Source organism: Salmo salar, chromosome 12 (assembly GCF_965601325.2).
Source record: "Salmo salar chromosome 12, fSalSal1, whole genome shotgun sequence".
Classification (NCBI taxonomy): domain Eukaryota; kingdom Metazoa; phylum Chordata; class Actinopteri; order Salmoniformes; family Salmonidae; genus Salmo; species Salmo salar.
The window spans coordinates 104,909,898-104,981,986 of NC_138302.1; the positions used below are offsets into that span (position 1 = coordinate 104,909,898).

The following is a 72,089-nucleotide window of genomic DNA, read 5'->3' on the forward strand; positions in this document are numbered from 1 at the left end:
ACTATCAGGGATGTTGAGTGGTCGGTTTCCTGGCCCTGTGGCACATCTCTAAGGACTGGATAGGGGGAAACAACAGATGACAGATTGGCTGGGGCTAAAAACTATCAGGAGAAGCTTGGACCATACTGTTGATATCCTATATCCTGTACGATATAATTGGGGGTAGGGACTGGACTATCACCATCACAAGCATCCTATAGCGCCTCCTGGTGGTCGACTTCAGTAATAACCACCACCTCAACACCATTTCCTCAACACATGAGGGATTATTTGTATTTTTTTATAAAGACCAACTCTTCCATCTCTTCTCAGTGAGTCAACAGTGAACAACAACAACAACAACCAACCCTGATTATACTTCAATACCTTTTAAAAAAAAAAAAAATGTAACCTGTTTATTGTAGCGGTAGTGACAACTGTGGGTTTGGTCCCCCTGTATATTTATTTCTTAACATTGGATGTCTCACTTCACAAATCTGCTAGATAAGACTAGTGGTGCTAAATACAGAAAATTACAGAAAATATTAGTTTAGGTTTACACGTGCCTTCATATGAATATGATTCTCTGTTGTAGACCCTGTTCTAATGCTATGCTTTATTTTATGAAGACTAAATAAACTTCAACATTTACTTTTTTCTGTCATTTACATGTCACCTTTTTATTTTCAAATCAAATCAAATTGTATTGGTCACATACACATGGAAAGCAGATGTTAATGCGAGTGTAGCGAAATACTTGTGCTTCTTGGTTTCCGAAAGGTGCAGTAATATCTAACAATTCAACAACAACTACCTAATGCACACCAATCTAAAAAGGGGTAAATGAGAATATGTACATATAAATATATGGATGAGCAATGGCTGAGAGGCATAGGCAAGATGCAGTAGATGGTATAGAATACAGTGTATACATGTGATATGAGTAATGTAATATATGTGAACATTATTAAAGTGGCATTATTTAAGGTGGCATTGTTTAAAGTGACTAGTGATCCATTTATTAATCAAATCAAATGTATTTATATAGCCCTTCTTAGATCAGCTGATATCTCAAAGTGCTGTATAGAAACCCAGCCTAAAACCCCAAACAGCAAGCAATGCAGGTGTAGAAGCACGGTGGCTAGGGAAAACTCCCTAGAAAGGCCAAAACCTAGGAAGAAACCTAGAGAGGAACCAGGCTATGAGGGGTGGCTAGGAAAAACTCCCTAGAAAGGCCAAAACCTAGAGAGGAACCAGGCTATGAGGGTTGGCCAATCCTCTTCTGGCTGTGCCGGGTGGAGATTATAACAGAACATGGCCAAGATGTTTAAATGTTCATAAATGACCAGCATGGTCAAATAATAATAATCATAGTAGTTGTCGAGGGTGCAACAAGCACGTCCGGTGAACAGGTCAGGGTTCCATAGCTGCAGGCAGAACAGTTGAAACTGGAGCAGCAGCACGGCCAGGTGGACTGGGGACAGCAAAGAGTCATCATGCCAGGTAGTCCTGAGGCATGGTCCTAGGGCTCAGGTCCTCCGAGAGAGAGAAAGAAAGAGAAAATTAGAGAGAGCATACTTACAGTACTTACAGTACACCGGATAAGGCAGGAGAAATACTCCAGATATAACAGACTGACCCTAGCCCCCCGACACATAAACTACTGCAACATAAATACTGGAGGCTGAGACAGGAGGGGTCAGGAGACACTGTGGCCCCATCCGATGATACCCCCGGACAGGGCCAAACAGGCAGGATGTAACCCCCCCCCCCCCACTTTGCAAAGCACAGCCCCCACACCACTGGAGGGATATCTTCAACCACCAACTTACCGTCCTAAGACAAGGCCGAGTATAGCCCACAAAGATCTCCGCCACGGCACAGCCCAAGGGGGGGTCTAGGGTTGTTTACGTGCTGCTGTGCGTTTTGTTGCTAACCTTACTTTGCTACCTGATATCTCTTGACAGAATGATGAAAATAATCATGGCCTCTAAACCTTCAAGCTGCATACTGGACCTTATTCCAACTAAACTACTGAAAGAGCTGCTTCCTGTACTTGGCCCTCCTATGTTGAACATAATAAACGTCTCTCTATCCACCGAATGTGTACCAAACTCACCAAAAGTGGCAGTAATAAAGCCTCTCTTGAAAAAGCCAAACCTTGACCCAGTAAAAACTATCGGCCTATATCAAATCTCCAATTCCTCTCAAAACAATTTGAAAAAGCTGTTGCGCAGCAACTCACTGCCTTCCTGAAGACAAACAATGTATACGAAATACTTCAGTCTGGTTTTAGACCCCATCATAGCACCGAGACTGTACTTGTGAAGGTGGTAAATTACCTTTTAATGGCGTCAGACCAAGGCTCTGCATCTGTTCTCGTGCTCCTAGGCTCTGCATCTGTTCTCGTGCTCCTAGTGCTGCTTTTGATACCATCGATCACCACATTCTTTTGGAGAGATTGGAAGGCCAAATTGGTCTACACGGACAAGTTCTGGCCTGGTTTAGATCTTATCTGTCGGAAAGATATCAGTTTGTCTCTGTGAATGGTTTGTCCTCTGACAAATCAATTGTAAATTTCGGTGTTCCTCAAGGTTCCGTTTTAGGACCACTATTGTTTTCACTATATATTTTACCTCTTGGGGATGTCATTCGAAAACATAATGTTAAATTTCACTGCTATGCAGACGACACACAGCTGTACATTTCAATGAAACATGGTGAAGCCCCAAAATTGCCCTCGCTAGAAGCCTGTTTTTCAGACATAAAGAAGTGGATGGCTGCAAACTTTCTACTTTTAAACTCGGACAAAACAGAGATGCTTGTTCTAGGTCCCAAGAAACAAAGAGATCTTCTGTTGAATCTGACAATTAATCTGGATGGTTGTACAGTCGTCTCAAATAAAACTGTGAAGGACCTCGGCGTTACTCTGGACCCTGATCTCTCTTTTGAAGAACATATCAAGACTGTTTCAAGGACAGCTTTTTTCCATCTACGTAACATTGCAAAAATCAGAAATTTTCTGTCCAAAAATGACGCAGAAAAATTAATCCATGCTTTTGTTACTTCTAGGCTGGACTACTGCAATGCTCTACTTTCCGGCTACCCGGATAAAGCACTAAATAAACTTCAGTTAGTGCTAAATACGGCTGCTAGAATCCTGACTAGAACCAAAAAATTTGATCATATTACTCCAGTGTTAGCCTCCCTACACTGGCTTCCTGTTAAGGCAAGGGCTGATTTCAAGGTTTTACTGCTAACCTACAAAGCATTACATGGGCTTGCTCCTACCTATCTTTCCGATTTGGTCCTGCCGTACATACCTACACGTACGCTACGGTCACAAGACGCAGGCCTCCTAATTGTCCCTAGAATTTCTAAGCAAACGGCTGGAGGTAGGGCTTTCTCCTATAGAGCTCCATTTTTATGGAATGGTCTGCCTACCAATGTGAGAGACGCAGACTCAGTCTCAACCTTTAAGTCTTTACTGAAGACTTATCTCTTCAGTAGGTCCTATGATTAAGTATAGTCTGGCCCAGGAGTGTGAAGGTGAACGGAAAGGCTGGAGCAACGAACCGCCCTTGCTGTCTCTGCCTTGCCGGTTCCCCTCTTTCCACTGGGATTCTCTGCCTCTAACCCTTTTACAGAGGCTGAGTCACTGGCCTACTGGTGTTCTTCCATGCCGTCCATGGGAGGGGTGCGTCACTTGAGTGGGTTGAGTCACTGACGTGGTCTTCCTGTCTGGGTTGGCGCCCCCCCCCCCCTCCCCCTTGGGTTGTGCCATGGCGGAGATCGTTGTGGGCTATACTCGGCCTTGTCTTAGGACGGTAAGTTGGTGGTTGGAGACATCCCTCTAGTGGTGTGGGGGCTGTGCTTTGGCAAAGTGGGTGGGGTTATATCCTGCCTGTTTGGCCCTGTCCGGGGGTATCATCGGATGGGGCCACAGTGTCTTCTGATCCCTCCTGTCTCAGCCTCCAGTATTTATGCTGCAGTAGTTTATGTGTCGGGGGGCTAGGGTCAGTCTGTTACATCTGGAGTATTTCTCTTGTCTTATCCGGTGTCCTGTGTGTATTTAAATATGCTCTCTCTAATTCTCTCTTTCTCTCTTTCTGTCTTTCTCTCGGAGGACCTGAGCCCTAGGACCATGCCTCAGGACTACCTGGTATGATGACTCCTTGCTGTCCCCAGTCCACCTGGCCGTGCTGCTGCTCCAGTTTCAACTGTTCTGCCTGCGGCTATGGAACCCTGACCTGTTCACCGGACGTGCTTGTTGCACCCTCGACAACTACTATGATTATTATTATTTGACCATGCTGGTCATTTATGAACATTTTAACATTTTAACATTTTGACCATGTTCTGTTATAATATCCACCCTGCACAGCCAGAAGAGGACTGGCCACCCCTCATAGCCTGGTTCCTCTCTAGGTTTCTTCCTAGGTTTTTGGCCTTTCTAGGGAGTTTTTCCTAGGGAGTTTTTCCTAGCCACCGTGCTTCTTTCACATGCTTTGCTTGCTGTTTGGGGTTTTAGGCTGGGTTTCTGTACAGCACTTTGAGAATATCAGCTGATGTACGAAGGGCTATATAAAAATAAATTTGATTTGATTTTGATTTGATTTGATAATCTAGTCTTAGCATGTGAATGCTTTGTTAAAGCCACGTGTCCAGTCTTAGCATGTGAATGCTTTGTTAAAGCCACGTGTCCAGTCTTAGCATGTGAATGCTTTGTTAAAGCCACGTGTCCAGTCTTAGCATGTGAATGCTTTGTTAAAGCCACGTGTCCAGTCTTAGCATGTGAATGCTTTGTTAAAGCCACGTGTCCAGTCTTAGCATGTGAATGCTTTGTTAAAGCCACGTGTCCAGTCTTAGCATGTGAATGCTTTGTTAAAGCCACGTGTCCAGTCTTAGCATGTGAATGCTTTGTTAAAGCCACGTGACCAGTCTTAGCATGTGAATGCTTTGTTAAAGCCACGTGTCCAGTCTTAGCATGTGAATGCTTTGTTAAAGCCACGTGTCCAGTCTTAGCATGTGAATGCTTTGTTAAAGCCACGTGTCCAGTCTTAGCATGTGAATGCTTTGTTAAAGCCATGTGTCCAGTCTTAGCATGTGAATGCTTTGTTAAAGCCATGTGTCCAGTCTTAGCATGTGAATGCTTTGTTAAAGCCACGTGACCAGTCTTAGCATGTGAATGCTTTGTTAAAGCCATGTGTCCAGTCTTAGCATGTGAATGCTTTGCGATTTTTTTTTTCTCCCTCAAAAACAGAAAAGCAACAACCCGCCAGTCTTTTCTGTTAATCAGGGGGACTTGGACAGGTTGTGTGAGGCCAAGTGGAGTTGAGGAGAGAACCCTGCGTCCCAAATGGCACCCTATTCTTGATGTAGTGCACCACTTTTGACCAGGGCCCATAAGTAGTGCACTATATAGGAAATAGGGTCTTAAGTAGTGCACTATATATGGAATAGGGTCTAAAGTAGTGCACTATATAGGGAATAGGGTCTAAAGTAGTGCACTATATAGGGAATAGGGTCTAAAGTAGTGCACTATATAGGGAATAGGGTCTAAAGTAGTGCACTATATAGGGAATAGGGTCTAAAGTAATGCACTATAAAGGGAATAGGGTCTAAAGTAGTGCACTATATAGGGAATAGGGTCTAAAGTAGTGCACTATATAGGGAATAGGGTCTAAAGTAGTGCACTATATAGGGAATAGGGTCTAAAGTAGTGCACTATATAGGGAATAGGGTCTAAAGTAGTGCACTATATAAGGAATAGGGTCTAAAGTAGTGCACTATATAGGGAATAGGGTCTAAAGTAGTGAACTATATAGGAAATAGGGTCTAAAGTAGTGCACTATATAGGGAATAGGGTCTAAAGTAGTGCACTATATAGGGAATAGGGTCTAAAGTAGTGCACTATATAGGGAATAGGGTCTAAAGTAGTGCACTATATAGGGAATAGGGTGAATATGGGTCTCAGTGTGTCTGATCAGAGAGTGGAGCTCTACAAACATAAGGAACAGATCTACCGGTTGGCCAGACCTCCACAGCTCTGCCACGTCTCACACACCGCTCAGACACTCCGCAGCACAGCTTTAAACACTGAGTATGGGTTGGGACCCAGCACAGCCTGACACCTGGGGAGAGGACAGGCCAGTTCAGTCTGGCCCAATCCCAGAGCTCAGTCCCAGCACAGCCTGACACCTGGGGAGAGGACAGGCCAGTTCAGTCTGGCCCAATCCCAGAGCTCAGTCCCAGCACCCCCAGCAGCCCCAGCTCAGGCCAGTTCAGTCTGGCCCAATCCCAGAGCTCAGTCCCAGCACCCCCAGCAGCCCCAGCGCAGGCCAGTTCAGTCTGGCCCAATCCCAGAGTTCATTCCCAGCGCCCCCAGCCCTGCACCTGAGGAGTCACGAGTAGACCTGCCCCTCAACCTCCACATTTCAAAGCCACAAACCTCCTGGTAAAAGAACCTGGTAAAACTCACTGGTTGTCTTTTAACACGCCAGTCAGGAGTAAAGCCCTTCTAATAACACGTTACTTCCCTCACTAGGCTCTCCGCTCTTCCCTCTAAATATTGTGAAAGGGTCAATATTCTGGTATTACTTTCTAGAAGTTCATCTGGAAAACCAGACACTCATGTTGTTGTTATTATTATCCCTGGTGTTTTTTAATCCTGCGGTGAGACTAGCAGGACGACTGTTTGATCGACGACTCAAACTGAATTCTTCCTCCATGTTCGATACATTCTTCTGTCTGAGACTGACATCGTAGAAGTCGTTTGTGGTGACGTCAAAAAAAAAAAACAGGGGTGTTGTACAAAACAAAAGTTGTTAGTGATTGGATCATCTCTAACCAATCAGAGTAACGAAGCCAAATGAAATATTTTCTAAACTTTATGTTCTGGTTCTGGGCCCAACACCTCGGTTTCTGGGACCAATCAGACGGTCTAGAATGTGTTTCCATTCTAGAAATCATAGGGGAGGTACTCAGATCCAGACTCATTGCGGAGAAGAGTAGTATTTGGCTGGAGCAAGGAGTTTGGGTCGCCAGGCAATACGACCACGGCGCTATTTTTGACCAGTGCACTACTTTTGAACAAGCCCTGCATGTAGGGAATAGGGTGCCATTTGGGACACAAGACTATGAGTAGAAAGGTCTGTGATGGAGGAAATCCCATTTGATTTATATTACTGCTCTTTTAAATAGGTTTTCCAGTCTGATTACGTTCACCTTGTCACACTGCCTGTGCGTGTGGGTCTGCGTGTGTGTGTATGTGTTTTTCTGTGTGTTTTTCTGTGTGTGTGTGTCTACAAAATAATAATTTGTCATGTTGCCCCGATTTCTGCGGTACTTTGTCTCACCTGAACAATGCACTCCCGTCCCCAAACAGATCATCTCTACTTTACCTGCATGTGGACTAATGCTGGCTGGAACAATCCATGTTGGCATGTAATTACTACTTATCCATCCAGTATCCAGTACTGTGCATGAAAACTTCATCGAGTGCAGATAGCACAGCCACAACTGTGGACACTTGAAGAACATTGAAGTGTTCCAGGGCCCGTCCCCTCAGGGCCCGTCCCCTCAAGGCCCGTCCCCTCAAGGCCCGTCTCTCAGGGCCCGTCTCTCAGGGCCCGTTCCTCAGGGCCCATCTCTCAGGGCCCGTCTCTCAGGGCCCGTCACCTCAGGGCCCGTCCCTCAGGGCTCATCCCTCAGGTGAGCTGAATGACACAGCTGACAGGGAAAGGAGAGAGTAAGGGTTTTACTCAACAGTGAGTCGTTTGGGTTTTACGGGAATGAAGGCATTCCTCCCATTCCAAACCTCTCTATTTAAACCACATGGACCGCAAATAACATTTTAAGTATTTAATTGTTAGTTTATTAAGCATTTCACTGTTAGCCTATACCTGTTGTTTACGAAGCATGTGACAAATAACTTTAGATTTAATCTCACACAAACCTTTCCTGTAAATAAAAATCACATTGACCTGTTGATCTGGTGAAAATGTACCTCCTAATTAGAGGAAAACTCTGACTGTGACTACTGATGACACTGGGTAATCTACTGGAATAGACCAGGATTTAACTGGTGTGTCTAGGACTTGTTAATTTAAAAGCACCTTACAGACCAGCCAAAAACTATCTAGGAAGAACAACGAGTCCTCCTCAGTCAAAAGTGCCAGTACTTGTCTTGAGTAATAGACGAAAAGTACAATACTTAAAGGAGAAATACAGCTGTAGAACATTCTGGTCATCAGAGACCAGGGAGACGTGCCAGTTTGTCACAGAGAAACAAGCTCTGAAGACTGACTTGAGAAGCTTTCTGGCAAAGTCGCGGCATAGTTGGAGAGTGGGAACAATACATCAGCCTCCTCACATCTCTCTTTCCCTCTCTCTCCTCACATCTCTCTTTCCCTCTCTCTCCTCACATCTCTTTCCATCTCTCCTCATCTCTTTCCTTCTCTCTCCTCACATCTCTCTCCCTCTCTCTCCTCACATCTCTCTTCCTTCTCTCTCCTCACATCTCTCTTCCTTCTCTCTCCTCACATCTCTTTCCATCTCTCCTCACATCTCTTTCCTTCTCTCTCCTCACATCTCTTTCCCTCTCTCTCCTCACATCTCTCTTCCTTCTCTCTCCTCACATCTCTTTCCATCTCTCCTCACATCTCTTTCCTTCTCTCTCCTCACATCTCTTTCCCTCTCTCTCCTCACATCTCTTTCCCTCTCTCTCCTCACATCTCTCTTTCCCATCTCTCTTTCCCTCTCTCTCCTCACATCTCTTTCCCTCTCTCCTCACATCTCTTTCCCTCTCTCCTCACATCTCTTTCCCTCTCTCTCCTCACATCTCTTTCCCTCTCTCTCCTCACATCTCTTTCCCTCTCTCTCCTCACATCTCTCTTTCCCTCTCTTTCTTTCCCTCTCTCTCCTCACATCTCTCTTTCCCTCTCTCTCCTCACATCTCTTTCCCTCTCTCCTCACATCTCTTTCCCTCTCTCCTCACATCTCTTTCCCTCTCTCTCCTCACATCTCTTTCCCTCTCTCTCCTCACATCTCTCTTTCCCTCTCTTTCTTTCCCTCTCTCTCCTCACATCTCTCTTTCCCTCTCTCTCCTCACAGAGAGAGAGAGAGGGAAAGAGAGATGGAAGAAAGAGCGACGTGAGGATGGAGAGAAAGAGGAGTTGTGGCTGTGCTAAGGTGCTCAGTGGTGTAAAGTACTTAAGTAAAAATACTTTAAAGTACTACTTGGGGTATCTGTACTTACTATTTATATTTTTGACAACTTTTACTTTTACTTCACTACATTCCTAAAGAAAATTATGTACTTTTTACTCAATACATTTTCCCTGACACCCAAAAGTACTCGTTACATTTTGAATGCTGGACAGAACATGACAGAGCAGAGCAGGACAGAAAATTGTCCAATTCGCACACTTATCAAGAGAACATCCCTGGTCATCCCTACTGCCTCTGATCTGGAGGACTCACTAAACAGAGAACATCCCTGGTCATCCCTACTGCCTCTCATCTGGAGGACTCACTAAACAGAGAACATCCCTGGTCATACTGCCTCTGATCTGGAGGACTCACTAAACAGAGAACATCCCTGGTCATCCCTACCGCCTCTGATCTGGTGGACTCACTAAACAGAGAACATCCCTGGTCATCCCTACTGCCTCTGATCTGGAGGACTCACTAAACAGAGAACATCCCTGGTCATCCCTACTGCCTCTGATCTGGTGGACTCACTAAACAGAGAACATCCCTGGTCATCCCTACTGCCTCTGATCTGGAGGACTCACTAAACAGAGAACATCCCTGGTCATACTGCCTCTGATCTGGAGGACTCACTAAACAGAGAACATCCCTGGTCATACTGCCTCTGATCTGGAGGACTCACTAAACAGAGAACATCCCTGGTCATCCCTACTGCCTCTGATCTGGAGGACTCACTAAACACACGTTTTGTGTTTAAATTATGTCTGATTGATGGAGTGTGACCCTGGCTATCCGTAAAAAAATAAAAACTAGAAAATTGTGCCGTCTGGTTTACTTAATAAGGAACTTTTAATCATTTGTACATTTACTTTTGATAATTAAGTATATTTAAAACAAGCTACTTTTAGACTTTTACTCAAGTAGTATTTTACTGGGTGACTCACTTTTATTTGAGACTTTTACTCAAGTATGAGATTTTAGTACTTTTTCAACCACTGGTTGTACTTTCAAGTATTTTTACTTAAGAACTTTATACCACTGGGTTTTTGCGAGTGAGATATGGTTGTCCAATAGAGCCATTGGATGTCTTTCAGCGATGATCCTATCGGCGGATTCATTGCCAAATGTCCAAGGAGACACTTGTTTTCCATTCTCTGAAAGATTACAACTTGTGTTGGGCGGTGCTTCATACCGTCCCCGTTCCCAAAGGCCGGCTATTCTTTTTTTATTGGGATCGGTGTTCCTTCCACGGGACGGTTGAGCTAATGTAGGCTAATGCGATTAGCATGAGGTTGTAAGTAACAAGAACATTTCCCAGGACATAGACATATCTGATATTGGCAGAAAGCTTAAATTCTTGTTAATCTAACTGTACTGTCCAATTTACAGTAGCTATTACAGTGAAAGAATACCATGCTATTTTTTGAGGAGAGTGCACAATTTTGAACATGAAAAGTTATTAATAAACAAATTAGGCACATTTGAGCAGTCTTGAAACAACATTTTGAACTAAAATGCAATGGTTCATTGGATCAGTCTAAAACTTTGCACATACACTGATGCCATCTAGTGGCCAAAATCGAAATTGCACCTGGGATGGAATAATACATTACGGCCTTTCTCTTGCATTTTAAAGATGATGGTGCAAAAAAAATACAAAATAACGTTTTTTTTTTTCTTTGTATTATCTTTTACCAGATCTATAGTGTTATACTCTACTACATTCCTTTCACATTTCCATAAACTTCAAAGTGTTTCCTTTCAAATGGTACCAAGAGCATGTATATCCTTGCTTCAGGGCCTGAGCTACAGGCAGTTAGATTTGGGTACTTCATTTTAGGAGAAAATTGGAAAAAAAGGGGCTAATCCTTAAGAGGATGAAGGTGGAGGACATAAAAAAAAAAAACCTTTTGGCAAAACTGAAAGCACTGATCAGACGCAATGGCTTCAAGTGATTCCTCTCATCAACATGAATTTGACGATGGAGCATCTCTAGCACGTGACATTAAACCTGAATATAGCAAAGAGGATTTGAAACAAAGAGTTGGATTTAGCTAACATTAGTAGCTCCGCTACAGCCGATGCCAGCACCAAGAGGGAAACTTTAGTTTATCTACTGAATAATATTGTGTATTGCTGGCTAACATACAACAGTGGGGGGTAATCAATCATTTTTCTGTTTGCTAACTATGCAGCTAGCTAGCTAGCTAGGTAGGTAGGTAGCTAGATAAACAACTACTAGTAGCCATATCTGTGACTAAAAATAGAAGATGTTTTTCAATCAGATTGTATGACTTCATGAGTCGTATCAATAAATGCCAACCTGCGTTCTGTTCAGCTGGAGCTTTGGAATGTTACCTAATATTTAAGGAGCATGAACTGTTGGCTGGGTGAACCCTGACCTCTAGCCCCTTAGCAGGAGGAGTTGGGCCCCTTGGCAGCTGAAGCAGGGCTGCAGTTTTGGAGTTCTCCAACCTGGAACCTCCGTTCTACTAGAGCAGTGGAAACCTCCGTTCTACTAGAGCAGTGGAAACCTCCGTTCTACTAGAGCGGTGGAACCTCCGTTCTACTAGAGCGGTGGAACCTCCGTTCTACTAGAGCGGTGGAACCTCCGTTCTACTAGAGCGGTGGAACCTCCGTTCTACTAGAGCGGTGGAACCTCCGTTCTACTAGAGCAGTGGAAACCTCCGTTCTACTAGAGCGGTGGAACCTCCGTTCTACTAGAGCGGTGGAAACCTCCGTTCTACTAGAGCAGTGGAAACCTCCGTTCTACTAGAGCGGTGGAACCTCCGTTCTACTAGAGCGGTGGAAACTCCGTTCTACTAGAGCGGTGGAAAGCTCCGTTCTACTAGAGCGGTGGAAACCTCCGTTCTACTAGAGCGGTGGAACCTCCGTTCTACTAGAGCGGTGGAAACCTCCGTTCTACTAGAGCGGTGGAAACCTCCTGTAGCAGCAGCCCTGCCCCTGCTGTGCTGACTAATCGCAATCACTATGAGTCTGGACTGAGTCTGGAGCTCTGGACAGACAGCCCAGCCAACTGCTTTCAAATCAGTCCCTGCTGGCACAGATTTCCCCGGCAGGAATTAGACGAGAGGAGAGAGAAATGATGCTGAGTCCATCCAAATCGGACTGTTTACAGTGAAGTGGGACTGAGGCCAATGGTTATGATTTGATTTGCTACTGACATAATAATATAGATCAGTTGTTGTTGCTGAGGCATTGTTCACTAACGCATGAATAAAACATGAGGGATTAGACATTATGCTGAATTTCAAGCTGATGACTCACGAGGAGCTGAATGGCAGTTTGGTCATGAGAACACTCCTCCCACAGCTTTACAAATATTCTTTGAACTGTATGTTCCTTTGGAATGGCAGTTTCATCCACCGCTCCCATTATCTGCTGATCACCAGTTCTCTTCGCTGTAGATTGTTACACCAGATAATGTGATTTAACCGATTACAGCCTCGAGTCTTCTTGGGTATGACGCTACAAGCTTGGCACAGCTGTATTTGGGGAGTTTCTCCCATTCTTCTCTGCAGATCCTCTCAAGCTCTGTCAGGTTGGATGGGGAGTGTCGCTCCACAGCTATTTTCAGGTCTCTCCAGAGATTTTCAATCAGGTTCAAGTCTGGGCTCTGGCTGGGCCACTCAAGAACATTCAGAGACTTGTCCCTAAGCAACTCCTGCATTGTCTTGGCTGTGTGTTTAGGGTTGTTGTCTGGTGAACCCTTGCCCCAGTCTGAGGTCCTGGGCACTCTGGAGCAGTTTTTCATCAAAGATCTCATATTTCCCTCGATCCTGACTAGTCTCCCAGTCCCTGCTGCTGAAAAACATCCCCACAGCATAATGCTGCCACCACCATGCTTCACCGTAGGGATGGCCAGGTGATGAGCGGTGCCTGGTTTCCTCCAGACGTGATGCTTGGCATTTGGGCCAAAGAGTTCAATCCTGGTTTCATCAGACCAGAGAATCTTGTTTCTCATGATCTGAGAGTCTTTAGGTGCCTTTTGGCAAAGTCCAAGCGGGCTGTCATGTGCTTTTTACTGAGGAGTGGCTTCTGTCTGGCCACTCTACCATAAAGGCCTGAGTGGTGGTGGAGTGCTGCAGAGATGGTTGTCCTTCTGGAAGGTTCTCCCATATCCACAGAATAACTCTAGAGCTCTGTCAGAGTGACCATCAGGTTCTTGGTCATCTCCCTGACCAAGGCCCTTCTCCCCCGACTGCTCAGTTTGGCCGGGCGGCCAGCTCTAGGAAGAGTCTAGGAGGCCACTATGTTCTTGGGGACCTTCATCGCTACAGACATTTTTTGGTACCCTTCCCCAGATCTGTGCCTCGACACAATTCTGTCTCGGAGCTCGATGGACAATTCCTTTGACCTCATGGCTTGGTTTTTGCTCTGACATGCACTGTCAACTGTGGGACCTTATATAGACAGGTGTGTGCCTTTCCAAATCATGTCCAATCAATTGAATTTACCACAGGTGGACTCCAATCAAGTTGTAGAAACATCTCAAGGATGATCAATGGAAACAGGATGCACCTGAGCTCAATTTAGAGTCTCATAGCAAAGGGTTTGAATACTTATGTAAATACATTGTGTTTTTGTTCATTTGCATGAATGTATAAAAAACAGTTTTTGCTTTGTGATTATTTGGGTATTGTGTGTAGATTGCTGAGATGTATTTATTTTTACTCCATTTTAGAACAATGCTGTAATGTAACAAAATGTGTAAAAAGTCAAGGGGTCTGAATACTTTCCGAAGTCACCTGTATAAACACAACAGTACTGGACCCAAAATGGAACCTCCTGGATGGGAGACCAGGTGCTGCTGGAAGTGGTGTTGGAGGGCCAATACGAGGCACTCTTTCCTCTGGTCAAAAAATAAAATCCCAATGCCCCAGGGCAGTGATTGGGGACATTGCCCTGTGTGAAGTCCTGTCTTCGGATGGGATGTTAAACGGGTGTCCTGACTCTCTGTGAAAACTTAAGATCCCATGGCACTTATCTTAAGAGTAGTGGTGGTAATCCTGGTGTCCTGGCTAAATTCCCAATCTAGCCCTCATACCATCATGGCCAGCTAATCATCCCCAGCTTCCAATTGGCTCATTCATCTCCCTCCTCTCCCCTGTAACTATTCCCCAGGTTGTTGCTGTAAATGAGAATGTGTTCTCAGTCAACTTACCTGGTAAAATAAGGTTTAAATAAATAAAATACATTTACGAGAAAGGTTTTTACTTGTGATTGCTCTAACATTTAAAGGCGCCATATTCAATGAGTGTGGGGCCACTCTGCCCCAGGGGCATTGCCTCGAGGTAACCAATGGAATAACAACCAAATTATTAACGTTACAACCACATTTTCCGACAGTCTCCAATCTATCAGTAGGGTAGGAGATAACAGTTTGTATAAACTCACTAGAAGACGGAGTTAAAGGAACATAAATTAGGTTAGTCACAATAACCATAGTGACTAGCAGCAGCAGCAAAGTGGAGAGGGGATCGGATTCCCTCTGTCTAAACTGGCAACCAAGGGGTTAACCATCTGTTCCATAAACTCTCCCATGCTTCAAGAATCCCCTGGAAGATACTTCTGCAGGCTTTAAATACTGATTTGACAAATCACATTTTACACACAGCCTGCCACTGAGAAAATAGCCTACTACTACTAGCCCATAGCTTGCACAACACACCACAGCACAGACACACAGACACGATGGGAACTGTGAGAGTGTTACTCTTCTCCGTTCTACTGTCACCGTGGGTGCTCTCCTTGACTGGGAAACACTTTAACCAGGATTCAACCATCCGACTGGAACAACAGGATGTATTGTTTGATAGAGAAGCTTATCTGGAAGCAAGGAGGTCTAAGGTAGGCTTATAAGATGTATTTTTATATCAGTTTTCTTTTCCAGTATTGAAAATAATGCCAAGAGTGTGCATTGCTGTCGTTAAGGCAAAGGGGTGGCTACTTTGAAGAATCTCAAACATAAAACATAATTTTGATTTGTTTAACACTTTTTTTGGTTACTACATGATTCCATATGTGTTATTTCATAGTTTTGATGTCTTCACTATTATTCTACAATGTAGAAAATAGTAAAAAAAAAAAAAATTAAAAATGGAATGACTGGTACTGTGTGTGTGTGTGTGTATGTACATATATATATATACTATGTAATTAGAGGCTAATAATTACATAACCAGTTGCTTGATTTATACTTTGAAAACTAATAATCTACTTTCCTTCGAACATTCAATTTGTTTTAGTTGTATGCAAACGTTGTTTTATTCATGCGTTAGTAAACAATGCCTCAGCAATAACAACTGATCTATATTATTATGTCAGTAGCAAATCAAATCATAACCATTGGCCTCAGTCCCACTTCACTGTAAACAGTCCGATTTGGATGGACTCAGCATCATTTCTCTCTCCTCTCGTCTAATTCCTGCCGGGGAAATCTGTGCCAGCAGGGACTGATTTGAAAGCAGTTGGCTGGGCTGTCTGTCCAGAGCTCCAGACTCAGTCCAGACTCATAGTGATTGCGATTAGTCAGCACAGCAGGGGCAGGGCTGCTGCTACAGGAGGTTTCCACCGCTCTAGTAGAACGGAGGGTTCCACCGCTCTAGTAGAACGGAGGTTCCACCGCTCTAGTAGAACGGAGGTTCCACCGCTCTAGTAGAATGGAGGTTCCACCGCTCTAGTAGAATGGAGGTTCCACCGCTCTAGTAGAACTGAGGTTCCACCGCTCTAGTAGAAAGGAGGTTCCACCGCTCTAGTAGAACGGAGGTTTCCACCGCTCTAGTAGAACGGAGGTTTCCACCGCTCTAGTAGAACGGAGGTTCCACCGCTCTAGTAGAACGGAGGTTCCACCGCTCTAGTAGAACGGAGGTTCCACCGCTCTAGTAGAACGGAGGTTCCACCGCTCTAGTAGAACGGAGGTTTCCACCGCTCTAGTAGAACGGAGGTTTCCACCGCTCTAGTAGAACGGAGCTTTCCACCGCTCTAGTAGAACGGAGTTTCCACCGCTCTAGTAGAACGGAGGTTCCACCGCTCTAGTAGAATGGAGGTTCCACCGCTCTAGTAGAATGGAGGTTCCACCGCTCTAGTAGAACTGAGGTTCCACCGCTCTAGTAGAACGGAGGTTTCCACCGCTCTAGTAGAATGGAGGTTCCACCGCTCTAGTAGAATGGAGGTTCCACCGCTCTAGTAGAACTGAGGTTCCACCGCTCTAGTAGAAAGGAGGTTCCACCGCTCTAGTAGAACGGAGGTTTCCACCGCTCTAGTAGAACGGAGGTTTCCACCGCTCTAGTAGAACTGAGGTTCCACCGCTCTAGTAGAAAGGAGGTTCCACCGCTCTAGTAGAACGGAGGTTTCCACCGCTCTAGTAGAACGGAGGTTTCCACCGCTCTAGTAGAACGGAGGTTCCACCGCTCTAGTAGAACGGAGGTTCCACCGCTCTAGTAGAACGGAGGTTCCACCGCTCTAGTAGAACGGAGGTTTCCACCGCTCTAGTAGAACGGAGGTTTCCACCGCTCTAGTAGAACGGAGGTTTCCACCGCTCTAGTAGAACGGAGCTTTCCACCGCTCTAGTAGAACGGAGTTTCCACCGCTCTAGTAGAACGGAGGTTCCACCGCTCTAGTAGAATGGAGGTTCCACCGCTCTAGTAGAATGGAGGTTCCACCGCTCTAGTAGAACGGAGGTTCCACCGCTCTAGTAGAACTGAGGTTCCACCGCTCTAGTAGAACTGAGGTTCCACCGCTCTAGTAGAAAGGAGGTTCCACCGCTCTAGTAGAACGGAGGTTTCCACCGCTCTAGTAGAACGGAGGTTTCCACCGCTCTAGTAGAACGGAGGTTCCACCGCTCTAGTAGAACGGAGGTTCCACCGCTCTAGTAGAACGGAGGTTCCACCGCTCTAGTAGAACGGAGGTTTCCACCGCTCTAGTAGAACGGAGGTTTCCACCGCTCTAGTAGAACGGAGCTTTCCACCGCTCTAGTAGAACGGAGTTTCCACCGCTCTAGTAGAACGGAGGTTCCACCGCTCTAGTAGAATGGAGGTTCCACCGCTCTAGTAGAATGGAGGTTCCACCGCTCTAGTAGAACTGAGGTTCCACCGCTCTAGTAGAAAGGAGGTTCCACCGCTCTAGTAGAACGGAGGTTTCCACCGCTCTAGTAGAACGGAGGTTTCCACCGCTCTAGTAGAACGGAGGTTCCACCGCTCTAGTAGAACGGAGGTTCCACCGCTCTAGTAGAACGGAGGTTCCACCGCTCTAGTAGAACGGAGGTTTCCACCGCTCTAGTAGAACGGAGGTTCCACCGCTCTAGTAGAACGGAGGTTCCACCGCTCTAGTAGAACGGAGGTTCCACCGCTCTAGTAGAACGGAGGTTCCACCGCTCTAGTAGAACGGAGGCTTTCCACCGCTCTAGTAGAACGGAGGTTTCCACCGCTCTAGTAGAACGGAGGTTCCAGGTTGGAGAACTCCAAAACTGCAGCCCTGCTTCAGCTGCCAAGGGGCCCAACTCCTCCTGCTAAGGGGCTAGAGGTCAGGGTTCACCCAGCCAACAGTTCATGCTCCTTAAATATTAGGTAACATTCCAAAGCTCCAGCTGAACAGAACGCAGGTTGGCATTTATTGATACGACTCATGAAGTCATGCAATCTGATTTTAAACCTAACCCTAACACTGCAAGCCCTAATGCCTAACCCTAACCTTAAAAGGAAGATTCATCCATATGATACCATACTCATTATACTGCCTGTATTTCTGCCTGCTTGAACAGAGAATATCTCAGATACACATGAAACATGACCCCGGGAATCGATATAACATAATACAGAAATGCACAAAAAAACTATACTCAAAATGAGTGAATCGTTCCTTTAAATTAAGACCAAAAAAGCACATTTTAGTTTTCATGATTATTTACAATATAGCCAATTTTACTTAGCAGCTGGCCCATCTAGCGGAAAGCACTGAGTTTTGCCTCCAGGGCTCATGACAATCAGGTTGGTTCCAGTCTGCTGAGCTCCTTTCCAAACAACAGACCTGGTTTAGCTGCCAAGGGGCCAGGATTCAGGGCTCACTCAGCAAACAGTTAACATTCCTATAACTTTGGGTAACATTCCAATGGAGGCCAAATTTAGTTTGGTTGCTGCGGGAGTCTCCAACTGAGTTGAGGTATGAAGCAGTGAACCCCTATCCAAACAGCAGTCCTGTCTCTGAAGCCAAGGGGCCCTGCTTCTCCCCTTGCTAAGAGGCCAGCGCTCAATACTCACCCAGCAAACAGTTAACGTTCCTATAATGTTAGGTTATGTTGGGGTAAGGTACTGTATGTAACCAATGGAGTCCCAATGGAGCAGAAGCAGTCTAGGAACTCACAGCAGCCCTGGTCTGACAGCCAAGAAAACAGTGAACGTTTCTACAACGTTAGGCAACACTCTAACGCCCAATTGAGCAGAACTGAGATTCCAGTCTGGAGTACTCCCATCCAAACATTTGCCAAGGGGCCCTCCTCCTCCTGCCAAGGGGCCAAAAAAGCTCAGGGCTTGAATGTTCCATGGACGTCAGGTAGGCTTAAATTCCAAGGCTCATACCTGGTTCTGAAGCCAAAGGGGCCAAAGCTCAGGGCTCACCCAGAACACAGTTAACATTCCGACAATGTTTAGGTAACATTAAAATGGCGCGTAACTGAGGTTTCTGTCTGGAGAACTCCAAACAGCACCCCTGGCTCAGATACCAGGAGGTCATGGCTCAGGTTCCTGTCTGGAAAACTCCCATCCAAACAGTTCCCCTGGTCCAGATACCAGGAGGTCATGGCTCAGGTTCCTGTCTGGAAAAGTCCCATCCAAACAGCTCCCCTGGCTCAGATGCCAGGAGGTCATGGCTCAGGGACTGGAGGCCTGGGGGAGTAGTTATTTTACCAGACCAGGCAAGTGAACACCTAGACAGAAACAAGTCGTGACTGCTGTGCTCTGCTGGGTTAGGCTCCACACCAGTTCACAACCAGTGGCTAAAAAGTTCAGGGTGAACAGCTACAGTGCCTTGCAAAAGTATTCATCCCCCTTGGCATTTTTTTCTATTTTGCTGCATTACAACCAGTAATTTAAATTGATTTTTATTTAGATTTAATGTAATGGACACACACAAAATAGTCCAAATTGGTGAAGGGAAATGAAAAAAATAACTTAAAAAAAATATTAAAATTACAAATGGAAAAGTGGTGCATGCATATATATTCACCCCCTTTGCTATGAAGCCCCTAAATAAGATCTGGTGCAACCAATTACCTTCAGAAGTCACATAATTAATTAGATTGTACACAGGTGGATTTTATTTAAGTGTCACATGACATGATCTCAGTATATATATATATATATATATATATATACACCTGTTCTGAAAGGCCACAGAGTCTGCAACACCACTAAGCAAGGGGACCCACCAAGCAAGCTGCACCATGAAGACCAAGGAGCTCTCCAAACAGGTCAGGGACAAAGATGTGGAGAAGTACGTGGAGAAGTACAGATCAGGGTTGGGTTCTAAAAAAATATCCGAAACTTTGAACATCCCACGGAGCACCATTAAATCCATTATTAAAAAATGGAAAGAATATGGCACCACAACAAACCTGCCAAGAGAGGGCCGCTCACCAAAACTCACAGACCAGGCAAGGAGGGCATTAAAACCTCTTCAGCGTCTCATCCCGTTAGCGGGATCAAAATCCAGCGAAAAATCATATCGCCAATTAGCATTAAAAAAAATAATAATTAAAAAAATAAATAAAAAAAAACATTTTTTTTTGGTTTTATAGATACACCTCTCCTGAATCGACCCACGTCGTCCGATTTCAAAAAGGTTTTACAGGAAAAGCAAATCATTAGATTATGTTAGATGAGTCCATCGTAAAAAGCAGCAACATAGCCATTTTCCGACCAACCACTTGCATCACAAATAACCAAAAAACAGCTAAATGCAGCACTAACCTTTTACAAACTTCATCAGATGACACACCTAGGACATCATGTTACACAATGCATGCATTCTTTTGTTCAATAAAGGTCATATTTATATATAAAAACAGCATTTTACATCGGCGTCTGACGTTGACTAACTATTTTCCCCTCAAATGCGTCCCGGGAAACAGTGCTACAATTCCCTAAATTACTATTCGAAAACGATTTTTTAAATTTATATTGTCAATCTAACATTTATAGATGAATATCTCTTGAGAACACCTGTCATACCAGATTTTAAATTAACTTTACTGGGTAATCACACTTTGCGATAAAAGGAGATGCGATACTCAGAAAATGAGCTAATATACCGAGCTCGGCGCCATCTTGGAACAATCGCATGTCACATCTCATCTTGTATAATATTGTCAATAATCGCCTACCTTTAGTTGTCTTCATCAGAAAGCACTTCCAGGAATCCCAGGTCCACAACAGATGTATTTTCGGTCGAAAAAGTCCATCCTTCATTTCCATTAGCCTGCTGTTGGTAGCGCGTCCTAGGGCTCTCTCCAAATTCTCTGACGTGCGCAGGGCTGCAGTTTCGGATAAAATTAGATTTTCCCGCCTTTAGGTTCGTTCAAACATGTCAAACGTTGTAAAACATTAATCTTCAGGGCCTGTAACACCAAGAGAGCCAATCAGATTCGACGGGGACGGTTGTAGAGTGTTTTAAAACGTTTCCAAAGGTGGGGGTAGACAGGGCCGCCGGCGTCATAATGGTGATGGCCCATCCCCTGTGACCAATTTCCAATGCGTCTCATTCACTGAGTTTCGACTGTATAAGGCTCAAACCACTGTGAAAAGACTGGCGACATCTAGTGGAAGCAATAGGAAGTGCTCACTGAACCATTGTTAACGGTGTGATTAATAGGGAAAGATGAGAAGTCGAGTCCACAATTCAGAATTCCACTTCCTGGTTCAATCGGTCTCGGGGTTTTGACTGCCACTTGAGTTCTGTTATACTCACAGACACCATTCAAACAGTTTTAGAAACTTTAGGGTGTTTTCTATCCATATATAATAAGTATATGCATGTCCTAGCTTCTGAGTTTGATTAGTAGGCCGTTGAAAATGGGAACGAATTTTTTTCAAAATGCGCTGTGGCGCCCCCTATCCTAGGGTATCCTCAAGAGAAGCAACAAATAGACCAAAGATAACCCTGAAGGAGCTGCAAAGCTCCACAGAGGAGATTGGAGTATCTGTCCATAAGACCACTTTAAGCTGTACACTCCACAGAGCTGGGCTTTATGGAAGAGTGGCCAGAGAAAAGCCACTGATTAAAGAAAAAAATAAGCAACACATTTGGTGTTTGCCAAAAGGCATGTGGGAGACTCCCCAAACAGATGGAAGAAGGTACACTGGTCAGATGAGACTAAAATTGAGCTTTCTGGCCATCAAGGAAAATGTTATGTCTGGCGCAAACCCAACACCTCTCATCACCCCGAGACACCATCCCCACAGTGAAGCATGGTGGTGACAGCATCATGCTGTGGGGATGTTTTTCATCGGCAGGGACTGGGAAACTAGTCCGAATTGAAGGAATGATGGATGGCGCTAAATACACGGAGATTCTTGAAAGAACCCGGTTTCAGTCTTCCAGAGATTTGAGACTGGGACGGAGGTTCACCAAGTGTTCAGCAACACTTGTGTGATTTAAGGGAAAACATTTAAATGTCTTGGAATGGCCTAATCAAAGCCCAGAACACAATCCAATTGAGAATCTGTGGTATGACTTAAAGATTGCTGTACACCAGCGGAACCCATCCAACTTGAAGGAGCTGGAGCAGTTTTGCCTTGAAGAATGGGTAAAAATCCCACTGGCCGTATGTGCCAAGCATATAGAGACATACCCCAAGAGACTTGCAGCTGTAATTTCTGCAAAAGGTGGTTCTACAAAGTATTGACTTGGGGGGGGGGGTGGGTGAATAGTTATGCACGCCCAAGTTTTCATTTTTTTTTGTCTTATTATTTGTTTGTTTCACAATAAAAAATATTTTGCATCTTCAAAGTGGTAGGCATGTTGTGTGAATCAAATGATACAAAAAAATCAATTTTAATTCCAGGTTGTAAGGCATCAAAATAGGAAAAATCCCAAGGGGGGGTGAATACTTTCACAAGCCACTGTATGGGTAAGAGATTCAGAACTGCTGTAATGCTGCAACTGAAATTCCCAGCAATGGAATAATAGAAACTTCTGGAATAAGAATCTAAACAGCTTTTAGTTACTTTAACTATAATAAGTGAAGAGTGTATACTCCTGTAAGACACCAAAGGCAAACAATGCTAACAAAAGCTCAAACTTGCTGTTTCTGCCAGATGGCTAGAGAAGCTGGAAGATCACAGTACATCTGTGCTCTCCAAAATACAGCAACTGTCACGGGCTGTGGAAAGGAGTAGATCACAGTGCAGCGTGTGTGTCGTTCCACATTTTATTTAATCTGTGAAACTATGCAATACATAAAATAAACTGAATAAACAAAACAACAAACTGTGACACAGAGGTGAAACAAACACTACTCAAAAAATAATCACCCACAAAACCCAGATAGAAAAAAAAAAACGTAGTTAAGTATGATCTCCAATTAGAGACAACGAGGACCAGCTGCCTCTAATTGGAGATCATCCCAAACAAACCAACATAGAAATACAAAAACTAGAACCTAACAACATAGAAATAGAAGACATAGAATGAATAAACCTCCACTGTCACACCCTGACCTACTCTACCATAGAAAATAACAGCTTACCATGGTCAGGACGTGACAACAACAATCTATGACAGAAACAGTCAGATCTTCAGGGATGCCAATATAAAGTTACTTGGTGTTGAAGTTGCACTTTCTCCCACCATATGACCATATTGATTGTATGTTGTTTTACTCCTCAACTTGTTCTCAACTTGCCTACCTGGTTAAATAAAGGTGAAATAAAATACAAATAAATAAATAAAAATATGAACTGGGAGGTTGCGTGCACAGGTGTACCGTATGTCAAAATTACAGTAATATCCCAAAAATTCCCAGGTTTTACAGAAATCCCGGTTGAAAGATGTCCGAAATAAGGAAGGCTTAGGATATCCGGGATTGTGGACTTCAGAAAAAAGGAGGACCGAGCAAGCCCCCATTCTCATCAACAGGGCTGTAGTGGAGCAGGTTGAGAGCTTCAGTTCCTTGGTGTCCACATCACCAGTAAACTATCATGGATGAAACACACCAAGACAGTCGTTGCGACAATGCCTATTCCCTCTCAGGAGACTGAAAATATTTGGCATGGGTCCTCAGATCCTCAAAAGGTTCTACATCAAGAGCATCTTGACTGGTTGGATTACTGCCTGGTATGGCAACTGCTCGGCCTCTGACCACAAGGCACTAAGGAGGGTAGTGAGTACGGCCCAGTACATCACAGGGGCCAAACTTCCTGCCATCCAGGACCTATATACCAGGCGGTGTCAGAGGAAGGCCCAAACAATTGCCAAAGACTCTAACCCCCCTAGTCATAGACTGTTCTCTCTGCTACCGCACGGCAGGCGGTACCAGAGTGCCAAGTCTAGGACAAAAGGCTCCTTATTAACAGCTTCCACCCCCAAGCCATAAAACTGTTGAACAGTTTATCAAATTGCTACCCGGACTATTTGCACTGTCCCCCCTCCCCATTTTTACGCTGCTGCTACTCTCTGTTTATTACCCCTTTACCTACATGTACATATTACCTCAATTACCTTGACTAACCGGTGCCTCCGCACATTGACTCTGTACCGGTACCCCCTGTATATAGCCTCCACATTGACTCTGTACCGTAACACCCTGTATATAGCCTCCACATTGACTCTGTACCGGTACCCCCTGTATATAGCCTCCACATTGACTCTGTACCGGTACCCCCTGTATATAGCCTCCACATTGTCTCTGTACCGGTACCCCTGTATATAGCCTCCACATTGACTCTGTACCGGTACCCCCTGTATATAGCCCCCACATTGACTCTGTACCGGTACCCCCTGTATATAGCCCCCACATTGACTCTGTACCGGTACCCCCTGTATATAGCCTCCACATTGACTCTGTACCGGTACCCCCTGTATATAGCCTCCACATTGACTCTGTACCGTAATACCCTGTATATAGTCTCCACATTGACTCTGTATCGGTACCCCCTGTATATAGCCTCCACATTAACTCTGTACCGTAACACCCTGTATATAGCCTCCACATTGACTCTGTACCGGTACCCCCTGTATATAGCCTCCACATTGACTCTGTACCGGTGCCCCCTGTATATAGCCTCCACATTGACTCTGTACCGGTACCCCCCTGTATATAGCCCCCACATTGACTCTGTACCGTAATACCCTGTATATAGCCTCCACATTGACTCTGTACCGGTACCCCCCTGTATATAGCCCCCACATTGACTCTGTACCGGTACCCCCTGTATATAGCCTCCACATTGACTCTGTACCGGTACCCCCCTGTATATAGCCTCCACATTGACTCTGTACCGGTACCCCCTGTATATAGCCTCCACATTGACTCTGTACCGTAACACCCTGTATATAGCCCCCACATTGACTCTGTACCGGTACCCCCTGTATATAGCCTCCACATTGACTCTGTACCGGTACCCCCTGTATATAGCCTCCACATTGACTCTGTACCGGTACCCCCTGTATATAGCCTCCACATTGACTCTGTACCGGTACCCCCTGTATATAGCCTCCACATTGACTCTGTATCGGTACCCCCTGTATATAGCCTCCACATTGACTCTGTACCGGTACCCCCTGTATATAGCCCCCACATTGACTCTGTACCGTAATACCCTGTATATAGCCTCCACATTGACTCTGTACCGGTACCCCCCTGTATATAGCCCCCACATTGACTCTGTACCGGTACCCCCTGTATATAGCCTCCACATTGACTCTGTACCGGTACCCCCCTGTATATAGCCTCCACATTGACTCTGTACCGGTACCCCCTGTATATAGCCTCCACATTGACTCTGTACCGTAACACCCTGTATATAGCCCCCACATTGACTCTGTACCGGTACCCCCTGTATATAGCCTCCACATTGACTCTGTACCGGTACCCCCTGTATATAGCCTCCACATTGACTCTGTACCGGTACCCCCTGTATATAGCCTCCACATTGACTCTGTACCGGTACCCCCTGTATATAGCCTCCACATTGACTCTGTATCGGTACCCCCTGTATATAGCCTCCACATTGACTCTGTACCGGTACCCCCTGTATATAGCCTCCACATTGACTCTGTACCGTAATACCCTGTATATAGCCTCCACATTGACTCTGTATCGGTACCCCCTGTATATAGCCTCCACATTGACTCTGTATCGGTACCCCCTGTATATAGCCTCCACATTGACTCTGTACCGGTACCCCCTGTATATAGCCTCCACATTGACTCTGTACCGGTACCCCCTGTATATAGCCTCCACATTGACTCTGTACCGGTACCCCCTGTATATAGCCTCCACATTGACTCTGTATCGGTACCCCCTGTATATAGCCTCCACATTGACTCTGTACCGGTACCCCCTGTATATAGCCCCCACATTGACTCTGTACCGTAATACCCTGTATATAGCCTCCACATTGACTCTGTACCGGTACCCCCCTGTATATAGCCCCCACATTGACTCTGTACCGGTACCCCCTGTATATAGCCTCCACATTGACTCTGTACCGGTACCCCCCTGTATATAGCCTCCACATTGACTCTGTACCGGTACCCCCTGTATATAGCCTCCACATTGACTCTGTACCGTAACACCCTGTATATAGCCCCCACATTGACTCTGTACCGGTACCCCCTGTATATAGCCTCCACATTGACTCTGTACCGGTACCCCCTGTATATAGCCTCCACATTGACTCTGTACCGGTACCCCCTGTATATAGCCTCCACATTGACTCTGTACCGGTACCCCCTGTATATAGCCTCCACATTGACTCTGTATCGGTACCCCCTGTATATAGCCTCCACATTGACTCTGTACCGGTACCCCCTGTATATAGCCTCCACATTGACTCTGTACCGTAATACCCTGTATATAGCCTCCACATTGACTCTGTATCGGTACCCCCTGTATATAGCCTCCACATTGACTCTGTATCGGTACCCCCTGTATATAGCCTCCACATTGACTCTGTACCGCTACCCCCTGTATATAGCCTCCACATTGACTCTGTACCGGTACCCCCTGTATATAGCCTCCACATTGACTCTGTACCGGTACCCCCTGTATATAGCCTCCACATTGACTCTGTACCGCTACCCCCTGTATATAGCCTCCACATTGACTCTGTACCGGTACCCCCTGTATATAGCCTCCACATTGACTCTGTACCGTAATACCCTGTATATAGCCTCCACATTGACTCTGTACCGTAACACCCTGTATATAGCCTCCACATTGACTCTGTACTGGTACCCCCTGTATACAGTCTCCACATTGACTCTGTACCGTAATACCCTGTATATAGCCTCCACATTGACTCTGTACCGGTACCCCCTGTATATAGCCTCCACATTGACTCTGTACCGGTACCCCCTGTATATAGCCTCCACATTGACTCTGTACCGGTACCCCCTGTATATAGCCTCTACATTGACTCTGTACCGGTACCCCCTGTATATAGCCCCCACATTGACTCTGTACCGGTACCCCCTGTATATAGCCTCCACATTGACTCTGTACCGTAGCACCCTGTATATAGCCTCCACATTGACTCTGTACCGGTACCCCCTGTATATAGCCTCCACATTGACTCTGTACCGGTACACCCTGTATATAGCCTCCACATTGACTCTGTACCGTAGCACCCTGTATATAGCCTCCACATTGACTCTGTACCGGTACCCCCTGTATATAGCCCCCACATTGACTCTGTACCGGTACCCCCTGTATATAGTCTCCACATTGACTCTGTACCGGTACCCCCTGTATATAGCCTCCACATTGACTCTGTACCGTAATACCCTGTATATAGCCACCACATTGACTCTGTACCGGTACCCCCTGTATATAGCCTCCACATTGACTCTGTACCGTAACACCCTGTATATAGCCTCCACATTGACTCTGTACCGTAATACCCTGTATATAGCCTCCACATTGACTCTGTACCGTAATACCCTGTATATAGCCTCCACATTGTTATTTTATTATTGCTCCTTAATTATTTGTTATATTAAAATATTTTTTTTCTTCATAAATCTGCTTTGTTGGTTAAGTGCTTGTAAGTAAACATTTCACTGTAAGGTCTTCACCTGTTGTATTCAGAGCATGTGATAAATACAATTTTATTTTATTTTATTTCTGGAAAACCTTGGATTATTTGGGAAAGTTAGGGGAATTTTCCTGCCGTAACTGTCCAGTACACTAACAATTCAAACTCAAACGTAGCCCCAACACACAGAGGCAACAGATCAATACATTTACATTTACATTTTAGTCATTTAGCAGACGCTCTTATCCAGAGCGACTTACAAATTGGTGCATTCACCTATAATATCCAGTGGAACAACCACTTTACAATAGTGCATCTAAATCTTTTAAGGGGGGGGTTAGAAGGATTACTTTATCCTATCCCAGGTATTCCTTGAAGAGGTGGGGTTTCAGGTGTCTCCGGAAGGTGGTGATTGACTCCGCTGTCCTGGCGTCGTGAGGGAGCTTGTTCCACCATTGGGGTGCCAGAGCAGCGAACAGTTTTGACTGGGCTGAGCGGGAACTGTGCTTCCTCGGAGGTAGGGAGGCGAGCAGGCCAGAGGTGGATGAACGGAGTGCCCTTGTTTGGGTGTAGGGCCTGATCAGAGCCTGAAGGTACGGAGGTGCCGTTCCCCTCACAGCTCCGTAGGCAAGCACCATGGTCTTGTAGCGGATGCGAGCTTCGACTGGAAGCCAGTGGAGAGAGCGGAGGAGCGGGGTGACGTGAGAGAACTTGGGAAGGTTGAACACCAGACGGGCTGCGGCGTTCTGGATGAGTTGTAGGGGTTTAATGGCACAGGCAGGGAGCCCAGCCAACAGCGAGTTGCAATAATCCAGACGGGAGATGACAAGTGCCTGGATTAGGACCTGCGCCGCTTCCTGTGTGAGGCAGGGTCGTACTCTGCGAATGTTGTAGAGCATGAACCTACAGGATCGGGTCACCGCCTTGATGTTGGTGGAGAACGACAGGGTGTTGTCCAGGGTCACGCCAAGGCTCTTAGCACTCTGGGAGGAGGACACAAGGGAGTTGTCAACCGTGATGGCGAGATCATGGAACGGGCAGTCCTTCCCCGGGAGGAAGAGCAGCTCCGTCTTGCCGAGGTTCAGCTTGAGGTGGTGATCCGTCATCCACACTGATATGTCTGCCAGACATGCAGAGATGCGATTCGCCACCTGGTTGTCAGAAGGGGGAAAGGAGAAGATTAATTGTGTGTCATCTGCATAGCAATGATATGAGAGACCATGTGAGGATATGACAGAGCCAAGTGACTTGGTGTATAGCGAGAATAGGAGTGGGCCAAGAACAGAGCCCTGGGGGACACCAGTGGTGAGAGCACGTGGTGCGGAGACAGATTCTCGCCACGCCACCTGGTAGGAGCGACCTGTCAGGTAGGACGCAATCCAAGCGTGCGCGGTGCCGGAGATGCCCAGCTCGGAGAGGGTGGAGAGGAGGATCTGATGGTTCACGGTATCAAAGGCAGCAGATAGGTCTAGAAGGATGAGAGCAGAGGAGAGAGAGTTAGCTTTAGCAGTGCGGAGAGCCTCCGTGACACAGAGAAGAGCAGTCTCAGTTGAATGCCCAGTCTTGAAACCTGACTGATTAGGATCAAGAAGGTCATTCTGAGAGAGATAGCAAGAGAGCTGGCCAAGGACGGCGCGTTCAAGAGTTTTGGAGAGAAAGGAAAGAAGGGATACTGGTCTGTAGTTGTTGACATCGGAGGGATCGAGTGTAGGTTTTTTCAGAAGGGGTGCAACTCTCGCTCTCTTGAAGACGGAAGGGACGTAGCCAGCGGTCAAGGATGCGTTGATGAGCGAGGTGAGGTAGGGGAGAAGGTCTCCGGAAATGGTCTGGAGAAGAGAGGAGGGGATAGGGTCAAGTGGGCAGGTTGTTGGGCGGCCGGCCGTCACAAGACGCGGGATTTCATCTGGAGAGAGAGGGGAGAAAGAGGTCAAAGCACAGGGTAGGGCAGTGTGAGCAGGACAAGCAGTGTCGTTTGACTTAGCAAACGAGGATCGGATGTCGTCAACCTTCTTTTCAAAATGGTTGACGAAGTCATCCGCAGAGAGGGAGGAGGGGGGGGGGAGGGGGAGGAGGATTCAGGAGGGAGGAGAAGGTAGCAAAGAGCTTCCTAGGGTTAGAGGCAGATGCTTGGAGTTTAGAGTGGTAGAAAGTGGCTTTAGCAGCAGAGACAGAAGAGGAAAATGTAGAGAGGAGGGAGTGAAAGGATGCCAGGTCCGCAGGGAGGCGAGTTTTCCTCCATTTCCGCTCGGCTGCCCGGAGCCCAGTTCTGTGAGCTCGCAGTGAGTCGTCGAGCCACGGAGCAGGAGGGGAGGACCGAGCCGGCCTGGAGGATAGGGGACAGAGGAAATCAAAGGATGCAGAGAGGGAGGAGAGGAGGGTTGAGGAGGCAGAATCAGGAGATAGGTTGGAGAAGGTTTGAGCAGAGGGAAGAGATGATAGGATGGAAGAGGAGAGAGTAGCGGGAGAGAGAGAGCGAAGGTTGGGACGGCGCAATACCATCCGAGTAGGGGGAGAGTGAGAAGTGTTGGATGAGAGCGAGAGGGAAAAAGATACAAGGTAGTGGTCGGAGACTTGGAGGGGAGTTGCAATGAGATTAGTGGAAGAACAGCATCTAGTAAAGATGAGGTCAAGCGTATTGCCTGCCTTGTGAGTAGGGGGGGAAGGTGAGAGGGTGAGGTCGAAAGAGGAGAGGAGTGGAAAGAAGGAGGCAGAGAGGAATGAGTCAAAGGTAGACGTGGGGAGGTTAAAGTCACCCAGAACTGTGAGAGGTGAGCCATCCTCAGGAAAGGAACTTATCAAGGCGTCAAGCTCATTGATGAACTCTCCAAGGGAACCTGGAGGGCGATAAATGATAAGGATGTTAAGCTTGAAAGGGCTGGTAACTGTGACAGCATGGAATTCAAATGAGGAGATAGACAGATGGGTCAGGGGAGAAAGAGAGAATGTCCACTTGGGAGAGATGAGGATTCCAGTGCCACCACCCCGCTGGCTCGATGCTCTAGGGGTATGCGAGAACACGTAGTCAGACGAGGAGAGAGCAGTAGGAGTAGCAGTGTTATCTGTGGTGATCCATGTTTCCGTCAGCGCCAGGAAGTCTAGGGACTGGAGGGTAGCATAGGCTGAGATGAACTCAGCCTTGTTGGCCGCAGACCGGCAGTTCCAGAGGCTGCCGGAGACCTGGAACTCCACGTGGGTCGTGCGCGCTGGGACCACCAGGTTAGAGTGGCAGCGGCCACGCGGTGTGGAGCGTTTGTATGGCCTGTGCAGAGGAGAGAGAACAGGGATAGGCAGACACATAGTAGACAAGCTACAGAAGAGGCTACGCTAATGCAAATGAGATTGGAGTGACAAGTGGACTACACGTCTCGAATGTTCAGGAAGTTAAGCTTACGTTGCAAAAATGTTATTGACTAAAATGATACAGTACTGCTGGCTGGTGGAGTAGGCTAGCTAGCAGTGGCTGCGTTGTTGACTTTGAACGTGTAGCTGGCTAGGTAACCTCGGTAGTTTCAGTACTACACCTTGTCATGATACAAAGCAACTTTGTAGCTAGCTAGCTAACATAACACTAATCAAGACGTTCCTTGTAGTGTATTTAGTTTCAACAATGCTGCTCGTCGGTAATAGTTGGCTAGGTTAGGAAAAATGGCGTCGCGGGGGACGGAAATAGCTGGCTAGCTAACCTCGATGGCTGGCTAGCTAACAATTATCAATTAACAATTATCAAGCTATGACAAAGACAACTAGGTAGCTAGCTAGGTAACACTGCACTAGTCAAATCGTTCCGTTGTAAAGTATTAGTAACTACAGCGCTGCTAGTCGGTAACGGTTGGCTAGCTGGCAGTGGGTTAATGATGACTAGGTGTGTTGAGTAAGTCTGGCGCCGCGGCTGGCTAGCACACCTCGATAATACTCAAACTCAAACTACACAATTATCTTAGATACAGAGACAGCAAAGACAACTATGTAGCTGGCTAACTAACACTAACACCACACTAATCAAGTCGTTGCGTTGTAATGTAATAGTTTCTGCGGTGCTGCTAGTCGGTAGAAGTTGGCTAGCTAACAGTGATGACTAGCTAGCTAGCAGCTAGCAGTGTTGACTACGTTAGGAGGACGAAGATAGCTAGCCTCGATAATTACTCAGTTACTCTAAACTACACAATTATCTTTGATACAAAGACGGCTATGTAGCTAGCTAAGAAGAATTGCTCAGATCAAACAAATCAAGCCGTTGTAATGTAGCGAAGTGTAATATTACCTGTGGAGCGAAGCGTGGTGCGACTGGTGCGACTGCTCGCTCCAAACCGGAAGGCAATAGACGCCAAGACCAGCGAGACACTCTCCCAAACCTACGGGACCCCCCCCCCGGACCTACACACAGTGTTATTCTACAGTGTTAATCCTAACAGTGTTATTCTACAGTGTTAATCCTAACAGTGTTATTCTACAGTGTTAATCCTAACAGTGTTATTCTACAGTGTTAATCCTAACAGTGATATTCTACAGTGTTAATCCTAACAGTGTTATTCTACAGTGTTAATCCTAACAGTGTTATTCTACAGTGTTAATCCTAACAGTGTTATTCTACAGTATTAATCCTAGCAGTGTTATTCTACAGTGTTAATCCTAACAGTGTTATTCTACAGTGTTAATCCTAACAGTGTTATTCTACAGTGTTAATCCTAACAGTGTTATTCTACAGTGTTAATCCTAACAGTGTTATTCTACAGTATTAATCCTAGCAGTGTTATTCTACAATGTTAATCCTAACAGTGTTATTCTACAGTGTTAATCCTAACAGTGTTATTCTACAGTGTTAACCCTAACAGTGTTACTCTACAGTGTTAACCCTAACAGTGTTACTCTACAGTGTTAACCCTAACAGTGCTATTCTACAGTGTTAATCCTAACGGTGCTATTCTACAGTGTTAATCCTAACAGTGTTATTCTACAGTGTTAACCCTAACAGTGTTACTCTACAGTGTTAACCCTAACAGTGTTACTCTACAGTGTTAATCCTAACAGTGTTACTCTACAGTATTAACCCTAACAGTGTTATTCTACAGTGTTAATCCTAACAGTGTTATTCTACAGTGTTAATCCTAACAGTGTTATTCTACAGTGTTAATCCTAACAGTGTTATTCTACAGTGTTATTCTACAGTGTTAATCCTAACAGTGTTATTCTACAGTGTTAATCCTAACAGTGTTATTCTACAGTGTTAATCCTAACAGTGCTATTCTACAGTGTTAATCCTAACAGTGCTACTCTACAGTGTTAATCCTAACAGTGTTACTCTATCCTCCACTAGAGAGAAGCAGCAGAGTTGTGGCTGGGAGAGGACTATGACTCCAGCATGGTCTTCCTGCCTGCTGATGAACCAGACGATGCCCCAGCCTCAGGTAAGATAGCTACTTTAGCTTTCTCTGCTTCTTCTCTCCCTCCCTGCCCTTCTCTCCCTCCCCTTCTCCCTCTGTCCATACTGGTCTCTCTCTGCCTCTTCCTCCCTCCCTGCCCTCCTCTCCCTCCCCTTCTCCCTCTGTCCATACTGGTCTCTCTCTGCCTCTTCCTCCCTCCCTGCCCTTCTCTCCCTCCCCTTCTCCCTCTGTCCATACTGGTCTCTCCCTCTGACTCTCCCTCTCCCCCTGCCTCACTCTCCATCTCCCTCTTGCCCTGCCTCAGTCTTTGTCTCCCTGTCTATCCATGCCTTTCCCTGCCTCTCCCTCTCCCAGACTCACTCTCTTTCCTGATGTACTGCCTAGCTGTGTGGGGTAGCAAAGGGATCAGGGTGGAACACACAACAGCACTAATTGGAAGCTGTCATGCACCACGCCTGCCTGCCTGCCTGCCTGCCTGCCTGTCTGTCTGTCTGTCTGTCTGTCTGTCTGTCTGTCTGTCTGTCTGTCTGTCTGTCTGTCTGTCTGTCTGTCTGTCTGTCTGTCTGTCTGTCTGTCTGTCTGTCTGTCTGTCTGTCTGTCTGTTTCTTGTCGGCCTGGGAGAGGAACAAACCTGGCTTCAAATACAATTTAAAATCATTTCAATCCTATAGCTGTACTTGATCGATGGTGCAATACAACCAGTACAAGTTTCATAGTGCCCCCCCACACACACACACATCTGGCAGGCTGAAGAAAACTCTGGTCATATTGTTTGCTCTGTACACCAGGCAGCATCTGAGCTTATTAAAAACATGACTTAGAGGAGAGAAACCTCACGACTTGGCTATAGCCTCCATTATAGTACCAGCGGCCCCTATAGCCATTATACCTTGGCTATAGCCTCCATTATAGTACCAGAGGCCCTATAGCCATTATATCCTGGCTATAGCCTCCATTATAGTACCAGAGGCCCCTATAGCCATTATAACTTGGCTATAGCCTCCATTATAGTACCAGAGGCCCTATAGCCATTATACCTTGGCTATAGCCTCCATTATAGTACCAGAGACCCCTATAGCCATTATACCTTGGCTATAGCCTCCATTATAGTACCAGAGGCCCTATAGCCATTATATCTTGGCTATAGCCTCCATTATAGTACCACAGGCCCCTATAGCCATTATACCTTGGCTATAGCCTCCATTATAGTACCAGAGGCCCTATAGCCATTATATCCTGGCTATAGCCTCCATTATAGTACCAGAGGCCCTATAGCCATTATATCCTGGCTATAGCCTCCATTATAGTACCAGAGGCCCCTATAGCCATTATACCTTGGCTATAGCCTCCATTATAGTACCAGAGGCCCCTATAGCCATTATATCCTGGCTATAGCCTCCATTATAGTACCAGAGGCCCCTATAGCCATTATATCCTGGCTATAGCCTCCATTATAGTACCAGAGGCCCTATAGCGATTATATCCTGGCTATAGCCTCCATTATAGTACCAGAGGCCCCTATAGCCATTATACCTTGGCTATAGCCTCCATTATAGTACCAGTGGCCCCTATAGCCATTATACCTTGGCTATAGCCTCCATTATAGTACCAGAGGCCCCTATAGCCATTATACCTTGGCTATAGCCTCCATTATAGTACCAGAGGCCCTATAGCCATTATATCCTGGCTATAGCCTCCATTATAGTACCAGAGGCCCCTATAGCCATTATACCTTGGCTATAGCCTCCATTATAGTACCAGAGGCCCTATAGCCATTATATCCTGGCTATAGCCTCCATTATAGTACCAGAGGCCCTATAGCCATTATACCTTGGCTATAGCCTCCATTATAGTACCAGTGGCCCCTATAGCCATTATACCTTGGCTATAGCCTCCATTATAGTACCAGAGGCCCTATAGCCATTATATCCTGGCTATAGCCTCCATTATAGTACCAGAGGCCCCTATAGCCATTATACCTTGGCTATAGCCTCCATTATAGTACCAGAGGCCCCTATAGCCATTATACCTTGGCTATAGCCTCCATTATAGTACCAGAGGCCCCTATAGCCATTATACCTTGGCTATAGCCTCCATTATAGTACCAGAGGCCCTATAGCCATTATATCCTGGCTATAGCCTCCATTATAGTACCAGAGGCCCCTATAGCCATTATACCTTGGCTATAGCCTCCATTATAGTACCAGAGGCCCCTATAGCCATTATACCTTGGCTATAGCCTCCATTATAGTACCAGAGGCCCTATAGCCATTATATCCTGGCTATAGCCTCCATTATAGTACCAGAGGCCCCTATAGCCATTATACCTGGCTATAGCCTCCATTATAGTACCAGAGGCCCCTATAGCCATTATACCTTGGCTATAGCCTCCATTATAGTACCAGAGGCCCTATAGCCATTATATCCTGGCTATAGCCTCCATTATAGTACCAGAGGCCCCTATAGCCATTATACCTTGGCTACCAGGACAAAACCTAGAGGAAAACTAAAGAAATAGTTAAACCAACGAAAGCAACTTTTGCAACAACAATAGCTAAAGTGCCCTTGCAAACGAATCCAAAATAAATCTTAGAAGTGTCCATGAAAGAGGATGATATGCAGTCTGTTATTATACGTTATAAACCCAAACACAGTTGAAGTCGGAAGTTTACATACGCTTAGGTTTTTATTTATTTATTTCACCTTTATTTAACCAGGTAGGCCAGTTGAGAACAAGTTCTCATTTACAACTGCGACCTGGCCAAGATAAAGCAAAGCAGTTCGACAACATACAACAACACAGAGTTACACATGGAATAAACAAAACATACAGTCAATAATACAGTAGAACAAAAGAAAACAAAAAGTCTATATACAGTGAATGCAAATGAGGTAAGTTAAGGTTATCCAACAGGTTGGATACACTTAGGTTGGAGTTAACAAACTATAGTTTTGGCAAGTCGGTTAGGACATCTACTTTGTGCATGACACAAGTAATTTTTCCAACAGTTGTTTACAGACAGATTATTTCACTTATAATTCATTGTATCACAATTCCAGTGGGTCAGAAGTTTACATACACTAAGTTGACTGTGCCTTTAAATAGCTTGGATAATTCCAGAAAATGACGTCATGGCTTTAGAAGCTTCTGATAGGCTAATTGGCATAATTTCAGTCAATTGGAGGTGTACCTGTGGATGTATTTCAAGGCCTACCTTCAAACTCAGTGCCTCTTTGCTTGACATCATGGGAAAATCTAAAGAAATCAGCCAAGATCTCAGAAAAAAAATTGTAGACCTCCATAAGTCTGGTTCATCCTTGGGAGCAATTTCCAAACACCTGAAGGTACCACGTTCATCTGTACAAACAATAGTACGCAAGTATAAACACCATGGGACCACGCAGCCATCATACCGCTCAGGAAGGAGATGCATTATGTCTCCTAGAGATGAACGTACTTTAGTGCGAAAAGTGCAAATCAATCCCAGAACAACAGCAAAGGACCTTGTGAAGATGCTGGAGGAAACGGGTACAAAAATATCTATATCCACAATAAAATGAGTCCTATATCGACATAACCTGAAAGGCCGCTCAGCAAGGAAGAAGTCACTGCTCCAAAACCGCCATAAAAAAAGCCAGTCTACGGTTTGAAACTGCACATGGGGACAAAGATGGTACTTTTTGGAGAAATGTCCTCTGGTCTGATGAAACAAAAATAGAACTGTTTGGCCATAATGACCATTGATACGTTTGGCGGAAAAAGGGGGAGGCTTGCAAGCCGAAGAACACCATCCCAACCGTGAAGCATGGGGGTGGCAGCATCATGTTGTGGGGGTGCTTTGCTGCAGGAGGGACTGGTGCACTTCACAAAATAGATGGCATCATGAGGTAGGACAATTATGTAGATATGTTGAAGCAACATCTCAAGACATCAGTCAGGAAGTTAAAGCTTGGTCGCAAATGGGTCTTCCAAATGGACAATGACCCCAAGCACACTTCCAAAGTTGTGGCAAAATGGCTTAAGGATAACAAAGTCAAGGTATTGGAGTGGCCATCACAAAGCCCTGACCTCAATCCCATAGAACATTTGTGGGAAGAACTGAAAAAGCATGTGCGAGCAAGGAGGCCCTCAAAACTGACTCAGTTACACCAGCTCTGTCAGGAGGAATGGGCCAAAATTCACCCAACTTATTGTGGGAAGCTTGGGGACGGCTACCCGTAACGTTTGACCCAAGTTAAACAATTTAAAGGCAATGCTACCAAATACTGATTGAGTGTATGTAAACTTCTGACCCACTGGGAATGTGATGAAAGAAATATAATCTGAAATAAATCATTTTCTCTACTATTATTCTGACATTTCACATTCTTAAAATAAAGTGGTGATCCTAACTGACCTAAAACAGGGAATACTTACTAGGATTAAATGTCGGGAATTGTGAAAAACTGAGTTTAAATGTATTTCGCTAAGGTGTATGTAAACTTCCGACTTCAACTGTAGGTTGGGCATCTGAAAGATTCAAGACCCTTTAATGACACAAAAATCTGTCAGTCAATCCATTCACCCACCCATCCATCCATCCATCCATCCATCCATCCATCCATCTTGTGTGTTCTGTGTCTCCAGAGCTGCCCACATGCCTGCTGTGTGTGTGTCTGACCGGCTCTGTGTACTGTGAGGAGGTCGTTCCAGAGATGACTGCTGTGCCCACCCTGCCCAAGGAGACTGCCTACTTCTACGCACGCTATAACAAGATCAACAAGATCACCAATAAAGACTTCGCAGATATCGGTGAGTAGGGAAGTTTCCAGATCCAAAGAAAACTGATTTTTCCAAATGTCCTGGTTGGAGGATCCTCTCCTTGCTAATTTTCACCTGAAGCCAGATATCTGGGATACACCAGGATTTCTAGAAACCTGGGAAGTAATACTACTGGAACATGTCCAATATATATATAATACTACTGGAACATGTCCAATGTATATACACTGCTCAAAAAAATAAAGGGAACACTTAAACAACACAATGTAACTCCAAGTCAACCACACTTCTGTGAAATCAAACTGTCCACTTAGGAAGCAACACTGATTGACAATAGATTTCACATGCTGTTGTGCAAATGGAATAGACAACAGGTGGAAATTATAGGCAATTAGCAAGACACCCCCAATAAAGGAGTGGTTCTGCAGGTGGTGACCACAGACCACTTCTCAGTTCCTATGCTTCCTGGCTGATGTTTTGGTCACTTTTGAATGCTGGCGGTGCTTTCACTCTAGTGGTAGCATGAGACGGAGTCTACAACCCACACAAGTGGCTCAGGTAGTGCAGCTCATCCAGGATGGCACATCAATGCGAGCTGTGGCAAGAAGGTTTGCTGTGTCTGTCAGCGTAGTGTCCAGAGCATAGAGGCGCTACCAGGAGACAGGCCAGTACATCAGGAGACGTGGAAGAGGCCGTAGGAGGGCAACAACCCAGCAGCAGGACCGCTACCTCCACCTTTGTGCAAGGAGGAGCAGGAGAAGCACTGCCAGAGCCCTGCAAAATGACCTCCAGCAGGCCACAAATTTACATTTACATTTTAGTCATTTAGCAGACGCTCTTATCCAGAGCGACTTACAGTAGTGAATACATACATTTCATACATTTATTTTTGTCCTGGCCCCTTGTGGGAATCGAACCCACAACCCTGGCATTGCACACACCATGCTGGCGTTGCAAACACCATGCTCTACCAAATGAGCCACAGGGGGGTGTGTCTGCTCAAACAGTCAGAAACAGACTCCATGAGGGTGGTAGAGGGCCCGACGTCCACAGGTGGGGGTTGTGCTTACAGCCCAACACCATGCAGGACGTTTGGCATTTGCCAGAGAACACCAAGATTGGCAAATTCGCCACTGGCGCCCTGTGCTCTTCACAGATGAAAGCATGTTCACACTGAGCACATGTGACAGACGTGACAGAGTCTGGAGACGCCGTGGAGAACGTTCTGCTGCCTGCAACATCCTCCAGCATGGCCAGTTTGGCGGTGGGTCAGTCATGGTGTGGGGTGGCATTTCTTTGGGGGGCCACACAGCCCTCCATGTGCTCGCCAGAGGTAGCCTGACTGCCATTAGGTACCTAGATGAGATCCTCAGACCCCTTGTGAGACCATATGCTGGTGCAGTTGGCCCTGGGTTCCTCCTAATGCAAGACAATGCTAGACCTCATGTGGCTGGAGTGTGTTAGCAGTTCCTGCAAGAGAAAGGCATTGATGCTATGGACTGGCCCGCCCGTTCCCCAGACCTGAATCCAATTGAGCACATCTGGGACATCATGTCTCGCTCCATCCACCAACGCCACGTTGCACCACAGACTGTCCAGGAGTTGGCGGATGCTTTAGTCCAGGTCTGGGAGGGGATCCCTCAGGAGACCATCCGCCACCTCATCAGGAGCATGCCCAGGTGTTGTAGGGAGGTCATACAGGCACGTAGAGGCCACACACACTACTGAGCCTCATTTTGACTTGTTTTAAGGACATTACATCAAAGTTGGATCAGCCTGTAGTGTGGTTTTCCACTTTAATTTTGAGTGTGACTCCAAATCCAGACCTCCATGGGTTGATAAATTGGATTTCCATTGCTTATTTTTGTGTGATTTTGTTTATCAGCACATTCCACTATGTAAAGAAAAAAGTATTTAATAAGATTATTTCATTCATTCAGATCTAGGATGTGTTATTTTAGTGTTCCCTTTATTTTTTGAGCAATATATATAATACTACTGGAACATGTCCTATATATATATATATAATACTACTGGAACATGTCCAATATTTATAATACTACTGGAACATGTCCAATATATATAATACTACTGGAACATGTCCAATATTTATAATACTACTGGAACATGTCCAATATATATAATACTACTGGAACATGTCCAATATTTATAATACTACTGGAACATGTCCAACATATATAATACCAATGGAACATGTCCAGCATATATAATACTACTGGAATATGTCCAATATATATAATACTACTGGAACATGTCCAATATTTATAATACTACTGGAACATGTCCAATATATATAATACTACTGGAACATGTCCAATATATATAATACTACTGGAACATGTCCAATATATATAATACTACTGGAACATGTCCAATATATATAATACTACTGGAACATGTCCAATATATATAATACTACTGGAACATGTCCAATATTTATAATACTACTGGAACATGTCCAACATATATAATACTACTGGAACATGTCCAATATATATAATACTACTGGAACATGTCCAATATATATAATACTACTGGAACATGTCCAACATATATAATACTACTGGAACATGTCCAATATTTATAATACTACTGGAACATGTCCAATATATATAATACTACTGGAACATGTCCAATATTTATAATACTACTGGAACATGTCCAACATATATAATACTACTGGAACATGTCCAATATATATATATATATATATATAATACTACTGGAACATGTCCAATATATATATATATAATACTACTGGAACATGTCCAACATATATAATACCAATGGAATATGTCCAATATATATAATACTGCTGGAACATGTCCAATATATATAATACTACTGGAACATGTCCAATATATATAATACTACTGGAACATGTCCAATATATATAATACTACTGGAACATGTCCAATATATATAATACTACTGGAACATGTCCAATATATATAATACTACTGGAACATGTCCAATATATATAATACTACTGGAACATGTCCAATATATATAATACTACTGGAACATGTCCAACATATATAATACTACTGGAACATGTCCAATATATATAATACTACTGGAACATGTCCAATATATATAATACTACTGGAACATGTCCAATATATATAATACTACTGGAACATATATGCAGAGGAACATTCATTCAGGGAAGAAGGAAAGATAACAGATGGACATTTCTTGGCCTTGCGGAGGGTCTGTAGACATCTAAGTGCTTCCTTTAGTTGGGCATGTGTTTGTGTTCGTTGATGTTATGTGGGCCCCTCGAGGCCCGGCCATGGACCTTTACTGACATAAGTAGAGGCACATCTGGATTTAAAGCTGGCGAGACGGAATGTCTGGCAAACTCTCTCGGTCTCTATCCCAGTTTTAGATTTACCCTGCAGAAGTTTAAACTCCCAGAAGGATAGTTCTGAATCATCCATATCTCTGTGTGTACATGTGGAAATTAGTCAAAATATTGCATAACTTACTTTATTTATAGATTAACCATTCCCATCAGAGCATGAGGGCTATAGCTTAGCAGTGCTATGTGTTAGATAAAACAGCAATTTCGCAATTTTACAACCTCGGATCGACAATTAAGTTCTATTCTATTCTACTCCAATATATTCTGTAGAGGATCGACCTGATGGGGAACCTGATCTCTGAACTTATGTTCGATTCTGATTCTAGAATTAGAGTATGTTCTTTGTTCTACGTTCTATTTTCCATCTTATCTCCAGTGACTCTGAAGAGAATCGACCTGACGGGGAACCTGATCTCGGAGATCCAGGACGGAGCGTTCTCCAAGCTTACCCTGTTGGAGGAACTCAATTTGGCTGAGAACCATCTGGTCAAGCTGCCCATGCTGCCCGGCAAGCTCACAACCTTCAACGCCAACCACAATCATCTCAAAACCAAAGGGGTCAAGGCCAACGCCTTCAAGGTATGTTTCAGTCTTTTATACTCCCAAGTGGTGTATTAAGATACTCAACAGCAATGTTTCCATCCCACTGGGATCTTTGTCAGGTAAGACGTTGAGTGATTGTGTAGCTAGCTACAATTTTAGCCACCTTGTGTGCTTGACTGTGGCTCGTCAGGTGGCTGATTGGAGCATTTCCAGGACTACCTTCCACTTAATAACATACCCTTGCATGTTAGAAAGGATGGAGTTGTAAAAAGGAATGAGAAATAATCCTTGTATACTGACTATTAAAAGTCCAAGAGGATATTTCAAGATGGATCGTCATCAGCACATTTAATAACGTTGGTGATTTCATGCAGAAACTGAAGCAGCTGGTTAACCTGTTCCTCGGAGACAATGAGCTGGAGGCCGTGCCAGTGATCCCTGAGAGCGTTCGCATTATTCACCTACAGGTCAGTACCACACACTAGACTCAGACTGGACACTACAGAATGAGTTCAAAACGGCATGCATAGGAGTCTGAGTTTATCCTGACAGGGCTAGCAAAGTTTCAGAAACTTTTCCAAAGTTTCCCACCCAGAAATCTGAGTGCTTTACCTAACTGCTTGACCTGACCAGGAAAAAGTATTGAAATGGTCAAATAGCTCTGCTGTCTTCATGTGTTGGTCAAAAAAGCACTGCTCTCTGAGTGCTGTCTGGGGCATGAGTTTCTCCTGCTCATACATGATCAAGAAAAACTCCTAGAGCAGGGATTACCCTTACCCAGGGATGGGCAACTGATGGCCCAGAACTCTGAACTTACTTTTGAGAGTAAAAGGCCAGGGACGGCCCTGGCTACTTTTAAAATGCATTTAGTGAAGAGAGTTAAAGCTGCAATGTATCACTTTTTGGGCGACTCGAACCAAATTCACATAGAAATGTTATTTTATAGATCTGTCATTCTCATTAAAAGCAAGTCTAAGAAGTGGTAGATCTGTTCTATGTGCGGTATTTCTATGCTTCCCGTTCTCAAGTTTAGTTTTTGCGTCTTTTACTTTCGGTTTTGTCCACCAGCTTCAAACAGCTAAAAATACAATATTCTTGGTTATGGAAAATATATTTCACAGTGGTTTAGATGGTACAATAATTCTCTACACTCTACATTCTCTACACAGTCCTTATTTGTCACATAAACTGACATTTTTGCAACCAGGAAATGGTGGAGCTATTTCTGCATATTGCACCTTTAAGTACTTTAACTGCACAAATAGTTTGATTGCACAAAATAACTTGTCAGCATGTGTAGGTATGGATGTGCGTACGCAGACCCGCGAGCCACTGCGGCCCCACATGATTCACTACCCCATCAAAGTTGCCCATCCCTGTCCTAGAGTAATAATGATCCTGCTCTTCTTCTCTCTTTTCTCTGCCATTACAGAACAACAACATCACTGATGTCACCACCGACACATTCTGTAATGGCAACAACACGTACTACATCAGACCCAACCTGATAGAGGTGAGGTTGGATGGGAACCCAGTGCTGCTGTCCAAGTCCCCAGACAGCTTCACCTGCCTCAAGTCTCTTCCCGTCGGAAAGTACCGCTAAACAAAAGACTCCCCGGGGGGAAAGGTCTTCTGTAAGGTTGTGAAATTTCGGTAACTTTTCCAAAATTCCCAGGTTTTCCAGAAATCCTAGTTGGAGGAGTCCTAGAGCCTGTTGAGAACAGACGTTCCGCTAGCAGAACGCCTAGCCAACATCCAATGGAACAGCAGGGCGCGAAATACAAACCTCAAAAATCTAATAATTTCAATTTCTCATTATTTTATTCTCTCACTATTTTACAACCATTTTAAAGATACACTTCTCCTTAATCCAACCACATTGTCCGATTTCACAGCGAAAGCAAAACATTAGATTATGTTAGGAGAGTACATAGGCCAAAATAACCACACAGCCATTTTCCAAGCAAGGATATATGTCACAAAAACCCAAAACACAGCTAAATGAAGCACTAACCTTTGACGATCTTCATCAGATGACACTCCTAGGACATCATGTTACACAATACATGTATGTTTTGTTCGATAAAGTTCATATTTATATCCAAAAACAGCATTTTACATTGGCGCGTGATGTTCAGAAAATGTATTCCCACCAAAAACTTCCGGTGAATTTACAAAAATACTCATCATAAACGTTGACAAAATACAATACAATTATTTTAAGAATTATAGATACAGAACTCCTTTATGCAACCGCTGTGTCAGATTTTTAAATAGCTTTACGGAGAAAGCACATTTTTCAATATTCTGAGTACATAGCTCGCCATCACAGCAAGCTATACAGACACACACCAAGTTCGGGGTCACCTAAACTCAGAATTAGGATTATAAATATTCTCTTACCTTTGCTGATCTTAGTCAGAATGCACTCCCAGGACTGCTACTTCCACAAGAAATGTTGTTTTTGTTCAAAATAATCCATATTTATGTCCAAATACCTCCGTTTTGTTCGTGCATTCAGGTCACTATCCAAAGGCATAACGCGCGAGTACAATTCGAGACACAAAAAGTCAAAATGTTCCATTACCGTACTTAGAAGCATGTCAAACGTTGTTTAAAATCAATCTTTATGTGATTTTTAACGTAAAAATGCGATTGTTTTCCAACCGGACAATAGCGTATTCATTCAAGGAGAAAAAGAAGGAACAGCGCACTTGCGGGACCGCGCATATCCAATCCCTTTGTCCCCAGGCAGTCCACTCAGTGACTGAGCTCCTATACTCTGCCTAGTTACAGGAGACAGATGAAACAACTTTCTTAAGGCTTTTGACAGCCAATTGAAGCCTTAGGAAGTGAAACGTGACCCCACAGACACTGTAGTTTCGAAAGGGATTAGAAAAAAGAACTACAATTCTCAGATCCTCCACTTCCTGGTTGAATTTTTCTCAGGTTTTTGCCTGCCATATGAGTTCTGTTACACTCACAGACACCATTCAAACGGTTTTAGAAACTTCAGAGTGTTTTCTATCCAAATCTACTAATAATATGCATATTCTAGTTTCTGAGCAAGAGTAGTAACCAGTTTAATTTGGGTACGTTTTTCATCCGGCCGTGAAAATACTGCCCCCTATCCTCAACAGGCTAGAATCAGTAGGGAATAAGCAGGGAATCCGGAATACTCCAAACAGGATTTCTGTATAACTAGAGGATTTAGGGAAAGTTTTCCAACGTTAATGGACTTCCTGGTTATTAAATAACGTTACAGTAGTAATACAGACAGCTTCTACAGGGCTTTCAGCCAGACAGGCAGACATGTACTGAATAGATTCAACACAATTCCCTAATCTACTTGACAAAGACAAGACCATCTGTTATGACTGGTCGTCTACACCATACATTCCATTTCTGTCTGAACGTTTCTTCTGTAAAAAAAAAAATTGTGCCCAGGTCTTTCTCAGTGTCTTTCAGAAGGCTAGTGGATTGGGACTGAAACGTTAGCGTGTCACTTCTCTCTGTTGTTTCTGATTAATCTCCTTTACATTTAGACTGGTCTTGAACATAAACTTGAACACATGAGCTAAATGGTCGGAAGCCTTTGTAAATACACCTTTTATTCAACGTTTGCTTCTGCATAATGTATGAATTATGACTTATTCAAAATGTTGAGTCAAGCTTTTGGCTTTCTGAATTCTGTGAATTACCTTCATGTAAACTGGTTCTTAAGTAGAAGTTGACAATAAATGTATCTTTGAAATACGTAGCCTTTGGTATTGTGAACCTAATGCGTCTGTGTCTCAAAATTGTAAGCTTTGATATTGAAATAGTGGAATCAGAGGTGGTATGATCCTTTTCTGAAGTCCTTTTTAGAAAAGGATAATTAGGAATTATCACCCGTGGTTATTACCCGTGGTTACTACCCGTGGTTACTACCCGTGGTTACTACCCGTGGTTATTACCCGTGGTTACTACCCGTGGTTATTACCCGTGGTTATTACCCGTGGTTACTACCCGTGGTTATTACCCGTGGTTATTGCCCGTGATTATCACCCGTGGTTATCACCTGTGGTTACTACCCGTGGTTACTACCCGTGGTTATTACCCGTGGTTATCGCCCGTGATTATCGCCCGTGGTTATCACCCGTGGTTATCACCCGTGGTTATCACCCGTGGTTATTACCCGTGGTTATTACCCATGGTTATCGCCTGTGATTATTACCCGTGGTTACTACCCGTGGTTACTACCCGTGGTTATTACCCGTGGTTATCTCCCGTGATTATCGCCCGTGGTTATCACCCGTGGTTATCACCCGTGGTTATCACCCGTGGTTATCGCCTGTGATTATCACCCGTGGTACTACCCGTGGTTATCACCCGTGGTTATCACCCGTGGTTATCACCCGTGGTTACTACCCGTGATTATCGCCTGTGATTATTACCTTTGATTCTGACCTGTACAGTAAAAACAAAAAAAATTGTATTTGACCGTGGCTGTGTTTTATTATATTTTAATAAAATTAAAATTCTTTAAAAAAAAATTTTTTTTTAAATGAAACCCTGTATGAACGTCAACCAAACAAAAACCCCCATTTTGTTTTTCCGAGTGTAATTTGTAAACAACAACAACCAGTAACATTGACACGGTACAGGGACGTGATTAAGGGCAAGGGATAACTTTCTACACAATATCAAACTATGAACTGCAAGGAAAGCAAATATCTACGGTTTAGTAGTTTACACTCAAATAGTGAAGATCTGGGGTAATAATATTCCTTTAAGCCAGACAACTTGGCAGACACCACCACTACATACTCCAAGTAAACAGGAGAATAGTTTACATTCCACAATCCAGTTTGATTTCTTTTCCCATCTTGATATAAAACATGCTTTCAGATCTCCCACCCCCCCTCTAATACAGACACACAACTCACAATTATCTACAGATACCCCCCCCCCCCCCCCCCCCCATCTCTAACAATCAGAAACTCAATACAAACTTCTGTATCCTACTAAGCCAAACTATTTCCAGTGATATACAGTATAACAGCGCACCATCAGATATATGCTTTTCTAACAGGGTATAATAGTAAGAGTATGTTTATCCAGTTAATCCTGATTCTCCAACAAGAATGTGATATCTGGCAAAAGATATCACACTGAGCTACTGCTCATCTGTAAGCTTGACAGGTTGGCTAGGCTATAAGAGGTTGGCTAGGCTATAAGAGGTTGGCTAGGCTATAAGAGGTTGGCTAGGTTATAAGAGGTAGGCTAGGCTATAAGAGGTTGGCTAGGCTATAAGAGGTAGGCTAGGCTATAAGAGGTAGGCTATAAGAGGTTGGCTAGGCTATAAGAGGTTGGCTAGGCTATAAGAGGTTGGCTAGGCTATAAGAGGTTGGCTAGGATATAAGAGGTAGGCTAGGCTATAAGAGGTTGCCTAGGCTATAAGAGGTTGGCTAGGTTATAAGAGGTAGGCTAGGCTACAAGAGTTTGGCTAGGCTATAAGAGGTAGGCCAGGATATAAGAGGCTATAAGAGATAGGCTAGGCTATACGAGGCTATAAGAGGCTATAAGAGGTAGGCAAAGCAATAAGAGGTTATAAGACGTAGGCTAGGCTATAAGAGGTAGGCTAGACTATAAGGAGTTGGCTAGGCTATAAGAGGTTGTCTTGGTTAAAAGAGTTGGCTAGGCTACAAGAGGTAGGCTAGGTTATAAGAGGTAGCCTAGGCTATAAGAGGTAAGCAAGGCTATAGAAGGTTGGCTAGGCTATTAGAGGTTGGTTAGGCTATAAGAGGTAAGCAAGGCTATAGGAGGGAGGCTAGGTTATAAGAGGTAGCCTAGGCTATAAGAGGTAAGCAAGGCTATAGGAGGTTGGCTAGGCTATTAGAGGTTGGTTAGGCTATAAGAGGTTGGCTAGGCTATTAGAGGTTGGTTAGGCTATAAGAGGTTGGCTAGGGTATTAGAGGTTGGTTAGGCTATAAGAGGTTGGCTAGGCTATTAGAGGTTGGTTAGGCTATAAGAGGTTGGCTAGGCTATTAGAGGTTGGTTAGGCTATAAGAGGTTGGCTAGGCTATTAGAGGTTGGTTAGGCTATAAGAGGTTGGCTAGGGTATTAGAGGTTGGTTAGGCTATAAGAGGTAAGCAAGGCTATAGGAGGTTGGCTAGGGTATAAGAGGCTATAAGAGGTTGGCTAGGCTATAGGAGGTTGGCTAGGTTATAAGAGGTAGCCTAGGCTATAAGAGGTAAGCAAGGTTATAGGAGGTTGGCTAGGCTATAGGAGGTTGGTTAGGTTATAAGAGGTAGCCTAGGCTATAAGAGGTAAACAAGGTTATAGGAGGTTGGCTAGGGTATACGAGGCTATAGGAGGTTGGCTAGGGTATAAGAGGCTATAAGAGATTGGCTAGGTTAGAAGAGGTAGACTAGGTTATAAGAGGTAGGCCAGGGTATAAGAGGTTGCTTAGGCTATATGATGCTGTAAAAGGTAGACTAGTATATAAGAGGTAGGCTTGGCTATAAGAGGCTATAAGAGGTAGGCTAGGCTATACGAGGTAGGCTAGGTTATAGGAGGTAAGCTGGGCTATAAGAGGTAGGCTAGGCTATAAGTGGTAAGCTAGGCTATAAGAGGCTATAAGGTAGGCTAGGGTATAAGGGTAGGCTAGGGTATAAGAGGCTATAAGAGGTAGGCTAGGCTATACGAGGTAAGCTAGGCTATAAGAGGCTATAAGGTAGGCTAGGGTATAAGGGTAGGGTAGGGTATAAGAGGCTATAAGAGGTAGGCTAGGCAATACGAAGTAGGCTAGGTTATAGGAGGTAGGCTGGGCTATAAGAGGCTATAAGAGGTGGGCTAGGCTATAAGAGGTTATGTGGTAGGCTAGGGTATAAGAGTAGGCTAGGGTATAAGGGTAGGCTAGGGTATAAGAGGCTTTAAGAGGTAGGCTAGGCTATAGGAGGTAGGCACCGCCGAGTGCTGGAAGCGCATAGCGCATAACAATGGTCTGTCCTCGGTTGCAAACGGCCTCTGGAAGCAACGTCAGCACAACAACTGTTCGTTGGTAGTTTCAGGAAATGGGTTTCCGTGGCCGAGCATCTGCCGCCAAAAAAGCTCACCGCCATTGGACTCTGGAGCAGTGGAAATGTGTTTTCTGGAGTGATGAATCACGCTTCGCCGTCTGGCAGTCCAACGGACGAATCTGGGTTTGGCGGATGCCAGGAGAACGCTAACTGCTCCAATACATAGTGCCAACTGTAAAGTTTGGTGGAGGGGGTCTGGGGCTGTTTTTCATGCTTCTGCCTTGGCCTCTTAGTTTCAGTGAAGGAAGATCTTAACGCTTTATGTGCTTCCAACTTTGTGGCAACAGTTTGGGGAAGGCCTTTTCCTGTTTCAGCATGGCAATGCCCCCCGTGCACAAAGCGAGGTCCATACAAAAATGGTTTGTCGAGATCGGTGTGGATGAACTTGACTGGCCTGCAAAGATGAATTGGAACGCCGACTGCGAGCCAGGCCTAATCGCCCAACATCAGTGCCCGACCTCACTAATGCGCTTGTGGCTGAATGGGAGCAAGTCCCCGCAGCAATGTTCCAACATCTAGTGTAAAGTCTTCCCAGAAAATAGAAGGCTGTTATAGCAGCAAAGGGGGGGACCAACTCCATATTATTTCAGTAGGAGATGTTCGATGAGCAGATGTCCACATACTTTTGGTCATGTAGTGTATATAGTAGATGCTTCAGAGTGACATGTCAGTCATTTAGCAGATGCTCTTATCCAGAGCCACTTTCATTTAGTGAATTCATCTTCAGATAGCTAGGTGGGACTATCACAGTCATAGTCAGTACATTCATCTTCAGATAGCTAGGTGGACCAGTCCATAGTCAGTACATTCATCTCCAGATAGCTAGGTGAACCAGTCATAGTCAGTCCATTCATCTCCAGATAGCTAGGTGAACCAGTAATAGTCAGTAGATGTTTTTTATTTGATTTATTTAACTAGGCAAGTCAGTTAAGAACAAATTCTTATTTTCAATGTCAGCCTAGGAACAGTGGGTTAACTGCCTTGTTCAGGGGCAGAACGACAGATTTGTACCTTGTCAGCTCAGGGATTCGATCCTGCAACCTTTCGGTTACTAGTCCAACACTCTAACCACTAGGCTACCTGCCTCTCTAACCTGCCTCTCTAACCACTAGGCTACCTGCCTCTCTAACCTGCCTCTCTAACCACTAGGCTAGCTGCCTCTCTATCCCCTAGGCTACCTGCCTCTCTAACCCCTAGGCTACCTGCCCCTCTAACCACTAGGCTACCTGCCTCTCTAACCACTAGGCTACCTGCCTCTCTAACCACTAGGCTAGCTGCCTCTCTATCCACTAGGCTACCTGCCTCTCTAACCACTAGGCTACCTGCCTCTCTAACCACTAGGCTAGCTGCCTCTCTATCCACTAGGCTACCTGCCTCTCTAACCACTACGCTACCTGCCTCTCTAACCACTAGGCTACCTGCCTCTCTAATCACTAGGCTACCTGCCTCTCTAACCACTAGGCTACCTGCCTCTCTAACCACTAAGCTACCTGCCTCTCTAACCACTAGGCTACCTGCCTCTCTAACCACTAGGCTACCTGCCTCCTCTAACCACTAGGCTAGCTGCCTCTCTATCCACTAGTCTACCTGCCTCTCTAACCACTAGGCTACCTGCCTCTCTAACCACTAGGCTACCTGCCTCTCTAACCACTAGGCTACCTGCCTCTCTAACCACTAGGCTACCTGCCTCTCTAACCACTAGGCTACCTGCCTCCTCTAACCACTAAGCTACCTGGCACCCTGACACCCATTTTTGCTCAATAAAGAAGTTATCAGCAAATTCAGTGCTTGTAGGAAAAGTGCAGTTATTTTTATAGATATTTTTTTTTGGGGGGGGGGATTAGTCTTATTGAAGATACTCTTTTCCATTATATAGTCTAGTCCATCACATAGTCTTCAAGGAAATATGAGTACAGAGAGTTAGTTGGTCCTCTTAACAGAGAAGTATAGAGAGTTAGTTGGTCCTCTTAACAGAGAAGTATAGAGAGTTAGTTGGTCCTCTAACAGAGAAGTATAGGGAGTTAGTTGGTCCTCTTAACAGAGAAGTATAGAGAGTTAGTTGGTCCTCTAACAGAGAAGTATAGGGAGTTAGTTGGTCCTCTTAACAGAGAAGTATAGGGAGTTAGTTGGTCCTCTTAACAGAGAAGTATAGGGAGTTAGTTGGTCCTCTTAACAGAGAAGTATAGAGTCAGTTGTTTTCAACCAACCTCAAAAAGCCCAAATCGTACAGCAATAGGACAGACCAAATGTTTTCTGCAGAAGAGAAACATTTGATGGCATTTCTGTTTGGAAGGAGCAGATCTGTTGAAATCTCCAGATTGAAGTTGATAAATTCACTAAAGTAAACATCTGTCTATAAACTTAATACTCACTCAGGATTCAGCAATAAAATGGCTTAAATCTATGGCTACTTTTCCACTACTAGGCAAATATATCTAGAGAGATGATGCCAAGGCTCTGGTCAAGCCAAACACAAAGGTTACTTCCCAAATGGTTCCCTATTCCCTACATAGTGCACCATTTCTGAAGGGCCCAGCATCCCAAATGGCATCTTATTCCCTACATAGTGCACTACTTTCTTTCTTTTTTACCAGGGCCCCTGCACATTATTCCCTATATAGTGCCCTTCTTTTGACCAAACCCCTATGGGCCCTGGTCAAAAGTAGTACACTACATAAGGAATAGGGTGCCGTTTGGGATGCGTGAGAGAACAATCTTCCAGCAGCACAGACTACGGACAACAAATCGGATCTCGTCTAACAACAGCCTGTAGATTTAACTCTAACCTGGGCAGTGAGCCTACGGACCAGAACCAATGTTATACACACCCACCCTCTGGTCCTACTCCAACGTTGAAAGCAGTGTACTTCTCTATAATAGTGTTTAGTAGAGAACTAATCACACTAAATGAACGTCAACACGTGAACTGAACAACAACTACAAATAGTCTCACCTCTGGGTTCTTTCCTGTTTAACATTTACAGATGATGTGGACCTATAAGTAGATCTATACAAGTAGGTCTATAGAAGTAGGTCTATACAAGTAGGTCTATAGAAGTAGGTCTATACAAGTAGGTCTATAGCATTATGATGTGGACCTATAAGTAGGTCTATACAAGTAGGTCTATAGCATTATGATGTGGACCTATAAGTGGGTCTATACAAGTAGGTCTATAGCATTATGATGTGGACCTATAAGTAGGTCTATACAAGTAGGTCTATAGCATTATGACGTGGACCTATAAGTAGGTCTATAGCATTATGATGTGGACCTATAAGTAGGTCTATATAAGTAGGTCTATATAAGTAGGTCTATATCATTATGATGTGGACCTATAAGTAGTCTATATAAGTAGGTCTATATAAGTAGGTCTATAGCATTATGATGTGGACCTATAAGTAGGTCTATATAAGTAGGTCTATATAAGTAGGTCTATAGCATTATGATGTGGACCTATAAGTAGGTCTATATAAGTAGGTCTATATAAGTAGGTCTATATAAGTAGGTCTATATCATTATGAGTGGACCTATAAGTAGGTCTATATAAGTAGGTCTATAGCATTATGATGTGGACCTATAAGTAGGTCTATATAAGTAGGTCTATATAAGTAGGTCTATATAAGTAGGTCTATAGCATTATGACGTGGACCTATAAGTAGGTCTATGGCATTATGATGTGGACCTATAAGTAGGTCTATATAAGTAGGTCTATATAAGTAGGTCTATATCATTATGAGTGGACCTATAAGTAGGTCTATATAAGTAGGTCTATATAAGTAGGTCTATATCATTATGACGTGGACCTAAAAGTAGGTCTGTATAAGTAGGTCTATATAAGTAGATCTATAGCATTATGACGTGGACCTATAAGTAGGTCTATATAAGTAGGTCTACAGCATTATGACGTGGACCTATAAGTAGGTCTATATAAGTAGTTCTATATAAGTAGGTCTATATAAGTAGGTCTATAGTATTATGATGTGGACCTATAAGTAGGTCTATAGAATTATGACGTGGACCTATAAGTAGGTCTATATAAGTAGGTCTATACAAGTAGGTCTATATAAGTAGTTCTATATAAGTAGGTCAATAGCATTATGATGTGGACCTATAAGTAGGTCTATATAAGTAGGTCTATATCATTATGACGTGGACCTTTAAGTAGATCTATATAAGTAGTTCTATATAAGTAGATCTATATAAGTAGGTCTATAGCATTATGATGTGGACCTATAAGTAGGTCTATATAAGTAGGTCTATATCATTATGACGTGGACCTATAAGTAGGTCTATATAAGTAGGTCTATAGCATTATGACGTGGACCTATAAGTAGGTCTATATAAGTAGGTTTATAGCATTATGATGTGGACCTATAAGAAGGTCTATATAAGTAGTTCTATATAAGTAGGTCTATATAAGTAGGTCTATATCAATATGAAGTGGACCTATAAGTAGGTCTATATAAGTGGTTCTATATAAGTAGGTATATATAAGTAGGTCTATATAAGTAGGTCTATATAAGTAGGTCTATATCATTATGACGTGGACCTTTAAGTAGGTCTGTATAAGTAGGTCTATATATCATTATGACGTGGACCTATAAGTAGGTCAATATAAGTAGTTCTATATAAGTAGGTCTATATAAGTAGTTCTATATAAGTAGGTCAATAGCATTATGATGTGGACCTATAAGTAGGTCTATATAAGTAGGTCTATATCATTATGACGTGGACCTGTAAGTAGGTCTATATAAGTGGGTCTATATAAGTAGGTCTATATAAGTAGGTCTATATCATTATGACGTGGACCTGTAAGTAGGTCTATATAAGTGGATCTATATAAGTAGGTCTATATAAGTAGGTCTATATCATTATGACGTGGACCTATAAGAAGGTCTATATAAGTAGGTCTATATAAGTAGGTCTATAGCATTATGATGTGGAACTATAAGTAGGTCTATATAAGTAGGTCTATAGCATTATGATGTGGACCTATAAGTAGGTCTATATAAGTAGGTCTATATAAGTAGGTCTATAGCATTATGATGTGGACCTATAAGTAGGTCTATATAAGTAGGTCTATATAAGTAGGTCTATAGCATTATGATGTGGAACTATAAGTAGGTCTATATAAGTATGTCTATAGCATTATGATGTGGACCTATAAGTAGGTCTATATAAGTAGGTCTATATAAGTAGGTCTATAGCATTATGACGTGGACCTATAAGTAGGTCTATAGCATTATGATGTGGACCTATAAGTAGGTCTATATAAGTAGGTCTATATAAGTAGGTCTATATCATTATGATGTGGACCTATAAGTTAGTCTATATAAGTAGGTCTATATAAGTAGGTCTATAGCATTATGATGTGGACCTATAAGTAGGTCTATATAAGTAGGTCTATATAAGTAGGTCTATAGCATTATGATGTGGACCTATAAGTAGGTCTATATAAGTAGGTCTATATAAGTAGGTCTATAGCATTATGATGTGGAACTATAAGTAGGTCTATATAAGTATGTCTATAGCATTATGATGTGGACCTATAAGTAGGTCTATATAAGTAGGTCTATATAAGTAGGTCTATATAAGTAGGTCTATAGCATTATGACGTGGACCTATAAGTAGGTCTATAGCATTATGATGTGGACCTATAAGTAGGTCTATATAAGTAGGTCTATATAAGTAGGTCTATATCATTATGATGTGGACCTATAAGTTAGTCTATATAAGTAGGTCTATATAAGTAGGTCTATAGCATTATGATGTGGACCTATAAGTAGGTCTATATAAGTAGGTCTATATAAGTAGGTCTATAGCATTATGATGTGGAACTATAAGTAGGTCTATATAAGTAGGTCTATAGCATTATGATGTGGACCTATAAGTAGGTCCATATAAGTAGGTCTATATAAGTAGGTCTATATAAGTAGGTCTATATAAGTAGGTCTATAGCATTATGATGTGGACCTATAAGTAGGTCTATATAAGTAGGTCTATATAAGTAGGTCTATAGCATTATGATGTGGACCTATAAGTGGGTCTATATAAGTAGGTCTATATAAGTAGGTCTATATAAGTAGGTCTATAGCATTATGACGTGAACCTATAAGTAGGTCTATAGCATTATGATGTGGACCTATAAGTAGGTCTATATAAGTAGGTCTATATAAGTAGGTCTATATCATTATGATGTGGACCTATAAGTTGGTCTATATAAGTAGGTCTATATAAGTAGGTCTATATAAGTAGTCTATAGCATTATGACGTGGACATATAAGTAGGTCAATGTAAGTAGGTCTATATAAGTAGGTCTATATAAGTAGGTCTATATAAGTAGGTCTATATCATTATAACGTGGACCTAAAGGTAGGTCAATATAAGTAGTTCTATATAAGTAGGTCTATATAAGTAGGTCTATATCATTATGATGTGGACCTATAAGTAGGTCTATATAAGTAGGTCTATATCATTATGATATGGACCTATAAGTAGGTCTATACAAGTAGGTCTATAGCATTATGATGTGGACCTATAAGTGGGTCTATATAAGTAGGTCTATATTAGTAGGTCTATAGCATTATGACGTGGACCTATAAGTAGGTCCATATAAGTAGGTCTATAGCACTATGATGTGGACCTATAAGTAGGTCTAGAGCATTATGGCGTGGACCTATAAAAAAGGTTTATATAAGTAGGTCTATATCATTATGACGTGGACCTAAAAGTAGGTCTATATAAGTAGGTCTATATAAGTAGGTCTATATAAGTAGTTCTATAGCATTATGATGTGGACCTAAAAGTAGGTCTATATAAGTAGGTCTATATAAGTAGGTCTATAGCATTATGACGTGGACCTATAAGTAGGTCTATATAAGTAGTTCTATATAAGTAGGTCTATATAAGTAGGTCTATATCATTATGACGTGGACCTATAAGTAGGTCTATATAAGTAGGTCTATATCATTATGACGTGGACCTAAAAGTAGGTCTATATAAGTAGGTCTATATAAGTAGGTCTATAGCATTATGACGTGGACCTATAAGTAGGTCTATATAAGTAGTTCTATATAAGTAGGTCTATATAAGTAGGTCTATAGTATTATGATGTGGACTTATAAGTAGGTCTATAGCATTATGACGTGGACCTTTAAGTAGATCTATATAAGTAGGTCTATATAAGTAGATCTATATAAGTAGGTCTATAGCATTATGATGTGGACCTATAAGTAGGTCTATATAAGTAGGTCTATATCATTATGACGTGGACCTATAAGTAGGTCTATATAAGTAGGTCTATAGCATTATGACGTGGACCTATATGTAGGTCTATATAAGTAGGTTTATAGCATTATGATGTGGACCTATAAGAAGGTCTATATAAGTAGTTCTATATAAGTAGGTCTATATAAGTAGGTCTATATCATTATGACATGGACCTATAAGTAGGTCTATATAAGTAGGTCTATATAAGTAGGTCTATGTCAATATGAAGTGGACCTATAAGTAGGTCTATATAAGTGGTTCTATATAAGTAGGTATATATAAGTAGGTCTATATAAGTAGGTCTATATAAGTAGGTCTATATCATTATGACGTGGACCTTTAAGTAGGTCTGTATAAGTAGGTCTATATATCATTATGACGTGGACCTATAAGTAGGTCAATATAAGTAGTTCTATATAAGTAGGTCTATATAAGTAGGTCTATATCATTATGACGTGGACCTAAAAGTAGGTCTATATAAGTAGGTCTATATAAGTAGATCTATAGCATTATGACGTGGACCTATAAGTAGGTCTATATAAGTAGGTCTATAGCATTATGACGTGGACCTATAAGTAGGTCTATATAAGTAGTTCTATATAAGTAGGTCTATATAAGTAGGTCTATAGTATTATGATGTGGACCTATAAGTAGGTCTATAGAATTATGACGTGGACCTATAAGTAGGTCTATATAAGTAGGTCTATACAAGTAGGTCTATATAAGTAGTTCTATATAAGTAGGTCAATAGCATTATGATGTGGACCTATAAGTAGGTCTATATAAGTAGGTCTATATCATTATGACGTGGACCTTTAAGTAGATCTATATAAGTAGTTCTATATAAGTAGATCTATATAAGTAGGTCTATAGCATTATGATGTGGACCTATAAGTAGGTCTATATAAGTAGGTCTATATCATTATGACGTGGACCTATAAGTAGGTCTATATAAGTAGGTCTATAGCATTATGACGTGGACCTATAAGTAGGTCTATATAAGTAGGTCTATATAAGTAGGTCTATATAAGTAGGTCTATAGCATTTTTTTTGTAATATAGTCCTCACCCAGACACACATTATTCATTATAGTCCTCACCCAGACACACATTATTCAATATAGTCCTCACCCAGACACACATTATTCAATATAGTCCTTACCCAGACACATTATTCATTATAGTCCTTACCCAGACACACATTATTCATTATAGTCCTCACCCAGACACACATTATTCAATATAGTCCTTACCCAGACACACATTCCAGAAATCCTGGAACTCTGTGCTGTCCATGATAATGTTCAGATCAGAGATAGTCCTCGCCAGAGTAGCATCAACCAACAGGGTCAAAGGTTAGATGTGTCAGTTAAAACAGTATCAGCTAACCAAATCACATCAGCAAATAGACATATGGTACACCGAAATTATACTTATTCAACAAAGGCAGGCTACAGTCTATAATCACACTGGTCTATAATAACACTGGTCTATAATCACACTGGTCTATAATAACAACACGGGTCTATAATAACAACACTGGTCTAGAATCACACTGGTCTATAATCACACTGGTCTATAATCACACTGGTCTATAATCACAACACTGGTCAATAATCACACTGGTCTATAATCACGCTGGTCTATAATCACACTGGTCTATAATAACAACACTGGTCTATAATCACACTGGTCTATAATCACACTGGTCTATAATCACACTGGTCTATAATCACACTGGTCTATAATAACAAAACTGGTATATAATCACACTGGTCAATAATCACACTGGTCAATAATAACACTGGTCTATAATCACACTGCTCTATAATCACACTGGTCTATAATCACACTGGTCTATAACATCGCTGGTCTATAATCACATTGGTCTATAATCACACTGGTCTATAATAACACTGGTCTATAATCACACTGGTCTATAATAACAACACTGGTCAATAATCACACTGGTCTATAATCACACTGGTCTATAATCACACTGGTCTATAATAACAACACTGGTCTATAATAACAACACTGGTCTATAATCACACTGGTCTATAATCAGTGTGATTATATAATCACACTGGTCTATAATAACAACACTGGTCAATAATCACACTGGTCTATAATCACACTGTTCTATAATCACACTGGTCTATAATCACACTGGTCTATAATAACAACACTGGTCTATAATCACACTGGTCTATAATCACAACACTGGTCTATAATCACACTGGTCAATAATCACACTGGTCTATAATAACAACACTGGTCTATAATAACAACACTGGTCTATAATAACAACACTGGTCTATAATCACACTGGTCTATAATCACAACACTGGTCTATAATCACACTGGTCTATAATAACAACACTGGTCAATAATCACACTGGTCTATAATCACAACACTGGTCTATAATCACACTGGTCTATAATAACAACACTGGTCTATAATCACACTGGTCTATAATCACACTGGTCTATAATCACACTGGTCTATAATAACAACACTGGTCTATAATCACACTGGTCTATAATCACACTGGTCTATAATAACAACACTGGTCTATAATCACACTGGTCTATAATCACACTGGTCTATAATAACAACACTGGTCTATAATAACATTGGTCTATAATCACACTGGTCTATAAACACAACACTGGTCTATAATCACACTGGTCTATAATCACACTGGTCTATAATCACACTGGTCTATAATCACACTGGTCTATAATAACAACACTGGTCTATAATCACACTGGTCTATAATATCACTGGTCTATAATAACACTGGTCTATAATCACACTGGTCTATAATCACACTGGTCTATAAACACAACACTGGTCTATACTCACACTGGTCTATAATCACACTGGTCTATAAACACAACACTGGTCTATAATCACACCGGTCTATAATAACAACACTGGTCTATAATCACACTGGTCTATAATCACACTGGTCTATTATCACACTGGTCTATTATCACACTGGTCTATAATAACAACACTGGTCTATAATCACACTGGTCTATAATAACACTGGTCTATAATTACAACACTGGTCTATAATCACACTGGTCTATAATCACACTGGTCTATAATCACACTGGTCTATAAAAACAACACTGGTCTATAATCACACTGGTCTATAATCACACTGGTCTATAATCACACTGGTCTATAATTACAACACTGGTCTATAATCACACTGGTCTATAATCACACTGGTCTATAATAACACTGGTCTATAATCACACTGGTCTATAATTACAACACTGGTCTATAATTACAACACTGGTCTATAATCACACTGGTCTATAATTACAACACTGGTCTATAATTACAACACTGGTCTATAATAACAACACTGGTCTATAATAACAACACTGGTCTATAATCATACTGGTCTATAAACACAACACTGGTCTATAATCACACTGGTCTATAATCACACTGGTCTATAATCACACTGGTCTATAATAACAACACTGGTCTATAATCACACTGATCTATAATAACACTGGTCTATAATCACACTGGTCTATAATCACACTGGTCTATAATCACAACACTGGTCTATAATCACACTGGTCTATAATAACACTGGTCTATAATCACACTGGTCTATAATAACACTGGTCTATAATCACACTGGTCTATAATCACAACACTTGTCTATAATCACACTGGTCTATAATCAGTGTGATTATATAATCACACTGGTCTATAATAACAACACTGGTCAATAATCACACTGGTCTATAATCACACTGGTCTATAATCAACACTGGTCTATAATCACACTGGTCTATAATAACAACACTGGTCTATAATCACACTGGTCTATAATCACAACACTGGTCTATAATCACACTGGTCAATAATCACACTGGTCTATAATAACAACACTGGTCTATAATAACAACACTGGTCTATAATAACAACACTGGTCTATAATCACACTGGTCTATAATCACAACACTGGTCTATAATCACACTGGTCTATAATAACAACACTGGTCAATAATCACACTGGTCTATAATCACAACACTGGTCTATAATCACACTGGTCTATAATAACAACACTGGTCTATAATCACACTGGTCTATAATCACACTGGTCTATAATCACACTGGTCTATAATAACATCACTGGTCTATAATCACACTGGTCTATAATCACACTGGTCTATAATAACAACACTGGTCTATAATCACACTGGTCTATAATCACACTGGTCTATAATAACAACACTGGTCTATAATAACATTGGTCTATAATCACACTGGTCGATAAACACAACACTGGTCTATAATCACACTGGTCTATAATCACACTGGTCTATAATCACACTGGTCTATAATCACACTGGTCTATAATAACAACACTGGTATATAATCACACTGGTCAATAATCACACTGGTCAATAATAACACTGGTCTATAATCACACTGGTCTATAATCACACTGCTCTATAATCACAATGGTCTATAATCACACTGGTCTATAACATCGCTGGTCTATAATCACATTGGTCTATAATCACACTGGTCTATAATAACACTGGTCTATAATCACACTGGTCTATAATCACACTGGTCTATAATAACAACACTGGTCTATAATCACACTGGTCTATAATCACAACACTGGTCTATAATCACACTGGTCAATAATCACACTGGTCTATAATAACAACACTGGTCTATAACAACACTGGTCTATAATAACAACACTGGTCTATAATCACACTGGTCTATAATCACAACACTGGTCTATAATCACACTGGTCTATAATAACAACACTGGTCAATGTCACACTGGTCTATAATCACAACACTGGTCTATAATCACACTGGTCTATAATAACAACACTGGTCTATAATCACACTGGTCTATAATCACACTGGTCTATAATCACACTGGTCTATAATACAACACTGGTCTATAATCACACTGGTCTATAATCACACTGGTCTATAATCACAACACTGGTCTATAAACACTGGTCTATAATCACTGGTCTATAATAACAACACTGGTCTATAATACAACACTGGTCTATAATCACACTGGTCTATAATAACAACACTGGTCTATAATCACACTGGTCTATAATCACACTGGTCTATAATAACAACACTGGTCTATAATAACATTGGTCTATAATCACACTGGTCTATAAACACAACACTGGTCTATAATCACACTGGTCTATAATCACACTGGTCTATAATCACACTGGTCTATAATAACAACACTGGTCTATAATCACACTGGTCTATAATATCACTGGTCTATAATAACACTGGTCTATAATCACACTGGTCTATAATCACACTGGTCTATAAACACAACACTGGTCTATACTCACACTGGTCTATAATCACACTGGTCTATAAACACAACACTGGTCTATAATCACACCGGTCTATAATAACAACACTGGTCTATAATCACACTGGTCTATAACTCACACTGGTCTATTACTCACACTGGTCTATTATCACACTGGTCTATAATAACAACACTGGTCTATAATCACACTGGTCTATAATAACACTGGTCTATAATTACAACACTGGTCTATAATCACACTGGTCTATAATCACAACACTGGTCTATAATCACACGGCTATAATCACACTGGTCTATAATCACACTGGTCTATAAAAACAACACTGGTCTATAATCACACTGGTCTATAATCACACTGGTCTATAATCACACTGGTCTATAATTACAACACTGGTCTATAATCACACTGGTCTATAATCACACTGGTCTATAATCACAACACTGGTCAATAATCACACTGGTCTATAATCACACTGGTCTATAATCACACTGGTCTATAATAACAACACTGGTCTATAATCACAATGGTCTATAATCACACTGGTCTATAATCACACTGGTCTATAATAACAACACTGGTCTATAATCACACTGGTCTATAATAACAACACTGGTCTATAATCAACACTGGTCTATAATCACACTGGTCTATAATCACACTGGTCTATAATAACAACACTGGTCTATAATCACACTGGTCTATAATCACACTGGTCTATAATCACACTGGTCTATAATCACACTGGTCTATAATAAGAACACTGGTCTATAATCACACTGGTCTATAATAAGAACACTGGTCAATAATCACATTGGTCCATAATAACAACACTGGTCTATAATCACACTGGTCTATAATCACACTGGTCTATAATAACAACACTGGTCAATAATCACACTGGTCTATAATAACAACACTGGTCTATAATCACACTGGTCTATAATCACACTGGTCTATAATCACAACACTGGTCTATAATCACACTGGTCTATAATCACACTGGTCTATAATCACACTGGTCTATAAACACAACACTGGTCTATAATCACAACACTGGTCTATAATCACACTGGTCCATAATCACACTGGTCTATAATCACACTGGTCTATAATAACAAAACTGGTCAATAATCACACTGGTCTATAATCACACTGGTCTATAATCACACTGGTCTATGATCACAACACTGGTCTATAATCACACTAATCTATAATAACACTGGTCAATAATCACACTGGTCTATAATCACACTGGTCTATAATCACAACACTGGTCTATAATCACACTGGTCTATAATAACACTGGTCTATAATCACACTGGTCTATAATCACACTGGTCTATAATCACAACACTGGTCTATAATAACAACACTGGTCTATAAACAGAACACTGGTCTATAATCACACTGGTCTATAATAACAACACTGGTCTATAATCACACTGGTCTATAATCACACTGGTCTATAATAACAACACTGGTCTATAATCACACTGGTCTATAATCACACTGGTCTATAATCACACTGGTCTATAATCACAACACTGGTCTATAATCACACTGGTCTATAATAACACTGGTCTATAATCACACTGGTCTATAATCACACTGGTCTATAATCACAACACTGGTCTATAATCACACTGGTCTATAATTACAACACTGGTCTATAATAACAACACTGGTCTATAATCATACTGGTCTATAAACACAACACTGGTCTATAATCACACTGGTCTATAATCACACTGGTCTATAATCACACTGGTCTATAATAACAACACTGGTCTATAATCACACTGATCTATAATAACACTGGTCTATAATCACACTGGTCTATAATCACACTGGTCTATAATCACAACACTGGTCTATAATCACACTGGTCTATAATAACACTGGTCTATAATCACACTGGTCTATAATCACACTGGTCTATAATCACAACACTGGTCTATAATCACACTGGTCTATAATTACAACACTGGTCTATAATAACAACACTGGTCTATAAACACAACACTGGTCTATAATCTCACTGGTCTATAATAACAACACTGGTCTATAATCACACTGGTCTATAATCACACTGGTCTATAATCACACTGGTCTATAATCACAACACTGGTCTATAATCACACTGGTCTATAATCACACTGGTCTATAATAACAACACTGGTCTATAATAACACTGGTCTATAATCACAGTGGTTTATAAACACAACACTGGTCTATAATCACACTGGTCTATAATCACACTGGTCTATACTTACACTGGTCTATAATCACACTGGTCTATAAACACAACACTGGTCTATACTCACACTGGTCTATAATCACACTGGTCAATAAACACAACACTGGTCTATAATCACACTGGTCTATAATTACAACACTGGTCTATAATCACACTGGTCTATAAACACAACACTGGTCTATACTCACACTGGTCTATAATCACACTGGTCTATAAACACAACACTGGTCTATTATCACACTGGTCTATAATAACAACACTGGTCTATAATCACACTGGTCTATAATCACACTGGTCTATAATTACAACACTGGTCTATAATCACAACACTGGTCAATAATCACACTGGTCTATAATCACACTGGTCTATAATCACACTGGTCTATAATTACAACACTGGTCTATAATTACAACACTGGTCTATAATCACACTGGTCTATAATCACACTGGTCTATAATTACAACACTGGTCTATAATAACAACACTGGTCTATAATCACACTGGTCTATAATCACACTGGTCTATAATCACACTGGTCTATAATAACAACACTGGTCTATAATCACACTGGTCTATAATCACACTGGTCTATAATAACAACACTGGTCTATAATCACACTGGTCTATAATCACACTGGTCTATAGTCACACTGGTCTATAATCACACTATAATCACACTGGTCTATAATAACAACACTGGTCTATAATCACACTGGTCTATAATCACACTGGTCTATAATAACACTGGTCTATAATCACACTGGTCTATAATCACACTGGTCTATAAACACAACACTGGTCTATACTCACACTGGTCTATAATCACACTGGTCTATAAACACAACACTGGTCTATAATCACACTGGTCTATAATAACAACACTGGTCTATAATCACACTGGTCTATAATCACACTGGTCTATTATCACACTGGTCTATTATCACACTGGTCTATAATAACAACACTGGTCTATAATCACACCGGTCTATAATAACACTGGTCTATAATTACAACACTGGTCTATAATCACACAGGTCTATAATCACACTGGTCTATAATCACACTGGTCTATAATAACAACACTGGTCTATAATCACACTGGTCTATAATCACACTGGTCTATAATCACACTGGTCTATAATTACAACACTGGTCTATAATCACACTGGTCTATAATCACACTGGTCTATAATAACACTGGTCTATAATCACACTGGTCTATACTTACAACACTGGTCTATAATTACAACACTGGTCTATAATCACACTGGTCTATAATTACAACACTGGTCTATAATTACAACACTGGTCTATAATCACACTGGTCAATAATCACACTGGTCTATAATCACACTGGTCTATAATTACAACACTGGTCTATAATAACAACACTGGTCTATAATAACAACACTTGTCTATAATCATACTGGTCTATAAACACAACACTGGTCTATAATCACACTGGTCTATAATCACACTGGTCTATAATCACACTGGTCTATAATAACAACACTGGTCTATAATCACACTGATCTATAATCACACTGGTCTATAATCACACTGGTCTATAATCACACTGGTCTATAATCACAACACTGGTCTATAATCACACTGGTCTATAATAACACTGGTCTATAATCACACTGGTCTATAATCACAACACTGGTCTATAATAACAACACTGGTCTATAATAACAACACTGGTCTATAAACACAACACTGGTCTATAATCACACTGGTCTATAATAACAACACTGGTCTATAATCACACTGGTCTATAATCACACTGGTCTATAATAACAACACTGGTCTATAATCACACTGGTCTATAATCACAACACTGGTCTATAATCACACTGGTCTATAATAACACTGGTCTATAATCACACTGGTCTATAATCACAACACTGGTCTATAATCACAACACTGGTCTATAATCACACTGGTCTATAATTACAACACTGGTCTATAATCACACTGGTCTATAATCACACTGGTCTATAATTACAACACTGGTCTATAATTACAACACTGGTCTATAATCACACTGGTCTATAATCACACTGGTCTATAATCACACTGGTCTATAATTACAACACTGGTCTATAATTACAACACTGGTCTATAATCACACTGGTCTATAATCACACTGGTCTATAATTACAACACTGGTCTATAATAACAACACTGGTCTATAATCATACTGGTCTATAATCACACTGGTCTATAATCACACTGGTCTATAATAACAACACTGGTCTATAATCACACTGGTCTATAATCACACTGGTCTATAATAACAACACTGGTCTATAATCACACTGGTCTATAATCACACTGGTCTATAATCACACTGGTCTATAATCACACTGGTCTATAATAACAACACTGGTCTATAATAACATTGGTCTATAATCACACTGGTCTATAAACACAACACTGGTCTATAATCACACTGGTCTATAATCACACTGGTCTATAATAACAACACTGGTCTATAATCACACTGGTCTATAATCACACTGGTCTATAATAACACTGGTCTATAATCACACTGGTCTATAATCACACTGGTCTATAAACACAACACTGGTCTATACTCACACTGGTCTATAATCACACTGGTCTATAAACACAACACTGGTCTATAATCACACTGGTCTATAATAACAACACTGGTCTATAATCACACTGGTCTATAATCACACTGGTCTATTATCACACTGGTCTATTATCACACTGGTCTATAATAACAACACTGGTCTATAATCACACCGGTCTATAATAACACTGGTCTATAATTACAACACTGGTCTATAATCACACAGGTCTATAATCACACTGGTCTATAATCACACTGGTCTATAATAACAACACTGGTCTATAATCACACTGGTCTATAATCACACTGGTCTATAATCACACTGGTCTATAATTACAACACTGGTCTATAATCACACTGGTCTATAATCACACTGGTCTATAATAACACTGGTCTATAATCACACTGGTCTATAATTACAACACTGGTCTATAATTACAACACTGGTCTATAATAACACTGGTCTATAATTACAACACTGGTCTATAATTACAACACTGGTCTATAATCACACTGGTCAATAATCACACTGGTCTATAATCACACTGGTCTATAATCACACTGGTCTATAATTACAACACTGGTCTATAATAACAACACTGGTCTATAATAACAACACTTGTCTATAATCATACTGGTCTATAATTACAACACTGGTCTATAATAACAACACTGGTCTATAAACACAACACTGGTCTATAATCTCACTGGTCTATAATAACAACACTGGTCTATAATCACACTGGTCTATAATCACACTGGTCTATAATCACACTGGTCTATAATAACACTGGTCTATAATCACACTGGTCTATAATTACAACACTGGTCTATAATTACAACACTGGTCTATAATCACACTGGTCTATAATTACAACACTGGTCTATAATTACAACACTGGTCTATAATCACACTGGTCTATAATCACACTGGTCTATAATCACACTGGTCTATAATCACACTGGTCTATAATAACAACACTGGTCTATAATCACACTGATCTATAATCACACTGGTCTATAATCACACTGGTCTATAATCACACTGGTCTATAATCACAACACTGGTCTATAATCACACTGGTCTATAATAACACTGGTCTATAATCACACTGGTCTATAATCACAACACTGGTCTATAATAACAACACTGGTCTATAATAACAACACTGGTCTATAAACACAACACTGGTCTATAATCACACTGGTCTATAATAACAACACTGGTCTATAATCACACTGGTCTATAATCACACTGGTCTATAATAACAACACTGGTCTATAATCACACTGGTCTATAATCACAACACTGGTCTATAATCACACTGGTCTATAATAACACTGGTCTATAATCACACTGGTCTATAATCACAACACTGGTCTATAATCACAACACTGGTCTATAATCACACTGGTCTATAATTACAACACTGGTCTATAATAACAACACTGGTCTATAAACACAACACTGGTCTATAATCACACTGGTCTATAATAACAACACTGGTCTATAATCACACTGGTCTATAATCACACTGGTCTATAATAACAACACTGGTCTATAATCACACTGGTCTATAATCACACTGTTCTATAGTCACACTGCTCTATAATAACAACACTGGTCTATAATAACACTGGTCTATAATAACACTGGTCTATAATCACACTGGTCTATAATCACACTGGTCTATAAACACAACACTGGTCTATAATCACACTGGTCTATAATCACACTGGTCTATAAACACAACACTGGTCTATAATCACACTGGTCTATAATAACAACACTGGTCTATAATCACACTGGTCTATAAACACAACACTGGTCTATACTCCCACTGGTCTATTATCACACTGGTCTATAATCACAACACTGGTCTATAATCACACTGGTCTATAATAACAACACTGGTCTATAATAACACTGGTCTATAATCACAGTGGTCTATAAACACAACACTGGTCTATAATCACACTGGTCTATAATAACACTGGTCTATAATTACAACACTGGTCTATAATCACACAGGTCTATAATCACACTGGTCTATAATCACACTGGTCTATAATAACAACACTGGTCTATAATCACACTGGTCTATAATCACACTGGTCTATAATCACACTGGTCTATAATTACAACACTGGTCTATAATCACACTGGTCTATAATTACAACACTGGTCTATAATTACAACACTGGTCTATAGTCACACTGGTCAATAATCACACTGGTCTATAATCACACTGGTCTATAATTACAACACTGGTCTATAATAACAACACTGGTCTATAATAACAACACTGGTCTATAATCATACTGGTCTATAAACACAACACTGGTCTATAATCACACTGGTCTATAATCACACTGGTCTATAATCACACTGGTCTATAATAACAACACTGGTCTATAATCACACTGATCTATAATAACACTGATCTATAATCACACTGGTCTATAATCACACTGGTCTATAATCACACTGGTCTATAATCACAACACTGGTCTATAATCACACTGGTCTATAATCACACTGGTCTATAATCACACTGGTCTATAATCACACTGGTCTATAATCACAACACTGGTCTATAATCACACTGGTCTATAATTACAACACTGGTCTATAATAACAACACTGGTCTATAAACACAACACTGGTCTATAATCACACTGGTCTATAATAACAACACTGGTCTATAATCACACTGGTCTATAATCACACTGGTCTATAATAACAACACTGGTCTATAATCACACTGGTCTATAATCACACTGGTCTATAATCACACTGGTCTATAATCACAACACTGGTCTATAATCACACTGGTCTATAATAACACTGGTCTATAATCACACTGGTCTATAATCACACTGGTCTATAATCACAACACTGGTCTATAATCACACTGGTCTATAATTACAACACTGGTCTATAATAACAACACTGGTCTATAATCATACTGGTCTATAAACACAACACTGGTCTATAATCACACTGGTCTATAATCACACTGGTCTATAATCACACTGGTCTATAATAACAACACTGGTCTATAATCACACTGATCTATAATAACACTGGTCTATAATCACACTGATCTATAATCACACTGGTCTATAATCACAACACTGGTCTATAATCACACTGGTCTATAATAACACTGGTCTATAATCACACTGGTCTATAATCACACTGGTCTATAATCACAACACTGGTCTATAATCACACTGGTCTATAATTACAACACTGGTCTATAATAACAACACTGGTCTATAAACACAACACTGGTCTATAATCTCACTGGTCTATAATAACAACACTGGTCTATAATCACACTGGTCTATAATCACACTGGTCTATAATCACACTGGTCTATAATCACAACACTGGTCTATAATCACACTGGTCTATAATCACACTGGTCTATAATAACAACACTGGTCTATAATAACACTGGTCTATAATCACAGTGGTTTATAAACACAACACTGGTCTATAATCACACTGGTCTATAATCACACTGGTCTATACTCACACTGGTCTATAATCACACTGGTCTATAAACACAACACTGGTCTATACTCACACTGGTCTATAATCACACTGGTCTATAAACACAACACTGGTCTATAATCACACTGGTCTATAATTACAACACTGGTCTATAATCACACTGGTCTATAAACACAACACTGGTCTATACTCACACTGGTCTATAATCACACTGGTCTATAAACACAACACTGGTCTCTTATCACACTGGTCTATAATAACAACACTGGTCTATAATCACACTGGTCTATAATCACACTGGTCTATAATCACAACACTGGTCTATAATTACAACACTGGTCTATAATAACAACACTGGTCTATAATCATACTGGTCTATAATCACACTGGTCTATAATCACACTGGTCTATAATAACAACACTGGTCTATAATCACACTGGTCTATAATCACACTGGTCTATAATCACAACACTGGTCTATAATCACACTGGTCTATAATTACAACACTGGTCTATAATAACAACACTGGTCTATAGTCACACTGGTCTATAATAACAACACTGGTCTATAATCACACTGGTCTATAATCACACTGGTCTATAATCACACTGGTCTATAATCACACTGGTCTATAATAACAACACTGGTCTATAATAACACTGGTCTATAATCACAGTGGTCTATAAACACAACACTGGTCTATAATCACACTGGTCTATAATAACACTGGTCTATAATTACAACACTGGTCTATAATCACACAGGTCTATAATCACACTGGTCTATAATCACACTGGTCTATAATAACAACACTGGTCTATAATCACACTGGTCTATAATCACACTGGTCTATAATCACACTGGTCTATAATTACAACACTGGTCTATAATCACACTGGTCTATAATTACAACACTGGTCTATAATTACAACACTGGTCTATAATCACACTGGTCAATAATCACACTGGTCTATAATCACACTGGTCTATAATCACACTGGTCTATAATTACAACACTGGTCTATAATAACAACACTGGTCTATAATAACAACACTGGTCTATAATCATACTGGTCTATAAACACAACACTGGTCTATAATCACACTGGTCTATAATCACACTGGTCTATAATCACACTGGTCTATAATAACAACACTGGTCTATAATCACACTGATCTATAATAACACTGGTCTATAATCACACTGGTCTATAATCACACTGGTCTATAATCACACTGGTCTATAATCACAACACTGGTCTATAATCACACTGGTCTATAATAACACTGGTCTATAATCACACTGGTCTATAATCACACTGGTCTATAATCACAACACTGGTCTATAATCACACTGGTCTATAATTACAACACTGGTCTATAATAACAACACTGGTCTATAAACACAACACTGGTCTATAATCACACTGGTCTATAATAACAACACTGGTCTATAATCACACTGGTCTATAATCACACTGGTCTATAATCACACTGGTCTATAATCACACTGGTCTATAATCACACTGGTCTATAATCACAACACTGGTCTATAATCACACTGGTCTATAATAACACCGGTCTATAATCACACTGGTCTATAATCACACTGGTCTATAATCACAACACTGGTCTATAATCACACTGGTCTATAATTACAACACTGGTCTATAATAACAACACTGGTCTATAATCATACTGGTCTATAAACACAACACTGGTCTATAATCACACTGGTCTATAATCACACTGGTCTATAATCACACTGGTCTATAATAACAACACTGGTCTATATTCACACTGATCTATAATAACACTGGTCTATAATCACACTGGTCTATAATCACACTGGTCTATAATCACAACACTGGTCTATAATCACACTGGTCTATAATAACACTGGTCTATAATCACACTGGTCTATAATCACACTGGTCTATAATCACAACACTGGTCTATAATCACACTGGTCTATAATTACAACACTGGTCTATAATAACAACACTGGTCTATAAACACAACACTGGTCTATAATCTCACTGGTCTATAATAACAACACTGGTCTATAATCACACTGGTCTATAATCACACTGGTCTATAATCACACTGGTCTATAATCACAACACTGGTCTATAATCACACTGGTCTATAATCACACTGGTCTATAATAACAACACTGGTCTATAATAACACTGGTCTATAATCACAGTGGTTTATAAACACAACACTGGTCTATAATCACACTGGTCTATAATCACACTGGTCTATACTCACACTGGTCTATAATCACACTGGTCTATAAACACAACACTGGTCTATACTCACACTGGTCTATAATCACACTGGTCTATAAACACAACACTGGTCTATAATCACACTGGTCTATAATTACAACACTGGTCTATAAGCACACTGGTCTATAAACACAACACTGGTCTATACTCACACTGGTCTATA

At 41.9% G+C, this 72,089-nt stretch overlaps 1 protein-coding gene across 1 annotated transcript; it reads left to right on the forward strand.

Moving 5' to 3' along the window:
- Window positions 1–14,741: 14,741 nt before the first annotated feature.
- Window positions 14,742–45,298, forward strand: LOC106566248 (mimecan). The gene is made up of 6 exons (XM_045691992.2): window positions 14,742–15,063; window positions 32,779–32,869; window positions 37,473–37,637; window positions 41,372–41,574; window positions 41,913–42,005; window positions 42,971–45,298. Exons 1-6 carry the CDS (start codon window positions 14,908–14,910, stop codon window positions 43,139–43,141), a joined length of 879 nt encoding a protein of 292 aa, XP_045547948.1. The 5' UTR covers window positions 14,742–14,907; the 3' UTR covers window positions 43,142–45,298.
- The last annotated feature ends 26,791 nt before the right edge of the window (window positions 45,299–72,089 follow it).

Bases quoted from the DNA above. Each gene is read 5' to 3' on its own strand.
- LOC106566248 (XM_045691992.2), top strand. From the start codon at position 14,908: ATGGGAACTGTGAGAGTGTTACTCTTCTCCGTTCTACTGTCACCGTGG. The intron at 37,638-41,371 runs GTGAGTAGGGAA...TCTTATCTCCAG, and splicing joins TAAAGACTTCGCAGATATCG to TGACTCTGAAGAGAATCGAC. The intron at 41,575-41,912 runs GTATGTTTCAGT...GATTTCATGCAG, and splicing joins TCAAGGCCAACGCCTTCAAG to AAACTGAAGCAGCTGGTTAA.